This window comes from Neofelis nebulosa, chromosome 2, assembly GCF_028018385.1.
Source record: "Neofelis nebulosa isolate mNeoNeb1 chromosome 2, mNeoNeb1.pri, whole genome shotgun sequence".
Taxonomy (NCBI): Eukaryota; Metazoa; Chordata; class Mammalia; order Carnivora; family Felidae; genus Neofelis; species Neofelis nebulosa.
The window spans coordinates 205,681,732-205,742,679 of NC_080783.1; the positions used below are offsets into that span (position 1 = coordinate 205,681,732).

The window sequence follows — 60,948 nt, forward strand, 5'->3', positions numbered from 1 at the left end:
GCTGACACTGATGAGACCCCAGGCAGGCAGTGTGGGCAGGGAGCGGCCCAGGGCCTCGCCTCGCCCCCCCTGGGCCTGCCCTTCCTTGGTCTCCCTGTCACAGCTCTGGCTTCAGCCCCAGGAGGCCACCCCGAAGGTTGCCTGGGGCCAGGGAGCCGTCATTCCAAGGGCCGGCCTCAACTGGAGCTGGTGAGTGGGCAGCTGGGTGGGCTCAGCTTCAAGCAAGGGGTGCAGAGGGCAGGTGGTCAGTGCGTACGGGCTCAGGGCTCAGGTACAGAACGCACTGTGTTGGAATCCTGTCCCTGACTCTACCACTCGCTATCTATCGCTAGCTGTGCGATTTGGCGCAAGCTGAGTCACCGCTCTAAACTCAGATTCTTTGAGAACGAGGACAGGATTCACACTCTCCCCACAGAGAAGGCTGGAGTAATGCCAGTGTCTAACACATACAGGAGGAACGTCGTAAGTGGGAGGTGCTATGAATGTTGTTACGCTCTTGCCCTCACGGGTTGGCATGGGGCTCACCATTCACTCCTTATTCAGTAAGGCTTTATTGCACGCTTACTATAATTCGCTGGCCCAGTGCCAGGCATGGGGGAGACATCAGTGAACACAGAAAGGATCCCTGCCCTCATTGACTTGACATTCTAGTAGGGGAGGGTGTGGAAAATCAGGGGCGCAGAGAGGACAAGGGGTGGGGCCTGGGAGCAGCAAGCACTTGCCCTCTCTGGGCTTTCGTGTCCACATTTGCAATCACCGAGCCCCACATCACCAAGAGATGAGTCTCCAGCAAGAGCAGTCTTGGGAAGGCACTACGGGAACCAGGTTTCTCTCTCTGTGCAGCTTCCCCGCCCTGAGGATCAGGCCCGGGCAACTAGCTGAGGATGGGCGGGTGCCACCTGCGACACTTCTGCTCAGCCTGGACGCCCCAGCCCAGCAAACCCGGAAGCTATGAACCTGGCAGTCGCTGCTCCACCTCCTGAAGTCTGGCCCTAGGGAAGGAACAGGAACTCCACATGTCTCCTCCAGCCCTAGATCTTCCGTACTAGGACCCCCTCCTTGAAGTTCTGTTTCTTCTAGTTACTCTCGGGATACGATTCTGGGAATCTAGGCAGCCATGCTGCTGGAAAAGACCAGTGACATTCATTCATTCATTCATTCATTGTCAATCAGTTGGTCAGTCAACAAACATTCATCCAGCATTTACCATGTGGCAACCTTATGTTAGGCACAGGAGATTGGGGTGTATCAATTTCTTTAGCAAATAGTAAGCACCTCTTTTGTTCTAGGCTCTAGGCCTGGCACGGGGGAGAAAGTGATTAATTGATTTATTTAATGTTTAGAGATGTCTGCCATGTGCTCTGGGCTGAGTGCCAAACAAATATTGAGGGCCTACTCTGTGCCAAGGCCTATGATGGGTACAGGGAACAAAGACCCGCTTGTTCCCTGAACACCAGCTCTGAGCCAGGCACCACATGCCTGGGAGAGAATAGAGGCTGGCGTTTTGTATGCGGACATGAAACCCAGCATCTCCCTGTGGCTAATGAATCATCGGGCTCATAAGAGAAACGCAAACGGGCCCCCTTGTCCATGAATTTGCTAATTGAGCTCCTCGAACTCAGACATTAACCTGTATTACCATAAATACTGCAGAGAACAGCCATTCTCAATTGATGCTCAATGATAATGGAGAAAATCAGTAGAGGAATAAAGCTGAAATGGAATCATAAAACCTTATTTTCACCATTAATTTGAACCGAGTCTTCCCCAAATACCTTTCAATAAATCTGTTAACACCCCAGGGCTGGAGAGAGGAGGGTGGGGCTGAAGGGAGAGGCTGTGCCATGGAGGCTGGGGGAGGGGCAAGCCGGGGCTGGGGGGCTGGAGGGGGCACCTGGCATGCCAGCCTGCCTGTTCTGCTTTGCTGGGGACAGCCAGCCCTGGTTTGTGGCCAAGCGAGGTGGCTTTTGGCGATGAGTGAACCCAGCTCCACACATGGAGAGAAATGGGGGTGGAGATCACAAGGTGGATACAGGCAGACAGACTGACAGACAGATGGGCAACCAGGCTAGCCAATAAAAGAATAGCTAACAAGCAGACAGACTGACAGTTGTGATGACAGACTACAGGTAGACTGAGAAATGGGAGGCCAGTCTGGCCGTTGACAGGACAAACTTAATGGGAAAACAGAGAGGAAGACGAACAGAAAGACAGACTGACAGCCAGTCTGACCCACAAGAAGCCTGACAACCAACACAGACCGACAGGTGTAGTGACAGTCTAGGAAGCAGAGCAAAGGAGGAGCAGGCAACCAGTCTACCCACTGAGAGGACAGATGGACAGATGGACCATCAGGGAAGAGAGGCTGGGGTTGGAGCAGAGGCTGGGGAGCTTCCCTAGGTATGCTTAGGGGGAGGGGGAAGAGGGAGGAAGAGGCCTGATAGATGCCTTCATATTGCATGTCAAGCCCCTTACGTGAGGGAGACTGGCGTGCGGGGTGCTCCCCTGGGCCTCGGGTTTCCCGGCTTCTTCCCCTCCTCCTCCTCCTCCTCATAGCCCCATGCATTGTCTGGCACGCGATGCAGGGAGGTTCAGAGCCACTGCTGAGAGCTGCTCCAAGGTCGGGGAGTGGGGGCAACTCCTGGACCCCTCTGTGGGTCACCTGTGCCCAGGTGTCTGTGGGAGGTTCAGACCCAGTGAAAGGCCCTACCCCTGGGAAGGTGGGGGTCAGGAAGACTTGGAGGGAGCCGTCTGTCTTGCTACTCCCCTGACTCATTTGCACCCTGTCACCTTGGCTACAGCTCTATGTGGTAGGTTCTGTTATTGTCCCCATTTCACAGAGTAGCCAACAGGGGCTCAGAGAGGGGAAGTGCTCAAGCCAAAGGCTCTCAGCAGGAGGGTGGTGGGATCTTTTCTTCTGGGAGCCAGGCTGCCCACAGGAAGCCCATGTGCCCTGCTCCTCTGTGGTTGGTTGGGCTGCTAGGGTCAGTGCCCTTGAGTCTGTGGGACCCTGGGATTCACCATAGGAAACCTACTAGTCCTAAGATGTAAGCCTCATTGTCCAGCATCAGCTTTTCCAGTGATCAAGAAGCCTTTGGTCTCCATCTGAGGGATTCCCACTTATATCAGGTACAAGGTCAGGCCAATAACTGGGAAAATACCCAGTAACTGGGGTCTGGTCCATCAGAATCTCTGCTGCTCACCCCCTGCTGCCCCTGGCAAACATGACTGGTGGAGAGAAATTGGGGGCTTCCCTTAGGAGTACACGTCTCCTCTATGGATGAGCCTCACCTCCAACCACCTTAATTTTCATCCATGTCCTGTTTTGGTCATCAGCACTCAGGGTAAGAAATGCTTCCATTCATCCATCCAATGATAGTAGTAGCAGTAATGACCATTTGTTGATCATTAACCAAGAGAAGATAAGCTATGTTCGAAGCCCTAGATATATTAACTTGTCTTGCCAAGGCTCTGTGAGGCAGGCATCTTCCCCATTTTACTGGAGGAGAAGCCAAAGCTTACGTGGCTTCTCTGAGGTCTCCTAGGAAAAGACAGAGCCAGGATCTCCTATACTCTGGTCTGATCCCAAGTATGGGCTTGGTTTGCTGCCCCAGGATGTCTGGGAGTTGCAGCTGGAGCTTGGTGGAGCTTCTGAGAGCTGTGGCTGGGCCATGGGGAACATAGGAGGAGGGGAAGGTGATGCAGGTAGTGGGGCAGGGTGGCTCGGAGGGCCTGCAGAGCCAGGAGGCCTTGATGATTTGCAGGCAGCTTCTTCTACTGCCCTGGGCTGCAGGTGAGAAACACTGTCCCCTCCCTCATGAAACATCAGTGTTAATCGGATCAGGCCCCACACTCTGGGCTGGGTGCCTCATCCCTTTTGAATTTATTTCATCTTTAAAACTCAACCCAAGGGGAGAAGGAGGGGAAGGAGCTGAGAGAAGGCTGTGGGAGACATGAGGGAGAAGGTAGGAATTCCACACCTTCTGGATAGGTTCAGGGAGCCTTTGTAGCACAGAGGTTAGCAGCACAGGGTTGGGATCACGTGCCTGGGTGTCATTTCAGCCCAATTACTTGCCAGCCACATGATCATGAACAAGTTACCTCCCCTCTCTGGACCTCAGTTTCCTTATCTGTAACACGGGGCTAATGGTACATATTTCTCTAGGTCGTGGCAGGCATATGATAGGTGTTCAAAAATTGGTAATCGTTGTCCCTAAGGGCTGGTCTGCTGTCATGATTACCCCAGAAAAACTGAATGTTTTGTCTTTCTCACCTTTGGTAAGCTCATCTCTTCCTGAAGTCACCACTGTCTGGTTCTTGGAAGAGCTAGTCTGAGTCTCTTTCCCGGGCCAGTCCCTCCAGGATCTAAAGACAATTGATTGGTGATGCTCCAACATCCTCACTAGGGTCTCCCCTTGATATGGCTCCCAGATCACCTCCACCATGGTATCCTCCCATGGGCCCACTCAAGTGCCTGGTTTTTGTTTTGTTTTATTTTGTTTTGTTTTTCCTTTAGCACAGTCCAGCAAATACTATTGAACCAAGACGTGGGTTGCATCAGCCTTACCCAGCCTTTAAGAAGCTCCATGAGAAATGTTCAGACGAGAAGAGAGATGAGGCTCTAGATGTGCCAGGCCAGAATGGTGCATGGCAGGAAAATCACCTGTCCTGATCATGACTCTATGCTTCCAGTAGTTCAGCTTCAGGTCCTCCCCAAATCCAGAGGTGATCCCAGATCAGGCCTTGGAAGATGCCCAATGTGAAGCTTCAGTACCAAGGACAGCTCCATACCATTGCGGGGCTGCGAGAGTACCCCCTTGGATTTGAGACTCAAGGGAGTCTGGGGAAGATGACTGCCTAATCCTCAAAGAGTTGGTTATAGTTTGACAGACCCTGACGTCTGGTCACATGGTGGAAGTGCTGAATAACTGTTGAATGAATAAGTGGTTGTCTTCATTTCACCAGGACAAGAGTTAGGCGAAATTATGGAGCATAAAGCTCAGAAAATTAGGGAAGCTAATTTTGGGGAAAGCAATTTAGGCCTAAAGTTGCAGGCAAGAGTCTTAATTTGTCTGAGCCTCAGTTTCTCCAGCTATGAAAGGATAGGAAGAAGAACACACACACACACACACACACACACACAATCCTTCTGAGGCTTGCCGTTTCTTTTAAATGTTTTTTAATGTTTATTTTTGAGAGAGAGAGAGAGAGAGAGAGAGCACAAGTGGGGCAGGGGCAGAGAGAGAGAGGGAGACACAGAATCTGCAGCAGGCTGCAGGCTCTGAGCTCTGAGCTGTCAGCCCAGAGCCCAACACAAGGCTTGAACTCATGAACTGTGAGATCGTGACCTGAGCCAGTAGGATTTAACTGACTAAGCCACCCAGGTGCCCCAAGGCTTGGTCCTTCTTGAGAATAGAGCCAGGAGTGTCTGCCTTTCCTGGGAGGGACACTAGGAAGACCTCAGGGGAAGAGCCAAATGCATGGGTTAAGCAGGGCTTTGGGACTCTGCTGTGCATCTGCAGTTAAAAATTCCATGTCCAGAATGCCCCCCTGAGAATCCTTATATTGAGGCAAAATGACTCCTATTTTGAGCATTTTGACAGACATTCAATTCTGTCACTGGGGAAGAGACTGGGGGAGGGAGGGTATCAGAGGTGACCATCTGGTCTTGGCACACACACACATACACACATGATCCTACCTCCCTCTACACACAGGCACACCACTCATATGTCACACACTGGCTCATGTTACAGTCATGGAAATGCTTATACACTTCACACACACACAAGCGCATATACAATAATATATCTATACCAATCACATATATTTGTGCATTTTATGTATGTTAATCACTGAATTCTACATACAAAAACATATCTGTAAACCTCAGCCATCCTCAGTTTCATAGCATATGATTACCCATCACAGTCATACTCACACAGACACATGCACATGCAGTCGTATACCAACAGTCATACACACACTTGAAGACAAAGCCACATGTGCCCTTTTCTACAGCCATATGCCACCAAGTGAACAAAAGTGTCCACACAACCTCTCATGGTCATCCATTTACATCAAAGCAAAAACATACAGCAACAGATTTCACCCCTTTATCCCATCACTCATCCTCTATGGCCAATGAGGTCTTGGAGTCTTAGATGCTTTCCCCCAGGAGCAACTGGCCAGAAGACAGATACAGGAGTGAACTGCTGGTGATTCCTGAGCTTAGGACAAAGCCCACATTCTTAACCATTCCCCTCAGCACAACCCACCATTACCACTCCCCAGGGAGTCAGGCTGACCTGCATTTAAATCCCTAGACACCATTCATCAGCTCTGTAACACGGAGCATGTTACATAACCTCTCAGTGCCTCGGTTTCCTTATTAATGAAATGGGGATAGTAATAATAACACTCTCATAAGGCTGCTGTGAGGACTGGAAGGTGTAATGCACAGAAAGCACTTGTCACTGTCTGGTACATGACAAAAGTGCAGTAAATAGTGATTCATTATTATTAATAACAATAAGCCACCCACTTAGGCTCCCATTAAATGCCATACAGACAACCTTCTCTTCACAGTCCTTTTCACAGGAGTGTGTGTGTGTGTGTGTGTGTGTGTGTGTGTGTGTGTGTGTTGGGGGTGACTGTTACATTCAGCATCCCAAAAGAATGTCAGCATTGGGAGGGAGGGGGCTGCACCCGGAATCTCCTCCCCTCACTGTCCCGTTCTCAGCCCTTAGGTCACCTTGGCCATGGTCCTCTTGAACTTCTTTCCTGATGGTTCCCAGCTTCCTTCACCTGACTCTCTACATTTACCCAAGGTCCCCAGGTCCCCTTCTTCTGTTGGGGCCCTGACATATCAAAGCAGAATGGTGGCTTTCTGGTTTATTTTGGTTTATTTTGCATTTGATACTGGACCCCTTATTTTTGGTATTCAGAGAGGAGCTCTTGTGCTAATCTCTCCACTCTAAATGCTCGTCACATTTCTCTTAAAGCCACAGGACCTCCCCCCATTCCCATCTTTTATTCATCACCTTCCACCAGCCCCAACAGAGGAGACATGGAAATACAAACTCTCCAAGGACTGTGAATTTCACACCAGCAGCTGACCCTTCTCCAGCAGCCTGAGGTGGGGGAGATGGAGGTGTCCTTAATGAGGTACCTGGGCATTGGGGGTGGAGTATGAGAGGTGACCATGGGTCTAGGTCATCACCCCCTGGGTGATGTGAGAGATAGAGGAACCACACAGTGAGGGCTGTCCTGAAAGGCAGGACTCTAAACTACTGGGGCTCTCCACCCCTTCCTGCTTCCAAGACTTCACCCGCACTCACCAACAGCCTTGCCCTTACACCATCCTAGAGACACCCAGCCACCCTCCTCCTGCTGTAGTGACCAACACTAGGCACTATCCCTCTGTCTTACCTTCATATTATCCTCTAATCCTCAAGAAAAGCCTGTGCAGTGTGTTTAAGCACTGACCTCATTTTACAGGTGAGGAGTGATTAAATGAAGCTCAAAGAGGCAAGTGACATGCTCAAAGTCACATGGTAGGGAAGGAGAAAGAAACTGGCCTGACAATAGGGCAGATACCCAGGACTCCAGGAAGAATTATTTGCCTGTGCCTTTATCAGTCACTGAATCCTTACCATGATCCAGCCCTCGGCTGGGCACTGGGGTTCTCTGGCTAAATAGGGACAGTTCTGACCTTAATCAGTCAACAGTGAAGGTGGAAGATCTATTACAGTGCAACATAAGTGCTTTAATGTGGACTCCTGGGGTCTATGGGATCTCAAAAAGAAAGAAATATAACCCTAAATTAGGGAGAGGCCCCAGAGGTTGAGAGCTGCAGCATGAATAGGAATTACCCAGGGTGAGAAGAGAGGAGGAACATTCCTCTAGTGGAAGAGACACATGGCACAGTCATGGGAGAGGGCCAAGAGTATTTATGAGTCTGCAGGTATTTCCTCATGGCTGGAAGGTCCTCTGTGGGTTTGTGGGGGAGTAAGAAGAGGGGATGAGACAAGAGATATGGGTGGCACCAGTTTTGCTTGGCATCTTGGACCACCTCTTTCCACACTTCTTCTAACCCCCAACCATATTATCTATTCTCTTCTCCCAGTGAGTCCCCTCATAGGGGTAAGAAGGTTTGGCTGGACTTGTCCACACTTGGGGCTCAGAGAGTTGTTCTTCTAGGGAGATTTTGCGTTTTCTCAGGGAAATCCAAAGACAGCAAGTCTTCTTCAAAGAGATGAGATCCTAATGGTGAAAATCTAGGCGTTATGTTTGATCAAAAGGTAAGGCGTCCATCTGCCTGAGGACTTCCTGTTACTCCTCAAATCACTCTTATGGGAATTTGTTTCTCTTCTGCAGGCGGTGCCTAGAAGGGCAACCAAGAGCCAGAAGGTAGAAGAGTGTCTGAAACTGCTTTGGGGGACCTTTCTTTAAACACAAACTATAGGAAGTTAGGTGAAGAATCTCAGAGCCAGATTATGCTTCTGATGCCATGTGAATTTGGGTGAGTCCATTTCCCTCCCTGGGCAAGGCTGGATTTCTTTACCAAAGAAAGAAGAAGCATGTGGAGAATTACCAAGCTGATTCCCCTAAAGTCCTCTAATCTATAAGAGCAAAGGGACTTATTCCAACATTCCATGATCCTGTGATTTGGCTTCTATGTTTTCTTCAGTCTATGAGCATCTTGAGGGCAAGAGTGATCTTATTTATTCTAGACTTCATATCCTCTGCCAAATACAGGGTCTGTCACAGAACAGGTGCTCGGAAGATATACATTCATTCTTTCAATAAATATCTGTTGCACATGAATGAGGGCCATCACTGTGCTGTGTACTGTTGGTAAAACACTGAGTAAATTAGATGCAGTACCTGTTTCTTCAGACCCTACTGAATTATGGGAGCAGAAAATAAGCAAGTAAATAAATGATAAATAACTTCAACTGGCTGTAAATGCTATAAATATAATAATATTAGGTAACATAGTAGAATGTGACTCAGGTGGAAGGTGGCCACACTCAGGCTGAACCTTTTATAGACATGGAAGAACATCCCAGGCAAAGGGCAGGGCTAATGCCAAGGCCTGGTATGTTCAAGACATAAAAGGAGTGAGGGAGAGGATGGTTAGAGGGAGGGAGAGGAAGGTTGGAGGCAGATCAGGGAGGCCAGAAGGAGCAGATCATGTAGGATATTGTAGGCCAGGTGAGGATCTTATTTTATTATTTTAAAAATTTTTAACATTTACTTATTTTTGAGAGAGAGAGAGAGAGAGAGAGAGAGAGAGAGAGAGAGAGAGAAACAAGTCATGGAGGGGCAGAGAGAGGGAGACAGAGGATTTGAAGCAGTCTCCGTGCCATGAGATCTGTGAGATCATGACCTGAGCTGAAGTCAGTAGTCAACTGATCAATCAACTGAGTCACCCAGACACCCCACGATTTTCGATGTTATTACAAACTTGATAGGAAACTTTTGGAAGGTTGTAATTAGGGAAGTGGCATGGTCTGGTTTTTAAAAGATTCCTTCATTATGGGAGTGAGAGAGGAAGCAGGGAGACCATCCCCTTAAGATGTCCAGGGGAGAGGTGGTGGCGGTGTCTCAGACCAGTGGTAGGTGGGGATAAATGGTTACATCTGGAACACAGTTTGGAGAGAGAGCTGACAAGACCTGCGGATTTTTTTTTTTGCAGCACACCAGCTGCTGCCATTGAGGTTCAGCACCACGGACAGCGCACACCTGCACGTTCATCCAAAGTCCGTTCCTGTTTCTCGGAGACACTGAGCGTCCTGAGGGCGACTCTCAGACCTCTACCCTTGAGGTTTTTAGTCTTTATTTTTAATCATAAAACATTTCAATATACAGAAAACTCATAAATTAATGTAACAGACACGGATGTGCCCACCAAGATTAAATGGGTGTTAACATTTTACCAAATTTGCAGAGTCTATTTTTAGACTTTCGGGAGAAACACACCAGCTAGAAGTCTATTTTAAAAAGGAAAATAAGTAAAACACTGTCAATACAGCTCAGTACCCCTTCCTTCCTTGCCCTTCTTCCCCAGAGGTAACTAAGCTGAAGTTGGTGTTTATGTTTATCTGTTGTATTGTCGTTATCTAGTTACGGATTAGAAACCTGTAAATCTATTGTTACACATGTTTTTAAAGTTTACATGGGGCCCGTGGGTGGCTCAGTCGGTTGAGTGTCTGCCTTCGGCTCAGGTCATGATCTCACGGTTCATGGGTTCGAGCCCCGCGTTGGGCTCTGGGCTGACAGCTCAGAGCCTGGAACCTGCTTCGGATTCTGTGTCTTCCTCTCTGCCCCTCCGCCTCTCATGCTCTGTTTCTCTCTGCCTCTCAAAAATAAAGAAACGTAATAAAAAAAAATGTTAACGTTTACAAAAATGGTATAATACTGTATATATGCGGTTGCCATTTACTTTTTCACTCCATACTGTGTTATCCTTATCCCTATTGGTACATGTTGATCTACTTTGTTCATTTTAACTATGGTAGATGATTTCATTGTACTTATAAAACAGCTTATTTTCCTGTTTCCCTGCTGAGAGCAGTTAGGCTGCTCCTCATTTTTCTATTATATACCAAGGTGCAATGAATATCCTTGGACATGTATCCTTTTGCATGCGGGTATGAGTTTCTCTAGGATGTGTAGAAAACACTGTGGGTGCGCTGCCCTGATTCCTTTGACCTGCAAGTGCTGTAAGAGTTAGCTGCCAAGGGCTCATAGCTGCTCCCTTCTTGGGAACGTCCTCACCCAACAAGATATACAACACCACCCACTTTCCCGCAACGGGGCAGCCTATAGGCAATCAATGACTGACACGGGGTACGAGTCTGACCTCCTTGCTTTAAGGCAGATCCACTCTGTGGTATTATTAATGCTCCAGAGTTCCCTGTGGCATCAGATTGAAGATAATCTCCAATGAGAACATATCGTTGCCTAGCATTTACTCCCACCCTCTGTGCCTTCCCCTGTCTCTTTCACCTGGGAGTTCTCCCTCGATAAATCACCTGCACAAGAATCTCAGGCACGGCTTCGAGAACCTAATCTGAGCGCACACTAAGGTGGAGCTGTTTGGTCTTAGATTTGCTCATCTTAAAATTTACTGTTTCCAAATTGCTCTCCAAAGTGGTTGCACCAATCTGCATCCCCACTACTGGTTTACAAACATTCCTATTCCCCCAACACCCTCATGAATACCAGCATTAGAGACTAAGTTTGCCAGTCAAACTGGTGCAATACCTATCTCATTACTGTCAACTTGCATTTCCATGTTTACCAGTGATGTTGAGAATCTTATTTATATCTTTATTGGTCATCCACACTTCTTTCTCTGTTTCTTTGTCTGTTCATATCTTTTTCCCACTTTCTTATGTTTCTAAATGTTTTGGTAAATTGATTTTTTGAAGTTAAAAAATTTATTTTGGAAACTAATTCTCTCTTGGTTGATTATACAGCTTGCAAATATTCTCCCGGCCATGGCTCTAACAAGTCTATTTTTGTGTGTATGTCATGGAAAAGTTCTCAATTTTATTGAAATAAGGTTTCTTAGTGTCTTCCTTTATCATTTGTGCTTTTATTTTCTGCTCTAAGGTCATAAAGTTATCTTCCTGGTTTTTTTTTTTAAGTCTTTTTAAAAGTCTTATTTTTTTTAAAGTCTTTTTAAAAGTCTTATTTTTTTCTTTTAAAAGTTTTATAGTCTGCTTTTTACATTTAAACTTTAATCAGCCTGGAATTTATTTTGTGAATAGTACCAGCAGGGATCTAATTTTATCTTTTTCTATGTGGGTATTTAATTGTCCTAATGTCACCCATTAACTAGACTATCCTTTACCCCTGTCATGTTTCAAACTCTCAAATACATTTGGATCTGTCCATAGGCATTATTATTCTCTGTTCTTTTTCTCTGTTTCTGTATTCCCAGAACCAAATAAAACTATCTTAATTATTGGAGCTTTATAGTAATTATTGATATCTGGTAGGGTGAGGCTCCCATTCTCTTCCTCCTCTTCTTTAAAATTGTCTTGGCTCTTCTAGGTTATTATTCCATATACATTTGGGGATGACCTTGTCAAGTTGCAGAGAAAACCCCCTGTGAGGTTTATTGGAAACAAAATATATAGATTAAACTGGAAGGGACTAGCTGACTTCATGACAGCGAGACTTCCTATGCATGCACCCCATTTGTTTTTTCTGTGGCTGTTATTCTTTCTTCCTCTTCTCTGCATCCATACTCACATAGGGGAAATGAACCTCCAAACCCTTCTCATCCTCCAATGCCCAGCTGAATGCTTCCTCCTCCAGGAACCCCTTGGTGACAATCTTGGCCCTCCAGGCTTTCTCTCCTCTGACCTCCTCCAACCTTTCTGCATGCCCCCTTTCCCGGACACTTAGCATAGGGTCTGCCTTCACCTTTGTATCCCCCAGTGGCACCCAGCACATAGTAGGTGCTCCATAGGCTCTGATGATTAGCCCTTAGGGAAGGAAGTGTGTGGTAACAGGTTCTTCCTCATAGGAAATGGCTGGTCCCGGGGCGGCGGGGTCGGGGAGGCCCGGAACACAGTTTATTTGTAGAGTTTCAGGAAAAACACACCTGGCTAGAAATCAGACGGGTCTAGTTTTACACGGTTGTTTTGCCAGTTGGGACACTGGCCTCTCTGAGCATGCTGTGCCCAACTGTAAGATGGAGACAATACTACCAATCCATAAGGCTGCTGTGATTATTAGTGAGATAACATAGGAAACACAGCAAACGTGTTTTCTCCCCGCTCCTACGTTTCCAATTCGAGGGAGGTGCAGGCATGAAGATCTTCCTTCAGCTTGAGGGCTTGCTCATCAATAGGACCCCCAGGGGCATCTTCCCCAAATGGACATAGTTGGGCTCTGCTTTGCCTCGGACGCCACTGTCCTGGCTCTGCTGCTGTCCCTTCTTTCCTGGATCAGAGGTGGGTCCTCAGCCCCTGATGTAACTAAAGCAGATGTTTTCATCCTATTGTCCCTTCCCTGCCCTGTGGCACCCAGGTCTCTCAAGGGACCCTTTGGTCCCAAAGAAGTCGTTCCCATGAAATGTTCCTGCCTTATGTGTTCCTCCTCCAGAGAATGTCTTTCTTGCACAAAAGAGCTTGAGGCAAGGGCAATGCCTACCTGCAAGGGATTGCGCTCCAGTGTTAAGCACCGTCTGCACATCTTGGGAGGGAGAATTTGGGGCCTGTGGGGGGGGGGGTGCTTCCTAGCAGAGCATGGGCTTTGGAGTTGGACAAGCCAGGGTTCCGACTCAGCTCCCCACAAACTTGACTTTATAGGCGAGTTGACTTCTGTAAGGCTCAGTCTCCCTATTTCTAAAATGGGTGCATGAATCCTACCTCCCAAAATAGGTAAGACCAGAACAGAAAAAAATGTATGGACTGCATACACTAGGTGCATAGTGTAGGCTGCTCTTCACCAGGTGACGTCAAGGTTGAAAGGACGGGAAAAAATGGGGGACACAGGCAAAGATGAGGCAGAATTTATTCTCATTGTGGGTACGTTCAAGACTCAGGATGAAGACCACAGAGAAGCAGATCCTGGGACCCCAAGGCTACCTCACGCTCGGGGCAGGGGCCACACTTTTGCAAGTGCCAGGCTCACTGTGTCCCCCTCGACGGTGAGGATCAGAGCCCAGGACCTGGGTGAGAGTGGGCTGGGGGTGGGAGGAAGACAGGGTCCTCCCCGGATCGTGTTCTGACCATGTTTCCGACTTCCATAGGAAGAAAGAACAGCTCGGCTATATAGTAATATAATATATAGAGGTGCAGAGAGCTGGCCGCGGCACCTAGGCGGGGCTGAGACTCCCCAAATTATTGCAGGAGGGAGGGGGGACTCAGTGCTGGTGTCTCTGCGGAACAGCTGTGCTGGCTAGGGGGAGGGCTGGGCTGGGGGTGGGGAGCTGGGTTTGCCCCTCCCTCTGGGGCCGGCAGGGGGCCCAAGGCATCCTGCCTGGTGGGGTTCCTTGGGCCCTGCCCGCCAAGCTTCCCCTGGGATGGTGCTTTCTCACCCTGGGTGCTTTTTATGTGCTTTGAAGACCATTTTTGCATTGTCAGGAGTGAGGAAAAAATATTCTGACATGGTAGAAAAAAGATATTTACATACCCTGGTGGGCCGTAAAGGGGAGGGTCAGTTTGGGGATGGGGGAGCTCCTGAAGCCCCCTCTTACCCACGGCTGTCAGTGTGGGATGGGGGGGTGGGGGGGGTAGAGCGCTGGGCTGGCAGGCAGGTGGCCTCAGCTCTGAAACTTGGTTGCTGTGTGACCTTGGACAAGGCACAACCCCCCTCTAGGCCTTGGTCTCCCCAGGTGGTACGAGAGGGGTGGACAGGGGGCTGAAAAGCTGGGATCTTATGGCCCCTGATCCTAGGATGGGGACACAGGCCAGGGACGGGCAGTGAGAGGTTGGCAGAGGGTCTTCCAAGTGAGGAGCCCTGGGCCAGGGAGGGGCATCAGAGCCCAGAGGGAAGTTCATGGCCCCTGGCCCCTGACCAGGCAGCCAAGCCCAGCCGAGGGCACCTGGCATACTCTGCAGTGATGCCTACACGGTAGGTGGCCAGAGGGGCTGGCCGGGAACCCTGTTTTCCTGTCGAAGCAGCGGTGGGAGCCAGGTGGAGGCTGCAGGCGGCCCCTCACCAGCTACAGGGAGGGCGCAGACCTGAGATACAGCTGGGAGGGGGCTCACCCGGGCGGAGACAAGGGTGGGCCTCATGCTGGTGCAGTTCCAAAGCGGTCCCTACTCCCTGCCTCCAGGTGTAGGGGGAGGTGGGCATGGGCCTCTCCCTCATCCCTGTGGGTGCTGGGGCCTGGGTCCATGCTCAGTGGGCAGTGTCACACGGGTCACAGGCCCGTGACACATGTCCTCATTCATGACGTGCCATCCATGGTCACGCACATATGCCCCCCACCAAATTGGATAAGCACGCACACCACAGGCACACGTCCGTGCTTGGATCCGATGGGTGGACACACACACATGATCACAAATGTTCACAAGGGCTCCCAGGACCTCATGAAAACAACCCCTACAGCATGTGATCACACGCACACACACACACACTCTCTCTCTCTCTCTCAGAGGCAAGCGAGTGATGTCTCTGTTAGGCTCAGTGTCACTGAGGCCTCAGCCGGGGACAGATGTCCCAGCCATGCTGGGCACCAAATGCCGCTTCCCAGGCAGCCCGACTCCGGCTAACACCAGGTCCTGTGGCGGAGCTCTTGGCCTCCCTGGCACCTGAGAGGAGGGACCAGAGGCTGGGAGCTGCCCGACCTCCGGCCAACCCTGCAAGTCCTCCGATGGCCGACATGACCCGGCGCAAGTCCTCTGGTGGCCGACGCGACTCGGGGCCACTTTTAGTTGCTGCCCGGGCCCCACCAGCCTCAGGTCAGAGGTGCCGACGGGGCCCCTGGGTGCTGGTCAGCTGGGCCCTCATGGTCTGGATGCTGCCCAGGATCTTCTTCTGGTGGCCCATGAGGGTGATGCCCAGGGCACGCACGTCCCTGTGAAGGAAGGGCGGTGCTGACCGGGTTGGCCTGGGAGGCCGGGTCCCCCTTCCCTGGAGCCGCCAGCCTGCCTCTGGTCTCCTGCCCTCTCCCCCTGTCCCCGCCCCCACGGGCACCACCACCCGGCCCCTCCACTCACTGAGCGTTCATACGCAGCACCATGCCCAGGGAGGAGTAACCGCCGGCAGCAAAGTGGTCCCGGTAGCGGCCCATGCGGATGGAGTCCAGCCAGTCCCCGACGGTGAGGCCCCCGCCGCCGCCCCCGCCCCCACGGAGGTCAAAGCAGCTCTGGGCAAAGGCAGGGGGCGGGCACCTGAGGCACAGGGGTCCTTGGTAAGTGGCCTGCCAGGGCCTCTGCCTCCCTCAGGGACCCTCGCACTAGCCGCCCTCGGCCTCCATCCAGGCTCAGCAGTAGGCAAAGGGTCTGAGAAGCTCGCCCCCAGGCTGCAAGGAGAGGGCTGAGGAAGGCCCAGACAGGGCAGGGGTCAGAGGCCCGGGAAGCTCAGAGGTCAAGGGTCCAGGCAGGACAGCAGTCAGGGGCCCAGGCAGGACAGGGGTCAAGGGCCCAGGCAGAATAGCCGTCAGGGACCCAGGTAAGGCAGGGATCAGGGGTCCAGACTTGACGGGTCAGGAGCCTAAGCAGCACAGGGGTTTGAGGCCCAGGTTGGGTGAGGTCCAGATGTCAGGGCTTACACTAAGTCTGAGCCTTATCTCAGGAAATACTGTGAGGGCAGCTGGGCTTGGGCAGAGCTGGGGTGGGCACCAGGCACCTGTTGACAGTGGCCGTAGCCCTGAGACTCTCAGGGCTCCGGATGAGGGCATCGAGGACACTGACAATCTGGGAAAAGCGAGGCCGCTGGGCCCTGTCCTTGTGCCAGCAATCGAGCATGAGCTGGTGCAGGGCGCGTGGGCAGCCCATGGGCGCAGGCAGGCGGTACCCCTCCTCCACGGAGCTGATGACCTGGGGTGGGGGCAAGCACAGTGCTGGGCTGGAGGCCGTCCCTCCCTCCAAGGCCCCCAACGGCCCCTGCCCAGCCAGGGTCCCGCACTCACGTCACGGTTTGTCATGTTCCAGTAGGGCCTCTCCCCATAGGCCAGCACCTCCCACATGACCACACCGAAACTCCACACATCGCTGGCGGAGGAGAAGGTCCGGAAAGCGATGGCTTCGGGTGCCGTCCAGCGGATCGGGATCTTGCCTCCCTGCAAGGCACACAGGAGTGCTGAGGGCCTCTCCCCAACCCGCAGTGGGGAGCTAAGCACTGGGTCCAGGCTGGGAAACTGGCAGTCCAGGAGGGGAGACATGGCCTCCACCTTCCTAGAGCACCTGTTCTGGTCCGGGAGACCTGCACACACAGCTGTCGTGAAGACTGAGCGAAGGAAGTGTGTGGCGGGCCTGGAACATAGTAGGTGCTCAGTAAGTATCAGTCACCAGGCTGATGCCTAAGCAAGAGACCAAGCCCACGGAATGTGGCTTGCTCATCACCCCAACTGCTCTTCCTTTCTTTCTTTCTTCTTGGGTTGGGTTTTTTGGGTTTGGGGTTTTGGTGTGTTTTTTGTTTTTGTTTTTTTGTTTTGTTTTTGCCACAAAATCCCTTCTCTAAGCGAAACTTCATTAGGACGCTCAGTGGGTGAGACCTAAGGGAAGGTTCTCGCTGAGGCAGGGTGGGGGGCCTGGGTCCCTGCCCACTCAGCCTCCTGCCTTGAAGGCGGCCCCCAGGGCACCTCTAGAGAAACCCACAGCTCTATGGAACACGTTCTGAAAATGCTAGTTTCTAGCCAATCCTTACAGACAGCTCTGGAGTGGATTTGTGATTCAGGGAGACGCCACCCCTCCCCAAATCTCCCAGAGAGTGAGTGACGAGGGGGAGACCAGCCCTGGTGTCTGCCCAGGCCACCCAGGGGTACAGAAAGGGTGGGAATGGGGGCTCGCATTTCCCGGAGGGAGAAACAGCTGCAGAGAAGAGGTAGGACGTGCCCCAGATTGAAGACAGCCCTGACACTCCCAACTTCACTTGACTACGTGTGAGGAGCCCCCACCCCCACCCCCTGCCACCTTGCCCCTCCCCGGGCCTCCTGGGAAGGGGTGTGGACTGCGCACCGTGGTGGTGTAGGCCGCGTCGGGGTCGTCCTCCAGCACCCGGGAGAGCCCGAAGTCGGACACCTTGCAGACCAGGTTGCTGTCAACCAGCACGTTGCGGGCGGCCAGGTCTCGGTGGATGTAGCCCAGGTCTGAGAGGTAGCGCATGCCGGCACCCACACCTCTGAGCATGCCCACCAGCTGCATGATGGTGAACTGCCCGTCGTGAGTCTGTAGGGGGACGTGGCTGGGCTTCAGGAAGGCTCTGGGCAGTTTGCGAAGTATAGGTGGGGCTCTGATGACTTCCCACCCATTTTGCAGAAGGAGAAATAGAGGCCCAGAGAGGTTAAGCCCTGCGCCTGAACGCTCAGCAAATAAATGGTAGGGTGGGGGCTGGGAGTCTAGTGATTTCCACCGCACCCACCATGCCTTCCAGCTGGCTGGAGCCCTGGGTCCCCGCAGAGGCACCCCTCTGAGCCTGTGTGCAGGGCAGAGGACCCGTGCGGCAGAGGGACCTTCATGTGATGGGGCCCTGAAAGGTAATTTGATTGGCTGCCCCTTAAGACCCCTCCCCCTGCCTCACTCCCCTTCCCCAGGTCCACTGGGTCCAAGTTCCTAAGGGTGTTTGGAGGCCTCACATGATCTCCCAACACCCAGACTGAACTTCCGTCCCCCCAGCCCATGTGGAAGGACGGGTGGGGCACGCACCCTCAGGAAGGCGTCCAGGGAGCCGTTCTCCATGTACTCAGTCACGATCATTGCCAGGCGGCCTGGGGAGGGACAGAGGCAGGGGTGGCTCTTGGTGGGGGGATCAGACCTGCTGATCGGAGACCCCAGGAACATGCCCCCTCTGAGAGCTGCCAGGAGGTGGGCCAGCACTTGACAGCTTCAGAAAGCCTAGGGTTCCCCCTGGGGTCCCGGACTCTGGGCCCCCTCCCAACCAAGTCATCCAGGGACCTGAACCAGGGGGACGGGGCAGGGCAGGGGCAGAGCACGGCAGTCCAGGGATGGACCCAGACTCCTGGTCCTGGGCAGGAGGGGCCCTTCAGGGTGAGGCTGGCCTCGCCTGGCACCTACCACGGGTGACGACACCTTCAAGGCGGATGATATTGGGGTGGTCAAACTGACCCATGATGGATGCCTCGCTCAGAAAGTCCCGCCGCTGTCTCTCTGTGTAGCCGGCTTTGAGGGCCTTGATGGCCACGGGCACGTCCTGCTGCCCTGGCACCCGCAGCCGCCCGTAGCAGACTTCTCCCGACTCTCCTGTGGATCCCGAGCAGGGCAGGCAGGGGAGGGCTACGGGACCCTCCTCTCCACACCTGGTCCCTGGCACGCCCCCTGCCCCACATGTCTGCCGTACGGGCTCCTTGGTTCCCCTCTCCCTCTGCCCTGGGTGCCCCTCCCCCGGGCACCCCCCTGTGCTGCCCCCACCTTCACAACCCCCGAGGCTCACCAGAGCCGATAATTTTCTCGATGTGGATCCTGGAGGCTTCAATCTCTCTGGTGAAACCGCGGCCCGCCCGGCCTGGCTCCTCATAGTTATGGGGTTCTGCATAGAACTGGGGCTCTGGGATCTTCCCTGGGGGGTGGTGCAGGGGCAGGAAGACAGGTGGGGGTGCTGAGGGACCAGGAAAGAAGGGCCATCAGGAGGGTGCAGGAGACTTTCTTTCACAGCGTTCTTTCTATGGGCCTGGGAGAGGTCTGGGATGGGGGCTGGCGGGTAAGGAGCATCCCTGGGTATCTCAGGATGTGGCGCCTACCAAACAGTAGGTGCCTAATATGTGCTTACCGAGCGACAACAGGGTCTCTGTGGAGGAGCTATGGGGTCTCTAGAGGACACTGGGGTTTCCAGTGAGTTCTGAGTATATCTGCTGTTAGGTTTTCTGGGGTCACCGCTAGAGTCTTTAAGGTCTTTCTAAGTCGTTCTGGGGTAGAAACGTAGCCAAAATGTTTTCATCACAAAGGCCAATTTTGATTCACAGCAGTTCTCTAGAAGACTGTGTTAAGGAGGATTCTGATGTTGCGTTCAGCTCAGTGAGAATCAGTACCATAATACTAATGTCTACCATGGGCACAGAAGTGCGGTACGGAGGTAGGCTTTCTCCTAATTATCCTTGTTTTCTGGGGCCTCTGCAGGGTCCTGAGAAAGCTCTCGGCAGCACAGGTTCTTATCCAAGAGCATATGATGCCCCCCTGCCCCCCACCAGTGTGCAGAATTGTGCGTGAGCGCACAAACTTGTGCATTTCCCTGGGCGGAGGGTTTCTAGCCTTCTCAGCGGGGTCTGCAAACCCAATAAAGGGAAGCAGCACCTGAGGCCTCAGGTCTCTATGACCTCGCTGTCTTTCCCCGGGGCTCTGCTCTTCCCTGTGGGCCCTTGCTCCTCCCACCCGTGCCCTCCCCGGGCCGGTGCTGGTTCCCACTGTGACCCCACGTCCCCGGGTCCCCCGCACTCACCCTGCCCGTTCTGATACTGCATCTTCTCGTCAGAGTCCTGGAAGGCCTTGCTGTAGCCACAGTGCCTGTGGAGGACGGCCCTAGCCTCAGCCCTGACCCCGTGCAGGGCCAGAACTCCTCCCTTCCAGCTCCTTCCCCTTCGGGGTCAGCCCCTGCAGAGGGGAGTCCCTGCCCTCCGGCTCTCAACCCGGCTGGACCGTGACATCTTTGACAGTTACAATTTGCAAAGTCAAGCGCACTCGGCCCGCACAGCAGTCTAATGCATTATCAGCCCCGTTTTACACGAAACCACCCTCGGTGGGGTGGCCGGGAGGCGAGGCCTCGGGTGTCTACCACACTGTGTGACCTTGGCAAGCCCCCTCCCTCCCCTGGGCCTGTGTCTCCAGGAAATAGGACAATGCTTCCAATTCTCACTGCCTGTGACAGGAAGTACACAAGCGTCTCATCGCTACCTCCCTCTGCGATGGAGTCAGAGAGAGAACGACGGCTTCAGTTTTGGCAGACCTGGGGTCCCGTCCCAGCTCTGACATCTACTTGGTGGAAGAGGCCTAACGTCTCTGGTCCCCAACTAGCTCCCCTGCAACACAAGACCAGGATCTCCACATCACAGGCTTAAACAAGGTGGTCACCCGAAGTGATGTCCACCCCATGGACTGCATGGGAGCGCAATTCCAAGCCAGGGGCCCTGATAAGGTCCCTCGGGAAAGACGGACCTGGGTGAACAGGGAACAGAGGAGGGTCCGGGACAAGCCCGGGGTCCTCTAGCCTTTCGAGGTTGTTCAGAGACGAGGGGCTAGCAGAGAGGAAGAAGGGCAGGCCAGAGAGGCGGACAGAAAATGGGGGATGTGCGGGGCATGCGGGGGAGGGGGGCGGGTAGCGGGCAAGACAAAGTGAAGGAGGAAAGAAGAGCAGGTTTATATGAGGAACCTGCCCGCAGGCACAAGGGGAACGCTGGCTTGGTGGGGCTCGGCACAGGCTGGAGACACAGGGCTCCAGAGGAGGGGCTTGGGGTGGTTGGGGGCAGGGACCACACACCTCTTTTTGCAGATAAGCAGGAGCAGAAGCACCACCAGACCCGTGATGAGCGTCAGGCAGATCCAGACAATGGTCCTGGTATCATAGCGGGGCCCTGCAGAGGAGGAAAGCGGGGTGGGGCACCAGCCTCTCAGGCCCGGGGGTCTGGTGGCTCTTCCGGGCTCGGCGGGCAGCGTCCTCAGCTGTGAGTCAGCCCAGAGTCCGGTCACAGGCCACCTCCCCCTCTGCCCCCACCCTCCACTAAGCTTCCCTTTCAAGACCCTGCTCACCCATGCTTCCTGGCTTCCTGCCCTGGTGCCACCACTTCCTGGGGCTCTGTGAGCCGCAGAGAATCACTAGACTTGTCTGAGCCTCAGTTTCCTCAGCTGTAACGGGCCTGTCCTGCCTGATAGTCAAACAGTAACAAAGCCGAATGTGCTGAGAGGTGCGGGTTTCACTCCCAATTACAGGGCAATCCCAGGGTCATCTTGTATTTAGACAAGAAAGGTGTGGCTCAGAGAACTCAGGGAACTTACTCAGGGTCACACAGTAAATGGGACCGAGCCAGGCAGGATTCCTATCCGGCACAGGAGTGCCAAGGCAGTGCCAGTGGAAGGGGGTCATGAACTCAGCCTTGAACCTTTCTATCCCAGTACCACCCCGCGGAGGGTACCCGAGAATAGAGCTGAGAAAGGACCCCAAGCAGCTGGAGACAGGGGCAGGGCGTTTCCAAGCCTGAAGGTGCCTCAGAATCACCCCGAGGGCTTACTAAACGCTGCATTGCTGGGCCTTTACCCCAGGGTTTCTGATTCAGAAGGTCTGGTGTGGGGCCTGAGAACCAGCATTTCCAGTACCTTCCGGGTGATGCTGCTGCTGATCCCAGACTACGCTGTGGGAACCACTGTTCTGGAGGCTGGGGGCAGGAGGATACTGCGGAAGGGGCACAGAACTCGTCCCCAGACCGACCAGGCTTTAATCCTGCCTTGCTGGGTGACCTCGGACGATTCATTTTACTGCTTTGATCCTCATTTTCCTCATCTGTGAAACGGGGATGTGGATAACGGCAACGCACTAGAGGGCCTCTGGGACGGTTATAAGGTGACCGTGCTGGCAAAGGGCGCCATGCCGCCTGCACGCCACACCGATACTCAGGAAAAGCCAGTGGCAGGTGGGCCGTTATCAGCTCTGTCCCTTCGGGCAAGTAACCTCCCTTCTCTGAGCCTCAGGCTTTCACCTGTGAAAATGCCAACCCAGCACAGGCACCCGCTCAGCACATCCCCTTCCTCTCACCCCCCACGGCCCCTGGCCTGGCCCAGCTCCCTCGTCCTCCCCTGCACTCACGGGGTTTCCCGGTCTCCACCTCCATGGCCTGGCTGAAGCGGCCGCAGCCTGCAGAGGTGCGGGCTCGGACCTGGAACATGTAGCGGGTGCCCGGCTTGAGGCCCGACACGGTGGCCCTGGTGGTGACGGCCTTGAGGGTGGAGTAGCTCTGCATCTCCTTGTCCTGCCCACGAGAGGGGTGGTCGGCCAAGGGTCCTCCCGCCTGCTTCCCCTCCCCCCTCCTCCCTTCCCTGCTGGTACCTTCTCGTAGTACTTGATCTCATACTCCAGGATGATGCCATTGGGTTGCTCTGGCTCCTGCCACAGCAGGGAGACGCTGGTCTGGCCCGCCCGCTCCTGGCGGATCACCACCACCTGGGACGGGGCTGGGGGTGGGAGGCCAGCCTCGGTCAGATGGGAGGGTGGGTGATAATGGAGCCCGGCCTCTGTCCCAGGGACCCTGGTTTGGGCCGTGTTCACCTTGCCAACAGTCCTGCCCCGGCCCTAGGCCGCCCGGCATCCTCCAATCCTCCTAGCAAATCACCGGCTGCCGCTCTGGTCGGTCACCCGGGGTCGGCACAGCCTGGTTTCGGTCCAGGCGTCTAGGAAGCTGGGGTTGGCCTGACCCAGAGGAGGCCTGACTAGTCCAGCTTTCACTGCCTCCACCTCCCCGCTGGCCAGGCCCATCCAGCCTCATCCAGCAGACACCCTCGTCCACGTGGGGCCCCACCACCTGATGCCTCCCACCCCGAGCCCAAGGCCTGGAGTGGAACAGGATCTCAGGGGGAGATCCTGAGGAGGAAGAAGAAAAGGAGAAGGAAGGGAGGGGCAGGACGGAAGGAACCAGCGTCCTCACCGCCTGGACTTGGAGAGTGTGACTGCAGCAGTTCTGACACTCAGGGGAAGGACCTGAGCTGAGCCCATCTGAGCTCAAGCATTCCCGTGTCACACTAGGTCCCCAGTGCACCCCGGTTACTCACTGACTGAGCCTTTCAGTCCCTCCCTCCCTCCTGCGTTCGGCGCAGTTACCCCTGATGTGAGTCTGCTGGGAAGTACCAGATACAGACCCCACGGCAGCCAAGCCGACTCTCGGCCCCACACCTCCAGGGTCCCCCGGCTGCCCCCGGCTGCCCCCCACACCCAGTTCTTGCTCCCTATCAGGGCATCCTGTCTCCCCGGAGCTCCCTGAAGGCAGGGACTACGCACAGCAGGTGCCCAAATAATATTGCTGGGTGGCTTTGACGTGACAAGTTAAGAAGTCCAGAGTGAAGTTGGAGAGTGTGGCACAGGGGGCCCCCCACCAGCCTGGGAATCAGGCCTGGGTTCACAACCAGGCGTGGACAGTGCTGTGGACTGAATTGTGTCCCCCTCCCAAATTCATATATTGCAGCCTTAACCCCCAACCTGGTAGTCTTTGTACGTAGGGTCTTAGGGAGATAATTAGGTACAGAGGGGGTCACGCAGGTGAGACTCTCATGATGGGATCAGTGCCTTTATAAGAAAAGACACCAGACACTTCTCTCTTTCTCTGCCTTGGAGGACACAGCAAGAAGGCAGCTGTCCACAAGCCGGGAAGAGGGTTCTCACTAGAAACCAAACTGGCCAGCATCTTGATCTTGGACTTCCAGCCTCAAGAACCGTGAGCAAAAACCTCCAGGGTTTAAGCCCCCAACCTACGGTATTTTGTTACGACGGCCTGAGCTGAGTAAGGCAGATGCACTGGAAGGACTCTGAGGGGGCGGTGGTCACCTGAAGTGAGGCCCGGTGGGGCCAGCGGGTGATGGAGGAGGGAGGGAGGGAAGGAGAGTCAGGCTGACAACGGGGTGTGGGGCTCCAGCATCCCCCTGAACAGTGGTGCCGTGTCCTGAGATGGGGGGCCTCTGGGAGGTGCAGGTCTGGGGGTGCTGTGTGGCTAAAACACATCCAAGTGGGGGGCGGGAGTGGGCAGCTAGGCCTCAGGGGAGAGGTCCATGCTGGTACATTTGGGGGATGTCAGCCTGAGAGCGGATTCCAAGCCACGGGCCCTGATAAGATCACTCGGAAAAGATGGACCTGGCTGAACAGGGGAGGGAGGAGGGTCTGGGACAAGCCCAGGGTCCTTCCAGCCTTTTGAGGTTGTTTGGGGAAGAGGGGCTGGCAGGATGGACAAGGGCAGGCCAGACAGGTGAACAGAAGATGGGGGATGTGCAGGGCTTGGGGGCAAGACGCAAGTGTTCCACCAATGAGAAAAGAACAGGGAGAGAAGTCCCTGCGGCATGTGGCCCGGTGGGGGCACTGGACTTCAGGGGCCAGGTGGGGAAAGATGCCTGATTGGAGCCGCCCAAAGAGGCTCACCGAGAGAGGACGCAGACAGCTCTTTCAAGAAGGTTTCCTGGGAACAGAAATGGTCTGGGGGCTGGAAGGGAGCGTGGCTTCAAGGGAGGGTTTCTCTTTTAACGATGGAGCGTACTGATGGTGTCGGGAATGCCCCTGGGTTCTACTCCACCTGCACCCCGGCCAGCCAGCCACCTGCCCCAGTCTCCCTGGAGACCAGTGGCCGAGGGCAGGGCCCCACGCACCAGGCACACAGGCCTATTCCCCACTGTGTCGCCAGCCCCGAGCACAGAGCTGGGCATTCGGTGCGTGCCCCACAAATGGCGGTTGGAAGAGGGTCTCTTGAATGGACAAAGCCTGGCATCAGGGAGGGGGTGCCCTGGGCTCACAGTTGGATCTCCTGTTTCACTTGGGTGCGAGGCAGACCTGGGTTTGAATCCTGCCTCTGCCACTTCCTGTGGGGGTGACACAGAGCCTCAGGCTCCTCCTCGGTGACATGGTGAGAATAGTGACTGCTGGACCAGGCCTGCGTGGTGTTGGGGGGAGACGGGGTCGGGGCCACGGTGGGCTTAGATGTGTGCTGGGGTGGCCGTTAATGGAGAAGCTACTGTGGTGGGCTCTTGGGTCGGGCTGTCACTTGACAGGCAGGACTCACCAGAATTTGGAAAGGGAGGGGCTCCAGGGGCTAAATTCAGCCCAGCAACTGTCTAGACACACAGAGATAAATGGCTGTTGTCCAAACCAGTGCAACCAAATCCCTCCCAGGGGCAGCAGTGGCAGGTGTTCTGGAAAATGATAATCAGAGTGATTTTATTTTTTAATGACATTTATTGAGCAGGTACCTTGGGCCAGGTGCTGGGCTCGGAGTTTTCATTTCTCTCACTTAAGCCCCCAAATAGGACCTGAGGCACGTACTATTATTCCCAGTGCACCAAGGAAGAAACAGAGGCAGAGAGAAAGCTCTGGAACCCAGGCCTACGATGGCCGTGGAGGCCCGTCTCTGACCTTGTCGGATTCCTCCCACCTACGGGCAGGATCTACTTTTCTAAGGGTGCGGAGAGCCTGCAACTCCCAGTCCTGGGGAGGAAGGCAGGGCCAGGAGGGGCAGGCACTTGCCCGAAACACCACCGCGTACGGGGCGGTGCTCCGATCCTGCGAGGGCCAGGGGCCAGGGAAGCTGGGGCACGGAGCATCTCCGCCTACCTGCCTGGTTCGTGGTGATGTTGACAACAGCCGCCCGGCGGGGCTCGGGGCTCAGGTCGGACACGCCGTTGACGGCCTCGATCCAGAAGGAGTAGTTCATGTGAGCCAGCAGATTGGCCACCAGCAGACTGGCCCGCACCAGGCTTGTCTGCTGGGGCACGAAGCGGGTGCCACTCCCACACGTCTCGCAGTGGCCCAACGCCCAGGGGCAGCGGCGGCACACGGCGTTGTAGGTGATGTCGTTGCGGCCGCCTGGGTCCAGGGGGGGGGCCCACTCCAGGGTCACGGATGTCCCATTCACGCTGGAGATCAGGTTCACCGGTGCCGAGGGCGGCCCTGGGGAGGAGAGAACGGCAGGCGGCCGTGGTGGGAACCCCCTGCCCTGTCCCGCCACAGGACCTACAGGGATCCGGGTTTGCGTTTCCCAGCGTTTTCATGCAGAGCAGGTGGAGAGACTGACAACCCTGGGGGGGAGGGGAAGGGGCCCACAGCAGCCACCCTGGGGGCGGGTGCGAAATGCCTCTGTCATTTGCCTGCCGCATTTCACTCCTTCACCTTGCGCTGGACAGAAAGCACAGACCGCTGAGCACCGCTTGGGCGTAAAATGGAGGCTCCAGGAAGCCCGGGGGGGGGGGGGGGTCTCTGCAGCAGTGTGTGTCCAGAGCCCCAGTCTGGGAAGCGCAGAGGTTTTGGAGAGAAAGGTGGGGTTGGGGTAGGCTCCTGGGGGTGGGGATTCGAGTCTGGAGGGACTGGGGGTGCTGAGGGGGTGGGCCCTGGGGCTCAGAATTTCAAGCCTCAGCATCTCAGGTGGAGACTCTCAGATCTCAAGAAAATAGAAGAGTAGAATCTCAAAATCATAGAGAATAGTAGAATCTGAAGGGTGTGGAATACTAAAAGCTTAGTCTTTTACAGTCGTTAAGATTTCTAGAACCTGAGGGCACTGAATTGTGGATTTGGAGAAAAACTGGAGTCCGGCTAGCTGAGAACAAGTGTCCGTGACCTACAGCTGGGCTCACCTTGCCTGCAAAGCCCATGGTAGGCACCACATCGCTCAGCCATCCTTTCTGTATCGGCAGGTCCCTTGTGGGGAAAATGCATGGGTCTGGGCAGGACAGTGGACGGAGGGAGGGAGGGACAAATGTGTGTGTGTGTGTGTGTGTGTGTGTGTGTGTGTGTGCGCGCGCACGCCATGTACAGGGAGCCCGGGAGCTGGGTGTGATGGAGGTGGGGGGAGGGGGAGACTGGAGACTGACTGGGGGGCAAAACCGGTGAGAAGTGCCCCTCACTCCACCTCAAGAGACCAGCACTGGCGGCTGCCACGCCTCCCAGCCAGGGGATGGGAGCGTGAGAGGCCCCTTCCGGCCAGGAGAGGAGGCGATGAAGGAGCCCCGCCCGCAGCACGCAGAACGCCCAGGCACACAGCCCTGCAGGCGCGGTGTCAGAGCCCCTCCGAGTCCCCTCAGGTGCACAGGGCAATGAGCACACGCAACCACGCCCTCTCCGGGCACACGCGCCTCCCCTGCTGGGCCACGTGCGCACACGCTGGGCTCACAAGGCACATTCGTCCAAGCTCTGCGGGGACCTGGGCATCCCCTACAGGGACCCACATGTGCACACGCACCCCTCAGAGTCCTTTACGTACGTGGGCACGAGACTCTCACGCTCGCGCCCAGGCACACAAACACTATGTGGGCCCCTTACGGGAGCAGCTGCCGACGCAGACACACACAGTGTTCTGATCGCTGCCGGCCTCCCAGGGCACACCCAGAATCAGACACACGCATGCCACATCCAAGCAGGCGGCCACACATAGTTCCTATACACACTCACCCCACACCCCACACCCACTAAGGCAGCTCAGGCAGTCCGTCGAGGACGGCAGCGGTTAGGGGGCTCCTCTGACGGGCCCTTGCTTCACGGGAACCCCCTGGCTCGCCCACCCCAGCTCCCAGGGCAGCAGTAACGCCTGGTACCGGGCGGGGCATGAGTCCAGCTCTCGTCTGCTCCCCGAAGCAAAGAGGAAAGACTGAGGGAGGGAAGGAAGGAAGGATTTCCCTGTAGAGATGGCAGGTGACATGTGACAAGAAGTAGGGACCTCAGAGAGGTCAAAGCCACCACAGAGGAGTCAGTCGGAGTCACCCCCCCTACCCCAGACTGGCCCCTGGCCCAAGAGAGCCACCTGTCCCTGCCTCACCCACAGAGCACTGACTGGGTCCCTGGAGTCCTGGGAGCATGCGGTCCTGGCCCGGTCTTGATCTCCAGGATGCTGGGGCTCGGGGTGGTACTCACGGGTGCAGGCTGCAGACGGTGGGTCCAGGGCCGCACGGTAGTAGCTGAGGTCGCAGGGGCAGGCCTGGGCAGCGGGGGCTGCAGAGTGGCTGTGGGGAGGGCAGCGGGCGCAGAGCTGGTCCCCGGGGGCCGACTTGTAGAAGCCCAGCTCACAGGCTGTGGAGGACAAGGCGGCTTCGGGTGAGCCAGCCGGGCCACCCTGGCAGGCCTCAGGGCAGCTTTCCCTCTGACCCAAGGCTTCCAGTGGGATCTCCCGAGGGACGCGGGTGTAGCCCTTCAGCATCACCAGGTCCCACCCTCATCTGCAGATGGAGGGACCGAAGCGCAGAGAGAGGGCCTGTGACTTACACAGGGTTGCACAGCTAGTCGGGGGCAGAACTGAGGCTGGGACCCCGACACCTGAGTCCCGGCCCCGAAGTCGGCACAGGAAAGAGCCTCGTCAAACCAGAGTCACGTCTCCTGCTGCGGCCCTTCCCACCCAGGCCTGTCTCCAGCCTGAATCTGTCCATCACCGGACACCGGGCCCTCACCCGGGCAGTGAGTGAGACACTGCCTCGGGTGTGGGGGTCAGGAGGCTCAGCATCCAAGGGTTGGGGTTGGGACTTGGGTAGGAACGAAAGCTGGAAGGGAATGGGGCGGGTGGGAATGTGACTGGAAAAGAGACCCAGGCGATAGGACCCCTATAAAAATATAGATTCCAGGCCCCACCACGGCCAGCCAGTTAGAAGAGCCAGGCGTGGGGCCTGGGGATCTGTTTTCCAAGCTCCCCAAGCAATGCTGACTGTCCAGGACTCGCAGGCTCCCGCCCCTCCCAGAGCCTGTCACCGTGAACGGGACTGACCAGTCTTGCACGTGACCTTCTCCCCGGCCTCCGCCACACCTGCTTCATCTCTCACCTGGACGACCCAGCCTCCAGCCTTGCCTCCCCAGTCCCCAGTCCCAGCTGCCAGTGTGACTGCCATTCATTCTGCCCTCACAGAGCCAGCGCCTTGGAGTGTGGTAAACGAGGCCGTGATCATTGCCAGGAAGGAAATAAAGCGGGTGAGGTGGCAAAGGGCAAATTGTGCGAGGAGCTACTCTCTCAGGGAAGGAAATGGTATTTGAATCGTGTCTAAGCAGTAAGAAGTTGTCAGCCACACAGGGAGTGGGGGTATTCTACGTTATGGAACTCCCTAAAACGACACCTGACTTGGTCACTGCCGGTTCACACCCTCACGGCCTAACAATAAAGCGTGGCAGGCACAGCCCTCCCGCAGCCTCCTCCAGTGTCACCTGTCACTCGCCATCCACAGGCCAAACTAAAGGACCGGCCACTCCCCACACCCAGCAGGTTGTTTCCTGCGTCGGGGCCTTTGCACGTGCTATGCCTTCTTCCTGGGATGGCTTGTCCTTTTTGTCCACCTGTCAAACTCTCAAGATTCATCTTCCTGTCCCTTGGAACGAAGCCTTTCTCCACACCTCCACGTGTATGCACACACACACATATGCAGGTGCGTAGAAACAACTCCTCCCTGCCCCACTTCTGCAGTCCCTGCTCAGTATCGCCACCGATAACACTATGGCTGTACTTGTGTATCGGTACGTCTGGCCCTCCTCCTAAACCGGAAGGTGCTTGTGGGCAGCTCCTGGTGAACAAGGGCAGGGCTGCCCTATTCATCTCAAACTTCCTAGAGTCTGGCTCGGAGCAGAAGCGGTCAGTGCCACGTTTTCAAAGTGAGCTAATCCCGCCGTGATCTGCTCTGCAGCAGGGAGAGATCCTGGGAGTTCAAGGAGGACCAAATGCCACCTAGCCGGGTGGTCCTCAGCTGCACCACGGACCTGACCTCCTTTGCAACAGGGACCACCGGGAAGTTCACTGTGTATTATAACAGCTAAAATCAAGTTAATTTGTAAAATGCTACAGGCTTGAGAGAAGACCCGGCATCGGGAGAAATGATACCGCTTCCCAGACTCAGAGGGGGTGGAGCCAGAAGAGGCTCACAGGTTGGAGAGTTGGTGAACGTGTGCCTCAGTTTTGAGACTTCTTCCCTCCCACCCCTGGAGAGACCCACGAGGGCTCAGGGCTCGCTGGGAGCTCCGGGTTGTGGGGCTCCTAGCTGACACACTGTGATCTCACCTCCTCCTCCCAGAAGCCCTCCGGGAGACAAAGCCCTGGGGCACAGCCTAGGAGCCTTCCTCCAGGCCCAGGAATGGGGCAGAGGAAGGTTTTGCGCTTCATCGGCAAACATTTGTTGAGCCTGTTGTTGAGCTGAATGACAGTGACCCATGTCGGCTAGCAGTTTGGGGACCATTCGCTCCTTCCTCCCCTCATTTATTCCTTCACCCACATTTATTGAGATTCTACCATGGAGCCGAGATACGAGGAGTCGGTCCTGCTCTCAATGTGCCGTCAGAGCAGTGAGAGGCACACAGCACACGTATGGTGACACCCTGGGGTGATTCATGGCATAAAGCAAGCACAGCACGACAGCCTGCGGGTCTTGAGCCCCTGGCCGTTCAGAGTCCATCTGGTTCTTGTCAGTTAAGAGCGGAAACTTGGAAGCAGGCTGCCTGGGCTCCTCTTCTGCTCTAGGCGAAGGGACGCTAGGCAGCCTGCTGGGCCTCAGTTTCTTCATCTGTAAAATGGGGATAATAATAGTCCCCCACCTCCCAGGGCTGTTGTGAGGATGGCATGAGCAAATGCATGTGAATTCATGTCAGGACAGCGCCCGGCACTTATCACGATGCTACGTGGCTGCCATTAATACATTTGTTTGGCAGAGAGGAAACCGGCGGAGTGCCTTGCTCTAGGCTCCTCGCTGGGCCAGAATGCAAACCCAGGTGGGGGAGCCTCTGGAGCCCGGGCCTTTCCCCCACCAGCCTCTCAACATGGACCGGGACTTAGAGATGGCCTGGCCATTCTGCCGCTCACCGATGGGCGGTTCTCACGCGCTCTGCTAATACCCATATGGCTGTAACGTGTCAGAGCCAGATTAATCCGCGCAATGAAAATAAAATAATCTTTAATAAGAATACTAATCACCAGGCCTCGGGGAGCCCGGAGACCTGGAGGAAGAGCCGGGAATTAATGGCCAAGACAGATGGAGCGGCCCTGGGCAGGGGCCCGGCCCCGCCCGTCGACCCAGGGTGCTTCCGGAGTCTGCGTGGCCCGCGTGTCGGCCGGGAGCCAGGCGGGGCTGCTGCCCCTGCCGAGGGCACCTTGCCCAGGCCGCCTGTCAGGCCGGCAGCTGCCTGAGGCCCCACCACCTCTCCCCTCTCCCCCGCCAAGAGCCTGAGATTTGACAAATAAGGTGTCTGCCGGTGGATGACCAAAGGAAATTAATTCTAAATCAGATTTTAAACACAGTCAGGAAGGCAAAAGAGCTCGTCGCTCACGCTCCCCCTCCGAAACGAGACGCTCTGATATTTATAGAAAAATGATTAGGGCCTCGGAGGGTGGTTTGTATTCTGCGTCCAGGTGACGGGAAGGACGGCAACCAGGACTTCAGACTCGGGGCTGCTGCTCTGCTGGGTGATGTTCTGAGAGGTCTCTCCCCTTCCTGGCAGGGAGGGGGCTGCAGCCAGCTGTGGGGGGGTGGGGCCTGGGTCTGGAACTGTGTTGTGAGGGGACCGCTCTGCTCAAGGAGTTGGGAGATCTGGGATGCAATCACACCCCTAGCTGTGTGCGCTTGGGCCAGTCACATCACCTCTCTGGGCCTCCATTTCCCCACTGGCAGACTGGACGAGCTCCGCCTGGCTCTGACGTTCTTCTGTGGGTCTCTGAGGCCTGAGGGGTCTCGGTGAGGCCTCAAAGAGCCGGGCGACTGGCTTGGTCCCTTTCCCATGGGCTTTCACTGTCTTCTCTGTCAAACTGAGTGCTTCCCGGCCACTTCTGAGGAGAGCGGTGAGGGTGAAACCAGGGGGAAGGGAGGCCGGGAGGGAGGCCATTGCCGTGGGCCGGCCCCTGCTGCAGGCCTCAGGCTCTGGATCCCCTCCTTTTGCTAGAAGGAAGGTGGAGGGTTCAGGCTGGGCAGGCGGGGACCCCAGGGCCCAGCCTTCCTCCTCAACGGTTTGCTCAGAGACAAGTGTCTGATGGAGAAGCCAGGGGCCCACGGTCCTCAGGGAGTCCCACGCAGGTGGATCGGCGGTGGAGGGGAGCCGCAGCTTTGAGAGGACAACTCAAGCAGCCCAGAAGGGCACCCCCAGTCTGTTCCCAGCTCCTGCTTGGCCCCCCAGCCTCCTCACTCTCAGGGTACCCACCCAAGGAGGGGTGAGGATGGGGACTGCTGGCAGGGCCTCGCATGGGGGGGGGCTCAGTTTCAGACCCACGTTGCTTCTTCAAAGGAGGTTACACAGACCATCACAGAAACCCGCGACAGGAGTGAGCGAAGTCTCTCCCCGTGCCACCTACCACTGGTATCCCGTCCCCAAACCTCACTGCCTGCCGTGCGTTAGGAATTAATATTTTTTATAAAACCTGTAATTATCTCGCAACTGGCATAATTATGTTGTATTGTGATTTAGATGTAAAATTCGAAACGTGCCACCATTGCCTAACCCTGCTTTGACATTTCTTTGTTATTTTTTATTAATGTGCCAGTGCTGCCAGGAAACGAGACTGGCCTCGGCCTCTCCCAGCCCTGGGACGGTCCTGCTGCTCGGGACTTGGGAGCTTCTTTTTTTTTAATTTTTTTTATTTTTATTTTTGAGAGAGAACAGAGCTATGAATGGAGGAAGGACAGAGAGAGGGGGACACAGAATCCGAAGCAGGCTCCAGGCTCCGAGCTGTCAGCACAGAGCCTGATGCGGGGCTCGAACTCACAAACTGAGATCATGACCTGAGCTGAAGTCAGACACTCAACCGACTGAGCCACCCGGGCGCCCCGGGACTTGGGAGCTTCTACCAGGAGTCCTGCCCTTGACTCGCTGTGGGACCTTGGGCAAAACACACTCCCTCTCTGCGCTCCACTCCCCACCCCTGTCAAACAAGGGGGCTGGAGCAGCACCGGAGACCCCCGATCCCCCAGTCAGGAAGACCAGTCTCCCTCCCACGAGCAAGTGTGTCCCACGGCACGCCGGACAGACAAGGGGCTTACTTGCACCAGAGTGGGGGCCAGCGGCTGACCTTGAGCAGGTATCCGCTGAGCAGCTGGCCTGATTATTATGGCCTGTGCTATGCCAGTTCCTAACTGCTCTGATGTTACCCCAGAGAGAAGGGCGGTGGGGTCTGGCAGAAGGCTCTAGGGACAGAGGGAGCAGCTGAGGGCTCTGGAGGGAGCCAGCCTGGGATCAGAGCCCTACTCTGTGACTTAGGTGGAAGGGGCTCAGTTTGTTGCATCTGTAAGATGGGGAGACACGACCTCACTCAGAGGACTTTTGTAAGCATGAGAAAGTGTGTGAACTCCCCGGCCGCACGGACTCCCTGTGCCGAAACCCCCGTGCCTGGGCCACACTAGATGCTCAACAAAATGAGTAACTGCCGTGAGGAGTAAGAAGCGCTCATTCACGTGGCAAACGCTCAACAAACTGTCGCTAAGGGACTTCATTATCCGCACCAGAATGAGGGGATGTTGGAAGCCAGCTCAGGCAGGGAGAGCGCTGGTGCCGGGCCAGGGATAGGTTACATACCTACACGTGGCTCCGAGCAAGACAGACCTGACTCAGGCCCCAGCTCTACCTGTCACCAGCCGAGAGGCCTATGCAGCGACACTACCTCTCAAGCCTCAGTTTTCCCATCCGTAAAATGGAATGGTAATACCCGCCTTGCTACAGTGAGCAAATGAACTGATGTGTGAGCATCCCTTTGTGAGCTGTAAAGGCAACAGGGGTGTTTGTTATTGTAATTACCCAGTGGGAAGTTGAGAAGCACAGGGATGGCTGTGATAGGAGCCAGGAGAGGCTGGGAGCCTGGGAGCCTGAGAGCCAACTAGGCCACAGGTGATAGAACAAGTCCAGAAACAGGCAAATGTCACAGAAGGTGCTTTGGGGGTTAGGGTTCTGGAGAAGCAAAGACTCACAGCAGTTGGGAGTGCGAAGAAGGACTTCTTAAGGAAACCAGAGCCCCCCGAGAGGGGCTGGAAAGGGCCTAGTGGCTGCACGGGAGATCCTGATCCCACAGAACTACCTTGAGCATCACCTGAAATTGTCAGCCTGTGCCCTCCTCAGTCCTGTGAGCACTAAGGGGCCCTGCCTGCCTGCTGGGGCCGAGGGATGGGCCCCGTCCCAATTCCTATCTGGGGCCAGGCCCTAGTCTCTCTGCTCCCTGCACAGGAACCTCCTCCTTCCCCAGGAGAACCAGTGGTCCCAACAGCAGGCTTCACTATGCTCTGAGTGGCTGAGCTGTCGCGTGCCCAGCCCCCGGGGAGGCCAAGGAAGGGCAGAGGGCAACCAGGCAGAGACCAGTACAGCTGGGTCACCAGCTGTCTGTCCAGCCGACTCTCCCGGTGACCCGGGTGCTTGGGATGCCTCGTGACACTGCCCCCAGAGGGGCACAGTGGAAGCATGAGGCACGTCCACGCAGCCTGGGGTGTGGGTCCTGCTCTCAGTCTCTGGCGTGGGAACCCCAGCAGCATGCTCATGGGGAGACAGGTGCCACGCTGCTGCCTTCTCCGCCTTCCCCTTCACAAGGACCTTGGCTGTCCCCTCCCACAGGTCCCTGGGTAAGATCCCCACCCCCCCAAACACCGGCAGGCTGGTCCAGGTGCCCCAGTGACACACCCAACCTAGAGAGTACCCCCTGGGTGCCCCAGACTGCACTCATTCACCCACGGACTGGTTCCACTTCCCTCCACTCCGTACAAGTTTGGCGGTTTTAAGCACAGACTCCGGTGCCAGACTTCTGGGTTCAAGTCACAGCTCTGCCACTCCCGCGCTGTGTGCCCCCGGGCAAGTTCCTTTGCCTCTCTGTGCCTCTGTCTCCTTGTCTATGAAACCAGGATAAGAGTAGCTTCTATGTCACAGGGGAGGCCCGGAGACTAAATGAGTTAATATGTGAAAAGTGCCTAAAACGATGCCCGACACACGTGAGCTCCTAGAATCGTTCCCTCGCACAGGTATGTGCCCGAGCACACGGGCGTGCTTAGACGTACCCCTCCACGGCGCCCACAGAGGGCGCCGCCCGGCTGCGGCGTGCCTGCCTCCGTTCTCTCTGCCCTGCTCCCACACACACGCTCCCACGCACGCAGGCGGCCTGGTGTATTCGCTGACCCACGAACCCTGGAGGGTCACCCATCTTCCCAGGTGCTGAGCTCGCCGCCCGGATCCCTGCCGACCGCCACGGCCCCCACGCCCCGCCCGGACTGAGCCCACGTGCCCCCCGCGTGGCGCACTCACCCACGCAGGCGTCCCGCCGCTCCTCGTAGCCAGCGCTGCACACGCACTTGCCAATGGGCACCAGCCACTCGCCCTCGGCGCTGCAGTACATCTTGGGCGTGTCCCGCTCCTCAGAGTGCCGCACGCACTGGCCCCGCACCTCCACCAGCGAGGACGAGTCGGCCCCCGTCACCGCCTCCGAGAAGGCAGCCAGGTTGCGCACCATGGTGGGGCACTTCTTGTAGTAGATGCGGAGAGACAGGATGGCGAGGCACGCGCCGATGTCCTGGAAGGCCAGATAGAAGCCGCGCTTGCTGAGGGGGCCCACGCCGCGCACCTCCGTGTTGAGCTTGAGGCGCCGCACGCCCAGGTCGGCCCCCGTGAAGCTCTCGTCGGCCGCAATGGTGTCGATCTTGAGGAACTTGCTCTCCTGCGTGCTGGCGCCCAGGTCACGGTCCGACTCCAGGTAGTAGAGGTTGAAGGTCTCCTTGCAGGTGCCCAGCACGCCGGGCATGCTGTTGCAGTCACGCAGGGTGAACTTGATCTCGGCGTAGACACGCCGGGCACCGTCGCGGGGCACCCAGCTCGTGCGCAGCCAGTTGTTCTGGTTGGGGCTCATGACGTTGCACACCTGGTACGTGTGGATGGGCTGGAAAGACTCGTCCACCTCGTTGATGGAGTCCCACTGCGGGCAGAGAGAGCACAGCGCTGACGCGAGAGGCAGCACCTCGCCCTCTCCTGCCGGTCGCCCCGGCCACGTGCCACGTGCAACATGCATGGCCCCGGGGGCATCCTGGGGAAGAAGATGGAACTTGGGTCTCTGCCCTCGGGTTGCTGACCTCCTACTGGACTGTCACAGCCGTCAGGCACTCTAGAGAGCTCCACATCCTTCTGGGAAAGCGTGTTTTGCTGCATTGGAGCAAAGACAGGCTCAGACGTGTGAGCCACATGTCTGAGGTCACCCGGCTGGTGACCGGTGGAGCCAGCACTGGAACTGATGCCAAAGCTACAAAATCCAACCTTGTTTCTACATGGCGACTCCAAACACTCCCGGGGGGGGGGGGGGAGTTTGGGGGTATTCTGTTTGAGTGATTCAGGGAGCCCACGGGTCCAGTTTCCATATCAGTCGCCGGAGGGATCTTTCTAATTCGTGAACCTGACTATGCCTCAGATCCTTGAGAAAGGGAGTACTAGGATGTGGGGACGTTGAATGTGGTGGTTTCTGGGCCAGGCGCTAGCCAGGTTATCAGTGATTCAGAAATAAATCAGACACAATCAACAGAGCGAAAGGCAACATCCCTGCGCATCACGTGTCTGGTAAGGGATTAATATCCAGAATATATAAAGAACTCCTACAACTCAACAACAAAGCAGCAAACAGCCCAATTTAAAAAATGGGCAAAGGACTTGAATAGACGTTTCTCCAAAGAATATATACAGATGGTCAAATACTACATGGAAAGATGCTCACCATCCCTAATCATTAGGGTAAATACAAATCAAAACCACAATGCAATACCACTCCACACACACACACACTAGGATGGCTACTATCAAAACAACAGAAAATAACGAATGTAGGTGAGGATGTGGAGAAACTGCCTGTGCCCTGTTGGTGGGAAGGTAAACTGGTGCAGCCACCGTGGAAAACAGTATGGAGGTTCCTCGGCAAGTCAAAAATAGAACTACCCTACGGTCCAACAACTCTACTTCTGGGAATATATACACAAAAGAATCAAAGGCAGCGTCTCAAATACTTACACACTCATGTTCACAGCAGCGTTATTCACAACAGCCAAAAGGTAGAAATGACCCAAATGGGTCCATCGTTGGATGAATGGGTAAACAAAATGCGGTATATCCAAACAATGGGATATTATTCGGCCTTGAAAAAGAAGGAAATCCAGATGCATGCTACGACATGGGTGAACCTTGAGGATATTCTACAAAGTGAAAGAAGCCAGTGAAGGAACATATATTTTATGATTCCACTTATATGAGGCACTTAGATCCACGGAAACAGAAAATGGAATGGTGGTTGTCAGGGGCCGGGGGGCTGGGGAATGGGAGGCTGGTGTTTCATGCGGACAGAGTTTCAGTTTGGGAAGATGAAAGTTCTGGAGATGGATGGTGGTGATGGTCACACGACACAGTGAATGTACTTAATGCCACTGAATTGTACACTTAAAAAGCGGTTAGAATGTGGTTCGGAAATTTTATGTTATGTGTATTTCACCACAATTGTTTTTTTAAACCCAGTTCAACGGCTTCATTAAATTTTTTTTTTTTAATGTTTTAGAGAGAGAGTGAACGGGGGGGCGGGGCAGAGGGAGAGAGAGAGAGAGAGAGAGAGAGAGAGAGAGAGAAATCCCACGCAGGCTCCACATTTAGAGCCTACGCAGGGCTCGATCTCACAACCCTGGGATCATGACCAGAGCCGAAATCAAGAGTCAGACGCTCAACCAGTTGACCCACCCAGGTGCCCCTACCACAACTTTTTTAAAAACAAGGAAAGCAACATGCCAGAAATACTCCCTCCCCTTGACCATCTCACAGTGCATCAGACGGTGCTCTATGCCAAAGAGGTTGGGCATCCAGAGGGGGGTGGAACTTCCTGCAGGCTGAAGCAGGAAGCTCTTGCAGGGGGAGTATGAGCAATGTCCCACGAGCACCGAATAGCCCAGTCTGGACACAGAAGATTCACCTCCAAGATCCAGTGTTGACAAATGAGCCAGGAGCCAAGAGATCAAGACCTCTTGGTCTCTAACCTGCTGTGTGACCTCGGGCAAGCTCCCATTCCTCTCTGGGCCCCAGCTTCCTCAACTGCAGAATGCTGGTTGGCCAGAAGCAGTTATTGTGGGCTGAGTTCAGTGGACTCTTGATGGCCCCAAGGAAGGGCTGGGGGCTGAGGGCAGATGGAGGGGAGGGGCTCCGGGTCCCTGCCTTGGCTCTGCCAGAGATGCAATGCGTTGCTGTCCTTTCTCGGGCCTCTATGGGCAGTTGCCCTTGAACTAGAGATCCTCTTACTTAAGGGGGGTGGGAGGTAAAAACTGCTCCTCATGATGTTCTGAGAATCTGTGGGGCTCTGAGTAATTCACAAGGGTTGGAGTGGGGCCTCGGGGGTCTGAAGTCTGACAAAAGCCCCTCCATCTCTCCTTGTCTTGGCCAGCCACGTGGTCTCTACCCTCAGTGCCCACCCCTGTAAAATGGGGCTCAGACAGGCCCGCCTCAGTGAGGCTCGAGAGGACGAAAGACGTAGGCTGCCAAGTGCTTTGGCTTGGGCCTGGCCCAGCAAGGCACCAGAGGAACAGGACTCCTACAACGCCGACCCAGCAGCATCTTCCTAGCCCACCGGCGCCTGCCTCCGGGCCCCCTGGGGAAGAGGTCCGCGGTGTGCCAGCCTCACCCGAGAGTTGATGCCTCCTACACCCCCTACCCCTACAGGGCCCCCCTGTGCCCCCCACTGCAGCCAGGGCCTCTGGGCAGCGTGGTGTCACATCTGGGGTTAAAGTCATTGTCACAATTAACGGAGCACCAAAGAGCCAGCCAGCTGCTCCCTGTCTGTTTCCTGCCAGGAACCTGGATAAATTAATCAGCTCCATCTGAGTCCGCTCCAGCCGCCCTACCGGTGCCAATGGCCTGGCCTTGCCCTGCCGGCCCCAGGGGCTGCTGCAGACACCCAGAGAGGCACGAATTCCTGGAGGCTGGTGCAAGGATGGAATGAGCCTTGTTCTCCACCCCGGCACCGGCCCCCACCACTGCTCTGCAACTCCGTCCTCTGTCTGGAACAGAATGCCCTGGACCAGCTGTGCAGCCCTGGGCACATCACCTCCCCTCTTTGAAGCTTGTGCTCCCGTGAAATTGGCGGGGAGGGGCTGATTCCAGCCCCTCCCACCTACTCCAGGGGATCAGGTGAGACAACAGAACGTGACTTTCATCCCATGGCAGCATCAGCAGTTAATTCACCAGAAGAGGGGGAGTGCATCCCAACGTGTGGAGGGAGGGGCACATCCTGATTAAGAGTCTGGGTCCTGGGGCCAGACTCCCCCCAACCTTAGCAGAGTTGCTTAACTTCTCAGGGCTTCCGATTTCTCACCAGGAAATGTCCCTTTCATGCATCCTCATTGATGGCAACTGCGATCATCCCCGTGTTATAAACGGGGAGGTGGAGGCGAGGTAAGTGACTTGCCTGAGTCACACTGATTAAAGGCAGCAGCGTAATGGCTCATCCAAGACCCAGACTCTTGGCTCCTAGGCCGTGCAGCCTTGCCTGACAATCTGGTCATTTTGCTGACGCTGGAGACAGCCCTGGATGACCCTTGTTCCCAGGCTATTTAGGAAACTTCAGAATCAGAGGGGTGCCTGGAACACAAGGACCACGTCCACAGGCTCCCTAGCCAGCTGGGCAGGAGAATCACCTGGAAAGTTTATGAAACAAAAGATTCCCAGGCACCTCCCCAGACCCCCTGGATGCAGGGATCTGTATGCCTCACCTGTTAGCCTGGAACAGGCTCGACATCCAGAGTTTGGGACCCAGGGATCTCACCCAGCCTTCCTTCCTCTCTGGACAAGCCCATTCTCCAGGTCCCATAAAGGTGGAAGGTGGCCCCTGGCTGAGCAGACAACGCTGGTTTGCCTCCCACCCCCTCACAATGAGGACACAGACCAAAGAGAACACCAGGGACTCAGCACAGGCTCCGGGCCGGAGAGACTGGAGCTTGAGTCCACCGTTTGGAACCTGCCTGATGGTGGACAAATTATTTCTTGCTGCTCTGAGCCTCAGTTTCCTCATCCGTGAAATGGGGTGGCTGTACCTACTCACAGGATGGGTTGTGGGGATTACGAGATAATGTCTGTGAATTATTCAGAACTATGTGAATATACGTTATTTGTTCTAACTCCTAAACAAGTAAGGTAACTCTGAGCCATGCTTTAGAGCATTCTGCAAGCAAACAAGCCTTAGATTTCCAGAAAATCATCGACAAGTCTGGTCACGCTCCCCACCTGCTTAAAACCTTTACAATTCCTTGTTACTCTAAAAACCAAGTCCTAAGTTCTGAGTAGGACAGAGGGACAGAGACACCCAGAGCCAACCTGGGGCCAGGCCCACTGCTTCCTGGCTGCTGAGTCTCAGGGGAAATGCTGACCCAGCCATCAGCCAGGCAGTCACCCACTCAAAGGTCGGCCCCCCCGCCACTGGCAGAGCTGGCCCACTTTATCAAGCCCTTTCTCACCCATGCTCACCCCTGGGAGACAGCCATCTGGGGGCACACACAGAGGAGTATTCCACAAAGAGAGACTGAGGCCCAGGGAGGTACAGAGATACCCCAAAGACCCAGCCTTTACCCTCAGGCAGGGCTGACCTGCTCTGGCAGAAAGGAGTTCCCTCCTGGTTCTTAGGCCCATGTGGCCTGCCTGTGAAGCTCCCTGAAGCCTGCTGCATGGGGGCTGATGACAATGGACTCAGCTTACTGCTGCCAGGACACGAAACCTCCAGGGAGAGAAGAGGGGGGCTCTGTCCTGACCCCAGCCACAGCCCACAAATGACCCAGACGAAAACACCACCCTGGAATGCCTGTGTGGCTCAACGGGGTAAGTGTCCAACTCTCGACCTCAGGGTCATGAGTTCAAGCCCCGAGCTGGGCTCCACACTGGACATGAAACCTACTTAAAACAAACTAAAACCCTATCACTTGAAACCTACTTAACTAAACAAAAACCCTACCCCAAAGTGAAGACATACCCCTACTCCCTTCATGAACACTAACTCTTGACATCAACATCGCCCTCATCATCATTAATATCATTCCCCTCATCTCCAGAGCCGCGGAAGCCAGTGTTCATGAAACAAGTCATGCGTACTCGATGTGCCTGTGTCTATGGCGGGGATGTGAGGGTGCGTTTCTGAGCACCCTTGCAGGAGGACACGTATGTGACATGTAACTGACACACACTAATAACGATGACAGTGCCCAGTGAGGGCACACCATGTGCCAGGCACGGTGCCCAGACCAGGTGTCACCTCCCCTCACCCTTGCAGCAAACCCCATGACACTGTCACAGGCACATCCCTTCTAACAGCTGGGGAACTGGGACTCAGGGAGTGAAGTGGTGACCACCAGGGCCACCCGTTTGTCGATGGCAGAATCGGGCCTCTGCCAGGCTCACGGGTTCACTTTGGCTTGACTGCCCTGCTCACCCTGGGATCTGGATAAGACACGTGGAGGGACGGGGACGGTGCAGCGTTGTCCCTGGACACCCTGAGGTTACCGCGCCAGCTCCCCGGGAAGACGGGAGGGGCCCCCTGCCTGAGAGCACACAACCCAAAGAGACCTGATGGGCTCAGCCCAGGGTCACCGTGGAAGCCATATGGGCCTGGGGGTTTAACCACAGTGGGTTCTAGCAGTGCCATCCAGATGATTCTGACAGAAGAGAGAGGCAGGTGGGGGGGTCCAGGGGCCTGGACAGCTCCTGGCGAGGACGGGGCGTGAGAGGCATGAAAGGCCTGGCTGGGGCCCTTTCCTGGCCGCTCCTGGCCATTGGCACGTCCCCGGCGACCCTGGGCCCAGTTGTGGCATGTGACTCTGTAGGCCCAGAACCCAGATATAAGGATCCCACACTTGGGGCCTTATACTTAAGGACTGGCAGCCCAGCACCAGATGGTTCTGTAATCCCAAGGGTCTGCACACAGGAAAGGAAGGAAGGTAGGAAGATGGGAGGAAGGTAGGAAGGTAGGAAAGCAGGAAGGCGGAAAGGTGGGAGGGTAGGAACGAATGCATAGTGGATGGATGGAAGGGAGGAAGGAAGGAAGGGAGGGAGGGAGGGAGGAAGAAAGGGAGGGAGGGAGGGAGGAAGGAAGGAAGGGAGGGAGGAGGAAGGAAAGAATCAGTAGCTCTGTTTCTAACTGCTGTGTGGCCTTGGGTAAGTCCTTTCCCCTCTCTGGGCATCTGCTTCCTTTTGATCTATCTGATGATAAGACTGTGAGTCAGAGCCTTTCTCTGCTCATAGAGGATGACGCTGGCCCCACTGCCTATCACCTACCCCATGAGCCGGATACGTGAGCCAGCCCCAGTCTCCATGGATGGTTGATGTGTCCAGCAAGTTCACTGTAAAACAGGAGACAAGAAAGCATCAGCCCCTGGGACACCCTTCCCCTGTCCCACAGAGCAGCCCCACCTGGCCATACAGGTCTTCACTCAGGCCAGCCCACACCAGCTCTGTGTCTGTGGTCTTTCTCATTTCCCTTCTCCTTCAAGGCTCGGTTCGAGTTGTCCCTCTTGCCCGAAGCCTCCTTCCACCACCTCGGCCAAACCCCCAGAACACAAGCTGCCCCAAGCGCTGGGTTTCCCTGGTTGGTGATGCAGCAGGATGGTTAAGAGATGGGCTCGGGAGTCCAGGAGGCCCGGGCCAGAATCCCAGCCTTGCCACTTTAGGAGCTGTGTGTCCCTGAACAAGTCCCTCCCTGAGCCCCAGGTTCCTCCTGTGAAAAATGGGCGTGACAGTGGATCCTGTCTTACAGGGTGTTGTGAGGGACAACCTGATCCCCGTCTCTCTCGTGGGACACAACAGCATCCAAAAGCACCCACCAACATCCACACTCTGCGGTCATCTGTCCCACAGGAGGACTGGCCCCGGCTTTGCAATCACCACCGTCTCGCTGGAGATGCCTGGCACCTAATAAGTCCTCCGTGCACGTCTGATGCGAAGAGATTGGGAGGAGTAAGAGCGGCCTCTCGGCACCTACTATGTGCTGAGCTCTGCGAGGGGTGCTTTGGACGCCTCCTCTGTGACCTGCACAACTGCGGAGAGGTGCTGATTCTTATCTCTTTACCAATGAGAACACGGAGCCTCGGGGAAGTTCGGGAACATGCTTGGAGCCCCACAGGCGGAGCCGACAGGGCTGGTGTTCAGAGCACCTGCCGAGGCAACCGCAGACAGCGCCCCCAGCCCTGGCAGGACCCGTGAGCAGTCACCGCGGTGGAGAAAGAAGTGCTGGCCCAGAAGGCGAGTCTATTCTAAGCCAGATCCTCCAAGGGGAACCTGCAAAGCCTCCACAACACAACAGAGAAGAGCTTGCCTTTGGAACCAGACACTGCTGGGCTCATCTCTCAATGCAGCTACACAGTAGCAGGTGACCTTCACTTCTCTGACCCTCAATTTCCTCCTCTGTAAAATGGGGATAATAATACCTAGCGCTGACGGAGGGTAAACTGTGGAGCCCGGAGTCAATGCCTTATTAACGCGAATTCCCTTTCCCGAAGTCCTGCCCCTCCTGCCTCTCTCCTTGGACCTCAGACCTACCCATTCACTTTGAGGTGAGGAAGCGGCACTAACCTGTTCAGAAATCAGGGTTTGAATCTCAAATGCTGTGTGCCCTGGGTAAGTCCCTTCCCCTCTCTGGGCCCCTGCTTCCTTTGATCTATCTGGTGATGACTGTTCGGAGGGCTTTGGGTTCCACCTCCCCACGGCTTTCCATTTCGCTCTCTCTTCCCGCGCACCCCTTCTCCCAGCCTTCAATCATGGGCTTCCAACTAGGCTGGCTGGGCCAGGTTACAGAGGGTTAAAGCTGGGGACCTCCTGGAACTTTTCTGCAGGGAGGCTGGGTGTCCTTCTGCCTGTGATTTGCATAGCTCTGCGCCTGCCCCTCAAAGATGGAGACAAGTGTCTTCAGGAAATGCTGGAGTGAGGATGCTCTCTCTTATTTGCTGATTTTCTCCCTCCTCTTACCCTCCCACCCCATTGTCAGAGCCCCCAGAGGGAAGGCCGGCTGGAGAGAGAGCTCGGAGAACGAGGGTCGGGCCTCTGCCCGCCTCCCTGGGTCCCCAGGGGTCAGGTGGGATCAGGCCACGGAGCCAGCGTCCGCAGAGGGATCTCCCCTCCCCAGCCGGCCCCACGCCAGGGGCGCAGGCAGAGAGAAGCCCTCCCGCCTCCTTCCCTTCCTCTCAGGCAATGGAGAGAAAACTGGGTCAGGCAAGCTCTCTCCTCCTGCTGGCTGGTGGGAGGGGGAGGGGGCCGCACTGCAGTTTCCCCCAGACTAGCAGAGCCTAGTCCGGGGAGATGACGGGGCCGGGGACCCGGGGGCTCCCCCATTCCAACCCACATTCCAGATGGGGTCTTGGAGCCGGAGGGCCCTTTCTCCAGCTTCCCCTGAATGCAGCTCAGACCTGCCCCGACCCAGGGGCAATCAGAACAAATGTCCACCACTCAGACTCCTCCCCGCTGGAGGGTCCTGACTCTCAGGGCGGGTGGGTGTCTGCAGACCCTGCTTTCCAGACCCCTCCCACCCCAGGAAGCCTCACCACATTTGCTGCGGATTCTTGATCAGCCAGCCAGGGGGTTCAGATAATCCAAAGATAAGTCAAAAGTCGATTCTATCGGATTCAGGAAGAGCTACAGGATTCCAGGGCTGCTTGTTGTGACTCCTTCCAGAAGCTTCCCTGACCCTGCCCTCCTCTCCTCTCCCTTTGTGCCCCTCCTCCCTACCTCACACACCCTCCTAGGGGGGTCCGGGGGTGGGGTGGGGATGCAGGATGTCTGTCCAGGAAAGCTCCAGGCCCACCGGAGGTTTCTTCAGACTGGAGAGAATTCCAGTATGAGGCCCACCTGGCCCAGGCCTGAGTCCCCTTGGAAATTCAGACCCTTCTGGTCACCAGGCCTGGGCTCCCTCCTGCCTCTTGCACTGCTGGCCTATGGGTCTGTGTGACATCTGTGAAGTCAGTTCTTCTCTCTGGGCCCGGTCTCCGCATTTGCCAATGGGAGGACTGAACTCACCATCTCTCCAGGGCCTTCAGGGAACTGAATCACTTAACCCCTCTGTGCTCAGTTTCCTCATCTGCAAGATGTCTATGGGCATCCCTCTTGGGCCTACCCGCCTGGGCTGTTCTGGGAGATCAAACGGGTCCCTCTCCTGCTCTGAGAAGCACAGATAATTCCTAAGCCTTTCCTGTTCCACTGTGGAAGGCATTATGCGATTTCTTTTTTTCTCCAGCACTGTCACCTTCCCCCATTCCATTTCGCTGAGACTAATACTTAAATTGATTTACATTCCCTGAGGACGCGGTGCATGATGGTGAGGCTGGAGAATTCGGGTGGCCAGGGGATGTCAGCCAGGCTGTGAACGCCTCGGTGATCACCCCAAAGTGGTGGATAATCCACACCAGAGAGTGATAAGGGGCTATGAGCCTGGTGGGGCCTGGGGGGCATCTCTGCAGGTGCAGGGCCCTCCTCTCCCCTGGCAGGAACCTGGCGTAGGGGCACTTGGCCAGGCTGGGGCACTGCCACCTTTGCAAGAGCCCAGCTGGGAATAGACGCCCCTCCCGGAGCTCCAACAGTCTCCCTTGCCAGTCCTGGCACTATACCAGCCCAGGGATGATCCCAGGAGGGACTCGTGTCCTTCCGGAGGAAGGACTGTCCTTCGTGGAACCTATGCCTCAGGCTGTCCAACCTGCGTGGCTGCCCTCCGCCCCACTGTGGGTACCCTGCTGCATTGACTGGATGGCATGCACTGGCCCCTGGACAATGCCTAGCCCTGTCCTAGACAAAGACTTCCCTCCTGCCTCTCTTTGTGGACCTTGTCTCTTCCCCAACTGCTGCTCCTCCCCTGGACATGTCCTCTCTCTCAGGCCAGTGGCCTGCCTTCGGCAGGTGAGCCTGTTCAAAGTCACCTCTGCAGGGGGACTCTGGGGTTTGCCAGCCTGCAATTCTGGAAGGTGCTGCCTCCTTCCTGGAGAAGATAATGGAAGAGAGGAGTTGAGCATGTACTGCCCAAAGCCCAGAGCCCGGATCCCAGATGTGGACCCCTCGGCATCTACTGATGAGAAACTGTTCCCCTCCCTCCAACCCAAACCTGGGAAAACTGTCTTCTCAGGTCATAGCTCCGAGAGCCCCCAGGCCCTTCTGCCCCAATCCCGCCCTCCTCCTGGCTCACAGGCCTGACCCTCACTCAGTTCTCTTCTGGTGTCCCAGGAACCTGCACCTCATCACTAGCCGCCCAGCTGGCCCTGCTCTGCCTGCCACCTTGCCTCTTAGCTCCCTTGCTACGGTCCCTGCTCCCTACGTGGTCCCTTTTTCACTGGAGACTGTAAGTTTATCTGTGGGTGCATTTATATGTACATATGCATTTCTGTGGGCATAACTGCAGGTTTGAGGGTCCTCTTAATACGTGGTATCTGCCCATAAATGTGCGTATTTTCATGTGCGTGTATCTGTTCCCACATGTGTGTGAACACGTGTACTGGCTGCACTTCTGTGTATCTGATGTGGGTGTCGTTGGAGGTGGGGGCTGTCCATGCAAGTGAGTCTCTACGGGCCTGGGTCTATGTGTGCAAATCCTGATGCGTGTCCGTGTGCGCACGTGTGCTTTCGGGGACAGCTGTATCTCTGAGTTGTTCGTGTGCAAGGGGGTGGATCTCTGGTATATCTGAGCGTGGATGAGGCACACTGGCTCTGGAGCTCCCTCTCAGGTGGAAGAAGTTCATCCTGCCGGGGTAAGAACGCAGCCCTGGACCCAGGACATCAGCCCCTGGACCCTGCACAGAGCACCAGGATATGCATCCTCTGTGCAGAGCTGTAGGGGCAGAGGGGGTCCTGGGGGACAAGGGGTGGGGTACAGAACAGAATCCAGGGTGGCATCCTGGGCTGGACCTGGAGTGTTCAGAGGGACTGACTGTGTGTGTGTACGAGTGTGTGTGTGCAGGTGTGAGGCCTTGGGTGTTGGGGGAACCTGGTGGGTGCCTCTTCCCAGCTTTCCTTGTTCCCTCCCACTGCCAGGAGGTCACCTCCCAGACCTTTTTTGTCCTGACTGCTCAGCCCACACTCCTGCTCCCACCCTCCTCCCCCCATCCCCCTGGTCCCTCGTCCCCTGGGTGACTGGACTGCCCAGGCCTTGCCCCTGGACAAGACCCTGCTCTCCAAGGCCTTGCCTGCCTCAGCCCCTCTGCAGCCCCTCGGCTTGCCCCTCACTGTGCCCTGCGCCCAGGGCCACCTCCTGTCCCCCAGAGCTGCCCCTCCCCTCCAGCTGTGACCTCCCCAGCCCTCCAACCCTCCCACCTAAGACTCTCACTCCCTGCCCCTCTCTTGTCCTCCTGCAACCTGGTCCCGCTCTCTGCTCCTCCTCCCTCAGTTCTTGGTCCCCCCTTTCAAGGCCACCCCTGCCCTCTTCTTCTTCAGCCTTCCGAACCTCATCTTGTATCCCCGTATACCTGTCTTCTGTCCTCTGTCCCCGCCCTGTCCCCTGGTCCTGTTCCCTCTCCTCTATACCTCTTGTCTTCTGTCCCACCCCCCTCCACCCGCCCCCCTCCTGTTCCATCATCCCCAAGGTCCAACCCTCAGTTCTCTGTTCCCAGCTCCAAATCCCTCAGTCCTAGCCCTCTGTTCCCCAGACCCCCGGGGGCCTCTGTCCCTCATCCTCCAGCCCACGGGTCCCTGTTCCCCAGTCCTGTCCCCGTCTCCATCGCGCCGTCCCTTGACCTCGGTTCTCTCCCGCGGTGCCATCCCTGTCACCCCCCCCCCCCCCTCCCGCCCCCAAACCCAGGGATCCCAGCCCCTTATGCGCGCGCGCTCGGGTCGAGGGGAAGGAAGTTGAGCCTCGGGCAGCGGGCACCGCGCCCCGGCCCCTCGGCCGCTCCCGCCCCGCCGCCGCCGCCGCCGCCGCCGCTCACCTTCGCCGCGCGCCGCGGACACGCAGGTGGCCGCCGCCGCCGCGGCCGTGACGACCCAGAGCGCGGGGGGCAGGCGGCCCCGGGCGGGGGCCATGGCCGGGCCGGGCGGGCGGGGGCGCCGCGCACCCTCCAGCTCGGCCGCAGCGGCCGGCGCGTCGGCGCGCTCCCTCGCTCTCCCGCACACCCGGCGGCCGGGCGCACACCCCGGCGCACACGCCGGCACACAGCGCACACGCGGGCACCCGCGCCCGCCGCCGCCGCCGCCGCCGCCGCCGCCGCCGCCGCCGCCCCGGGCGGGGGCCGGCCCGTCACGGCGCCGAGCCAATCAGCACCGAGGCGGGGGTGGGGGTGGGGGACACGGAGCCGCACCGCGGACACCGGCCCGCGGACCCCGCCGCCGCACGTGCGCACGCTCGCACTCACCCGCCCGCGCCCCACGTCCGCACGTGGATCCGGAGCCACCGCCGCCGAGCCACGGTCAGGGCTCCCCCGTGACACCGGGACGTGCAGACCACCGGGGGAGTCCCCGTGTCGGACACGCACACCGAGGCGAGGCGTCTTCCCGCACACTCACGCTAACACGCTTTACTCTCAGACACGCGCGCCCAAAGTGCCTCGCGCGGTGACACACTGGGATGCACACTCACTAGTTCCCGGGGGCGGAGGCTCGGAAGCACTTTGGGGCAAAATCTCTCCTCTCCCCTCCCCTCCCCTCCCCTTTGCTCCCCTCCTCTCCCCTCCCCTCCCCTTCCCTCCGCTCCCCTCCCCAATGGCCCGGCATGAAGAAGACGCCCAGAGTTTTAGGGAGCGGCGGAGTGCAGCGGTCGTGGGCGCAGGCTCAGACACCAGACACACAAGACTTTCAATCCTGGCTGTGTGGCCTTGGGCAAGTTTCTGAACCTCTCTGAGATTCAGCTTCCATAACTATAAAACAGGGATAACAGCCTCTCCGTCCTAGGGTCGTTGTGAGACTCATATTCAAGGACTCAGGTAAAGGCCCAGCATACTGCCAGGCACACAGCCAGGCGCCTAGTAATGGCAGGTGTTCTTGGACGATGGGGATTATCATTGCCTGCTCTTCCCTCCCGTGACGTTCCCCATCTCCACTTCCATTCCCAGGAGTAGGGACCTCATCCTGGGAAGGCTACAGGCTGTGTGCAGAGGGCAGGGACGGTGGGGGCTCCCTCCTGCAGCCCTGCCTGCTCTCCTCAAAGCCCCTGAGCACCTGGAGGGCCGAGCGGTCCAGGAAGCAGATAAGAAACCTGTAGCTCCTGGGGGCTGGCCCTCAAGTGTGGGTGCCTGCTGGGACAAGTCTGGACTCTGCCTCTGACTTAGCCGGCACAGACCATTGCCCGGCTCTCTCCAGCTGCACTCCCAGCCCCTGAGCTCACCGGGAAAAGTTGGTTGGACCCATGGCTGGAGGATATACGGAATGATCAAGGCCATTTGGGGAGTGCGTGCCAGACCCTGCTTTCGGCACTTTATAAACTTGCTCTACTTAAAGCCCCACACAGCCTGCAGGCGACGTGCAGCTAAGGAAACTGAAGCCAAGAAAGACCATCGTCTTTCGCCTAAGATCACACAGCTGGTTAAATGCTAGCGAGGAGCTCGGATCCAGATCCAGTGGACTCTAAAACCCACTTCGTTTCCGTGCATCTTTCTTCGTTATAGAAAGGGGGAAGATAGCTCAAGTTAGGAGCCCTTTCCTAGCACCAAATGCCTCAGACCAACTGCTCAGACCACCTGCCTCAAAGATGTAGTAAGCCCTCTGTTACCAGGAGCATTCAAGCAGACGCTGGCTAAAAGCCGTGCAGGGATGCTACAAAGAAGGGGATGTAGGGGTAGAGGCAGCAGACTGGACTAGACTTGGAGAGGCGAACTCAAATGCTCACATGAGACGGGCAGCCCGATGACACCAGCTAGGGGAGTCTTTCCAGCTTCAGCCACCATTGCCGCGGGGATGGGGGCCTGATTTTCTGTGTTTTCAAGAGAGGTCTTATAACTGGAATTTTTATGTGGTTATCTCCCAATGTACAAATCTGGCAGTGAATGCAAACCTTTTAATAACAGCACAGTGTGGGCAAACCTGTAGGTGAAGTGGCCACAGCTACCAGGGCTGAGGAGCTCGTGGCTGGCAACTCGCTCCTGGAGCACGGTGGGGAGTGAGCAAGGCAGGACCGGAAACTGCAGACAGAGTGCAGGATGCAGTCACGAGCACTTGTGGGCATCTCCTACCCCAGACCAGGGCTCCCAGAAATATTTGTTGATGGGAGGAGGCTGGGGTTCTGCATTTCCAGGTCGAGGTGGAGCCAGCCAAACCTGGGTTTTGCCCATATTGCAGTCTTCTGGAACTGGGGGACCCTTGAAGGACCGGGTGAGCGTGAGGGGCCATTTCTCTGTCAGGCAGGGGTGTGCTCCATATTCCGAATCCTCTCTAGCAAGATTAGAAATGTATCTCACCCGTGTTCGGTGGGGGGGAAGAGCAGCTTGTGTTCGGTGGTCTCCTCGCCCTCCGAAACTCCCAGGGTGTCCCAGCCCAGGTGTGCCCTTTCCCAGGGTCTCTCCCTCCCACGCCCTCCCCTTCCACCTGTCCTATGTTTCCAAGTGGCAACTCGCCCACCCACCAATGGGAAGGAAGAAGCCACTAGACCCTTCTAGAGAAGTGGGTGTCTCAGCAGAACCTTCGGGAAGAGGGGGCCTTCCTTCCTCTCCTGAGTGGTCAGGCAGGCAGGGCTGGGGAGGGGCCCTGGGTGAAGGCAGGGGCAAGGCTCCCCAGTGTCATGATCGCTGTCACCGTCACCGTCAACGCTGTCATTCGTCGTGCATCTCCCAGGCTCGACTCTGCATCCCTTCTCTCACGCACTCCCTGCTTTCTCCCCATGTTCAAGGCTAAGAGAGGAAGACTCGGGAGGCCCTAAGGATGGAGTGGGAAGCTCTGTGAAGTGCACCGGCAGGACTTGGGATGCTTGTGGCTGGTTTGTCTCCCCTCCCTGACTGGATTCTGAGCCTCTCGAGGGCAGCGGCCACGGAGGGTCCTGGCTGGGTGCTCCGGGAACGTTTGCTGAGTGAGTGAATGAGTGAGCAGCCGGTCAAGGGGCCCACACCCTGCTGGCCAAGTGCTTGAGGCCACGGTTGCTGAAGGCCATGCTGGGCTGCAGGACAGCTTGCTTTCTAGATCGCTGTGCAGGTGTGCTAGCCAGGCCTGCTAAGTGGGCTTGTCCTCGACTCTCCGAGAGGCGAATCTGAACAGCGCCCAGCTTTGTGCCAGCACGTGGGCCCCTTGGGACCTTGCTCTAAGGGACCGGTAAGGTGGGGGTGGGGCTCCGCCTCTGACTCCTTCCCCCACTTCACGGCTCCTCCCCCCCACCCTTGACTTTTCCATCTAGGAGCGGGAAGGGGAGTTGCAGGGAGCCTCACACAAGCCCCATTATATTCTCCATTTCCTGGGAGAAATGCCCTCTCAGAAGTACTTCTCACTTCACCTTTCTGAGCCTCAGTTTCCCTATCTGAGGATAATGAGGATGTGTACCAACTCGAAGGTTGCTGTGAGACTCATGTGTAGTCACAGGTGCAAACACGCATGGGAACCTATAACGAGATCTGAGATGGGGCGCCTGGGTGGCTCAGTCAGTCGGGTGTCTGACTTCGGCTCAGGTCATGATCTCGCGGTTCGTGAGTTCGAGCCCCACACTGGGCTCACTGCTGTCAGCACGGAGCCCGCTTCAGATCCTCTCTTCCCCGCCCCCCCCCCCGCTCCTCCCCCACTCATGCTGTCTCTCTCAAAAATGAATAAACAAAATTAATAATAATAAACGTTTTACTTTTTTTGTTGTTAAAATTTTTTTTTATCGTTTATTTATTTTTGAGACAGAGAGAGACAGAGCACGAACGGGGGAGGGGCAGAGAGAGAGGGAGACACAGAATCGGAAGCAGGCTCCAGGGTCTGAGCCATCAGCCCAGAGCCCGACGCGGGGCTTGAACTCATGGACTCACAGACCGTGAGATCGTGACCTGAGCTGCAGTCGGCCGCTTAACCGACTGAGCCACCCAGGCGCCCCAATAATAAACGTTTTAAAAAGAGATCTGAGACAGGAAGGTGCTAACGGTGTTTTAGAGGATGGGGCTGGCGTGGGGCAGTCCTACACCCAAGGGGAGAACTCCACAGGGCATCCCTTCCGGCGTAGGTCGAAGGGATGCTCTAGCAGGAGGTGGGTGGGTGTGAGTGTTGGGGTAGGGGTAGTGGATAGTGGTTAAACCCCACCCTAACCACCCCCCCCCCCCCCGCCCCGGACATCCTGTTGCCCCCAGGCCGTCTCCCTCAGACTCCTGAAGAGAAGCCCACCCCACGGCCCCTTCTCACTCTCCCTGGGTTTACTCTGTGAGGGGACTGGCTGGAGGGTGGGGCCTCTGAGATCTTAGGAAGAGCCGGATTCCTAGCATGAGGCCCCTGTTGCTTCCTCGCTTGGGGCTTCAGTGTTCCCATCTGTAACGTGCCCCCTCCACCATTTTCTTCTAATGGGCATTTCTAATGGGCATGAAGGGCTCTACCGTTTCTAATGGGCACGAAGGGAACGTGCTGGTGGCCCCCTGGAGATATGGCCCTGCCCAGGAAGTGCTCACAGGCTGGAGGGGAGACAGCCACCGGGACACGCGTGAGGAAGTTCCTTCCGTTACATAGGGAAGATTCACCCGGACCGCGGGGAACGTGTTGACGCCTCGTCCTCTGCCTCTAGAGCCAGGGCAGGAATGCCTAAGACAACCCCAGCAGATGGAAAGGTCGTGTGTGCCACCTTTTTTCGCTTTTCTTTTCTAGTAGCCGTATGACCAAAGCGAGAAGAGAAAGAAAAGAAAGAAAGGAAAGAAAAGAAATAGGCCAAGTTAAATGTGACAATGTTTGTTGAGTGAATGTTGCCTGGTATGCGATATTAATTTACTAATCCATTCGCTAATTCAACAACTCCGTCTCGAGCCCCTCCTGGGGCGCCGTGCGAGGTGCTGGGATTAAGACGGTGAACCACGCAGACGTGGCCCTCCTTCTCACAGAGCGTCAGCCTAACGGGGAGGCAGATAATTAAACAGGCAATTACAAAATCCCTCTCCACATAAGGGAGCATTTCAGAAACTGTAGGCACCAAAACTTAAAATAAAATTTACAATTTAAAATATTGCAAAAAAAAAAAGAGTCCTCTTTAAGCAGAAAATGCCGAATGTAATTTAGCCCTTGCTCAGTGGCTCAGAATCGTCACTGTGAACAAAGGATCATTGCGTATTGATGTGGGAAAGGGACTTTGAGATGAGTTAGTTCAAGCCGCTGGTGGTGGGACAGCGTAAGACAGAGGTGCCTTCAGGACCACGGGTGGGGGACCTGCTGGCCCTGTTCACTACATGCCCCCGGGGCTTCTCTGCTAGAGGGTTCCATGTCTTTCCTGGCTCCCCAGCTGCCAGCTTCTTTCCCTCTGCCGCAGGGGCTCCTGCCCCTGACAGTTCCCACCTGTCTCCTGAGTTGCTGCTGCTAGTGTGGACTAAGAAAAAATGAACGCTTATTAGAATTGTATGTAAAGTAAGACTCAGTGGGCTCTAAGTGAGGGACCTCCCTGTTAGTAAAGACTGAGTTTGGTGGCCATGGCTGTGGCTGCTCAGAGGTCCCTTCGGTGTATTTCTGGCTGTTCTCAGGATATTTGTTCTCAGGTTGGAGGGTAAATGAAGTGTTGTTATAAATACCTAAGAGGCTTATTAATGGCCGGGCATGCACAGACTAATTGCTTCCTCCTGTTTCCACATAATCAATCACTTCCACCGTTTGGAGCCACAGGCAGCAGCAGAACGCAGTGGAAGGAAGACGACACCGGGATGGGCCTCCGAGCTCTGGGCTGCTAACTCCTTGTGCACAAGTCCTTCCTGTCCTGGAAAATCAAACCATGCCATCCCCTTGTCCCTCATTCCCCTGACCTGGGCTATCTCCCTCTCTCCTCCCCCTCCCAGGAAACTTCATTTTTTTTTTTTTTTAAGTTTAATTATTTGGAGAGAGAGACAGAGAGACAGAGAAAACATGAGTGAGGGAGGGGCAGAGAGAAAGAGAGGGAGAGGGAGAAAATCCCGAGCAGGTGCCTCACTGTCAGCGCAGAGCCCAATGCGGGGCTTGAACTCACAAACCTTGAGATCGTAACTTGAGCTGAAATCAGGAGTCGGATGCTTCACCAACTGAGCCAGCCAGATGCCCCGCCCCCGCCCCCCCCCCCCCCCCCCGGTAAACTTCTTGAAGGAATTGTGTCTTCTGTGGACTCCACTGCTTTCTCTTTCAGTCTCTCCTCATCTCGTGTCACCTCCGCCACCCCTCAAACTCCACCTGCCCCAGACTCACGCACCACGGCTCTCTGCCACGTGCCTGGCCCTCGTCCAACACTACCGTCTACCCAGCTGTACAAGTCAGGCACCTGAAGTTGGTCTTGTACCTCCTTCTCCATCGGCCGAGTATCCAGGACGTCCCAAAGCCTTGGGTTTTACCACCAAAACATACGTTGAATCCACCTGCCACGGCCACCAGCCTGTGAGCCTCTGAGCCCCCATCACCTCTCACCAGGGCGACTGGCCTCTGTGCCCCTTCCCTGGGTCCCTTCAGTCACACCCCCCCACTCCTTCCCCGCCGCTGATGAGAGCCTTTCTAGAGCCTTCCCCTCTTCTCTCTGGACAAAGACCCAAATCTTTATCACGCCCTACAAGGCCCAGTTCAGGTGGTCCGGACCCTGGCACCTTTCCAACACTTCCTCTTCCCTCTCGGTGCTTTCTTGAATGTGCCGCGCCCCTTCCCACACACAGACTTCATCCTCAGTTCCGTCTTCTGGAACATTCTCCTACCTCCATAACTCCTGTTTGTCCTCAGGGAGCCACACCCGACCCCTGGCCCAGGTCAGCTCCCAGAGAACCTTGCCTATCTCCATCAGCACCCTTGGCTCAGTCTGGAATTCTGCCTGCACGTATGTGATTCCTTGATTCAAACCACCTTCTTATGAGAGCAGGGACTCCCTCTGCCCTTGCTGGGCACCAAGCCTTTGACACCTGGCACACGGGCAGCCCTCTAGAAGGACGTTTTGCCTCATCCCTGGCTCCCTTTGTGAGGCCTAGAACTGGGGCTAGGGTCTCTTTGCCACTAACTGCCTGTGTGACTTTAGGCAAATCTCACGACCTCTCTGGGGCACTGCTCAGCCTGGGGGAAGGTCTCTAAGGGCTCCCAACATCTAGGATGATATGTCGCAATATTCACTCTGCTTGTTAAGCTAAACAACAGCCCTTTGAAGTAAGTTCTGTTATTATCTGTACTTTATATATGAGAATAATTGGGAGCGGGCGAGGTGACATATTTGTCCAAGGGGCCACAGCCACTAAGTGGCAGGCTCAGGATTCGAACCCAGATCTGTGTTTCCAGAGCCCACACGCTTAGTCGTGAGGCAGTGGGAGGGCGCAGAGCGGTGGCTGTTCAGATGAAGGGCAAGTTCGGAACTTGGGGTCGGTCATAGGGAGGGAGCAGATACCATGGGGGCTACTGATCTGTGGTCACCGGCTGGGTGTGCTGACCCTTCCCCCAGACTTCTGGGGGAAGGTAAAAGAAGCTCATGGCCCCGAGGAGAGGCCACCGCTAGGCCACCACAGGGATGGGACAGGGAGGTTCTGCCACGTCCGGTGTCTGCAGGGCCTCGGCCCCTGTCAGAAGGCTGGATTACCCAGCCAGGCCCGGGGCCAGGGCCAAACTGGGCCGGACCTCTCAGCTGGACGATGGGGTGGAGCGGGGACCCTCCCTGTGGAGCCTCAGGATAATGGGGCTCCTGGCAGCAGTTGAGGGAAAGTCTCTAAATGTGTTGGGAGGCAGCAAAGAGCTTGAGCTCTTGAGTCAGACCGGCTGGAATCCCGGGCCTGACCCTTGCTGTGTGCTCTGTGGGCTTCGAGAAGCCACTCCCCCTCTTTGAGCTTCAGGCCCCGCCCTGTCCAATGGAGATGCCACCACCCACCCTTATATCGTGAACGTTGAAAGGGTGCCTGGCACCCAGGGGGCCCTCCTGCATCTCAGCCTTTTGACACCCCTCCCAACCTCCCTCCCCCACCTCAACTGCCCCCAACCCAAGACCTCCCTCAGGGAGCAGGAGGGATCAGGCCACGGCTCATTATCAGAAAGAGGAGTATTAATATCCCTGATATTAAAAAATAACCTTATCATCATTCTGCCTTGTCGGGAGGAGATGAGCCCACATCAGCATTCTGACAGATGGGGAGCAGCTCTCTGTGTTTTCGGGTATTTGCGGGAGAGAGGGAGAGGGAGGGAGGGAGCGTGCGAGCACACAGTGTATGAGAGAGAGAGCCTGGGTGACAGTGACTTGTGGATGGGGAGGCCGGGGTTTATGTGGGTGTGAGTGCAGGGGTGGGTGGGTGGGTGGTGATGGCACCTCTCCAGAGCAGAGTTTTAGGAGGGTGACTTGGTAATACCCATTATTGAAGGTATTGAAATGCTAAGCAGCTCTAAAGATCTATGTCTGATTTTCATTAAAGCTGCTGAGGCAGAGGGTGTGCTGGGAGGGGCAGTGGCTGCCTGGGCAGGTCTGATGACAGGAGCCAGAGCCAGGGTCATGACCACGGCGAGGTCCCTGCCGCCTTTCCTGGCCCACCACTATTATCGTCACTAGTCACCGCAGCCCAGGGGAAACCCTGGCCCTACACGAGGCCTTCTTGGTCACTGAGCTGGCCCCTGCTAACTGATGGCTGCCCCCCCCCCGCCCCCGCACTCCATGTGGGCAAATCACCCTCCCCCACCTCTGGGGCCCACGTGCTCCTCTGCCACATGGCCAAAGAACCCCTGTCCTGTCTCCATCTCGTTCCTTCCGTGCATGTTTTCTGAGGCCGGGCAGTGTTGGGGCAGGATCCGGGGCTGCTGGGAGTGGAGGACATGTCCACTGCTCTCCGGAAACTGCTAGTCTGATGGCACAGACAGATCCATAATAGGTCATTTCCTGGCGGTGGGTAAGAACTCCTAGAAGCTAAGGGAGGAATGCTAAACAGCAGGGTGATGGTGTGCATGTGGGAGGGAGGAGGAGAATAGTCACAGGCCCAGAGAGGGCAGCTGACTTCCCCAATGTCACACAGCCAGCAGCAAATGTGGGATCAGAACCCAATTTCCGGGGTCCAAGCCCAGTGCCCTACATGAGACCACCTCGTGAGAGCAGCCAGAACATGGAGAAAGGGCCGGGCTGTGGGTTTGTTCACGCCTTGGGGCGAGGCACTGTAAGGGAGCCTGTGTCCTGCTCCCCAGCAGGGCAGGAGGAAATAATCAGCCGGAAGGGGTCGTCACTTGTGAGGCGTCCACGGTGGGCTGGATGGTTTGTAGTTCCCCTCTCCAGTAACCCCACTCCAGGGCCTCTTACATCAGGTCCCCAAAAGACTCAGAGCCGGAGAGCAAGCTGTCCAAGGTCACCCAGCCAGGAGGCAGCCAAACTGAGATGTGAACCCAAAGGTATCTGACCCTCAAACCTGGGTATGTGTCCCGCTCTCGGCCAGACAACCCCCTGGGGGCAGGTTTCTTGGGAAGGAGACAGAGCGTAACTTGGAAGCTGGAGACACTCAGTGGCTTGGGGTCACCTAGAAAGGAGCTCCCAAGGGTCTAGTTTGATTTGGAACTGTCCCCAAAGCAGATTTACTCCCTGGGATACAAGTGGAAGAGGGGCTGAGAGCCCCGGGCTGCTGGGGGCCCAGGCTGTTTGAATTCTAGCCAAGCTGTTCCCGTTCTGGCCCAAGGTCATTTGTTCGGGGAAGAAAGCTCCTCCGTCCTGCGAGCCCCGCCCTCCCTGCTCTGAGCTGGGAGCTGGGGGAGGCTGAACGACAATGTTCCCGGTGGAAGCAGATTACCCCGCGAGTGTGAGGGGCCGGCTGGGCGGGATGGCACTGTGGTGACAGGTCCATCAGGCGCCTCTCCGAGGGGATGTTTCCTGGGGCTCCTGGTGACAGCCTCCCGGGCTGTGGAGGGAGTGCTGATGAGGTGGAGGCAGCCTGGCCCTGGGGCTGGAGACAGTGATCCAGCCCCTGGCCTCTGGGCAGGGCCTCCTCCTGAGAAGCCCCAGAAATCACCCAGCCACCAGCCTGGTCCCAGCTCCCACCAACCTTTCATTGCATCTGGCCCCTCTTCAACGCCTCCCCCTCCCCCACTCCTGCCCACAGCCTCCCTGCCTCCAGGTGCCCCACCTCCAATCCTGCTCCCGCCCACTGCCAGGGTAATCTTTCTGGAACACCACATGCCCCTGCTCACCTGCCTGCAGCGGCCCTACTGCCCCAGCAGAAGGCTTAGCTCCTTGGCCTGCAACGCAAAGCCCTTGACGGACGGGGTCTGGCTTCTGCTTCTCTCTGGGGCTCCATCTCCTACTCTTCTCTCTCTGCTCCGGACCTTTGCACATGCTACTCCTTCACCCCCATGGGGCCTAAAGCCTACTTCTCCCTCAAGTCTCAGCTTGGACTCACCTCCTCCTTGAGGTCTTCCTTGACCTGAAACCCTGCAGCCCGGGTTGGGGGGGGGGGGGGCAGGTCCTCGGCACTTATCCCTTGTCATCTGGTCAGTCGCTGTGTTCATCCTGACAGCTTGCTTCAGTAGACTCCCAGGCCTGCAGGGCAAGTGCTAAGTGCCCACATTGCCTCGCTCCCTCCGGCTCCGCCCAGAGCGTGGGAAATGCCTGTGTGTCCATCTCACCCACCAAACTGGGGTGCCTTATGTGTACCCCCTTTATAAAGAAAGAAACAAAGACTTGGAGGGGGAGTGATTGCTCGAAGGCACCAGCAGGGAAGGGAAGTGGCTGAAGTGAGTCAAGAGTTCAAGGATCCTGACTGTCCACACTCGATGCCGGATCCCACCCGCCCTCGGTATCTCAGCTTCTGGGGGCTGTTGCCCAGTTCTGGCTGGAGGTCAGCCCTGTTCAGCCGGACTTTGGCAGGGACCAGCCCCGCCCCCACCCCCAACCCCAGCAGCCGTGGGCCTCTGGGCCCTGACAGTTGTGAGCAGCTTTCCATGGCGGCTGGAGGTGGGGGTCGGCCGGGGCAGGGAGGAGCTGAGGCTCCCAGGGCAGCCAGGAATCCATAGCCTCTCCTCTCTGGCCCTCCTGGCCCCTCAGCCCCTCAGCAGACTCCTGACTGGAGCTCCTGACCCCACCCAGTCCTGACCTCTGGGCTCCTGGACCCTGCCTGCTGCATATGCAATAATTCTGTCCTCGTCCTCCTCGCATTTCTGACCGGCCCTCAGCCCCGCCCCCCACCCCTCTCCAGCTTGCGGGCCCTGTGGTGGCTGGGGTTGGGGGTGGGGTGGGGAGAATAAGCATTTCTGACCCTGGATCCTGCCTGAAGCCCTGCCCCCGGCCCTCAGTCTGGGCTTGGGCTTGTTCCGTCAGCCTGTCCCCCCCCACCAGAGCTTTGAACCCCAACGCGGAGCTTAGCACTCTGGCCCCACCTCCTCTCCCTACCACTGCTGAGGGGCTGGGGGGCGGGTGGGGGCTGGGGATGATGAAGTCGTCTCGGAAGGAAGAAGCTAAAGATGTAAACGAGCCCGTGAAATCCCCGATGACAGCCGTGACCGCTGTGGCTCCCGCCATTAAACACGGAGCTTTAACGGCCCCTGAAATACACCCGGGGCACTTGTCAGCAGCTCCGGCACATGCGGGCCGTGCACACGCGTGCACACGCGTGCGTGCACACACGGTCTCGGTGAGCACCACAGAAGGGGAGGATAGGGGACCTCGGGAAATGGTTCCAGTGGTCCCCTTGGCCGAAGGATGGGGAGACCGGGGTCCGGGTGGAGGCCCAGGCCGGCTTCCCTCGAGGCCGCCTCCTCTTCCAGACGGCACTTTGTGTTTGCACCGCGCTCACCCACCCCCCGCATCCGCATCCTTCCCGGAGGCTTCGATGTGGGTCAGCTGCTGTTTAATATCCATGCCTCCTCCGGCCCCACGGCACAGCCTCCGAATGTGCAGCGCGGGGCCGGGCACACAGCAGGCACGGGAGGGAGGTGCCGACGGGGTACGTTCGGCAGCACCAACCATCAAGGAGAATTCCCGAGACCTGGCAGCTTGGTCTGAGACCCCCCCGCCGCGGTTGAGTTGGAAGCTCTGGCCAGGGGTCCTGGGCTCTGAGCTCTGGCCTTGCCACTAACTCCTCTGCGTGACCTTGGTTGGCCTCCCCGTTTGGCATCAGTTTCCTTATCTGCAGAGTCCCCATCCCGCCCCGGTCATTGGAGCATCAAACCTGTGGCTCCTGCAGCCTGGCCGGGAATGGCGGCCCCAGGCCCCTCGGGGCTGAGGAGGCTCCGTCGGGGCTGCTTCCTCTGTGGGCAATCATTCTTCACACAGAACCTAGCACAGGCACGTGGAACAGGAGGGACGGTTGGTCTGAAGGTCGCCACCAAATCCCGAAAGGGTGAATTTTCAGGAAGCATCTGGGAACCTCTTCTGTGTCAGTTCCCCACCACGAGAGTTCTGTTCCTGGCTCTCGCTTGCCTCTCCAGGCAAGGGTCTCGCCACCCCCACTTCCTCACTCAGAGAAACAACCGCTCGGAACTTGCAGTCTCCCCCCTCTGCCGCGGCCAGCATACTCCTCTGCCCTGCCCGTTTGCCTGGTGAGCTCAGCCTCGGCCTGCCCAAACTTCTGGTCTCCAGAAAGCCCTCCCTGGTTCCCCACGTCTGGCTTGGGTGCGTCTTCGGGAAGCTCGGCCTCCCGAACTTCGGCCGTCACAGAGCTGATCACAGCAGCGCGT

The 60,948-nt window shown here is 56.6% G+C and overlaps 1 protein-coding gene across 1 annotated transcript; it reads right to left on the minus strand.

The window, feature by feature from the left end:
• Positions 1-13,521: 13,521 nt before the first annotated feature.
• EPHA8 (EPH receptor A8) lies at positions 13,522-48,439 on the minus strand. The gene is made up of 17 exons (XM_058718707.1): positions 48,180-48,439; positions 42,562-42,626; positions 35,542-36,205; positions 28,231-28,386; positions 25,942-26,277; positions 22,687-22,811; positions 22,447-22,609; positions 21,127-21,220; positions 20,092-20,156; positions 19,090-19,254; positions 18,714-18,899; positions 18,345-18,406; positions 17,658-17,867; positions 16,610-16,759; positions 16,327-16,517; positions 15,696-15,869; positions 13,522-15,553 (listed from the first exon to the last, which is right to left on the minus strand). The coding sequence occupies exons 1-17, from the start codon at positions 48,271-48,273 to the stop codon at positions 15,439-15,441; spliced, it is 3,015 nt and encodes a 1,004-aa protein (XP_058574690.1). The 5' UTR covers positions 48,274-48,439; the 3' UTR covers positions 13,522-15,438.
• Positions 48,440-60,948: the final 12,509 nt, after the last annotated feature.

Bases quoted from the DNA above. Each gene is read 5' to 3' on its own strand.
- EPHA8 (XM_058718707.1), bottom strand. From the start codon at position 48,273: ATGGCCCCCGCCCGGGGCCGCCTGCCCCCCGCGCTCTGGGTCGTCACG. The intron at 19,255-20,091 runs GTGAGTGCGGGG...CTGGTCCCTCAG, and splicing joins GCAGTATCAGAACGGGCAGG to CACCCCCACCTGTCTTCCTG. The intron at 15,554-15,695 runs GTGAGTGGAGGG...CTTCCTTCACAG, and splicing joins GTGCTGCGTATGAACGCTCA to GGACGTGCGTGCCCTGGGCA.